General features: G+C 38.4%; 1 protein-coding gene across 2 annotated transcripts; it reads right to left on the bottom strand.

Moving 5' to 3' along the window:
* Positions 1-30644: 30644 nt before the first annotated feature.
* Positions 30645-69545, bottom strand: LOC307047842 (flavin-containing monooxygenase 5-like; the record flags this gene model as incomplete). 2 transcript variants are annotated; one of them, XM_079696543.1, is made up of 8 exons in its annotated part: positions 30645-30705; positions 41458-41530; positions 47393-47745; positions 51460-51659; positions 54785-54927; positions 56495-56657; positions 58584-58772; positions 69402-69536. In XM_079696543.1, the coding sequence occupies 8 exons, from the start codon at positions 69534-69536 to the stop codon at positions 30645-30647; spliced, it is 1317 nt and encodes a 438-aa protein (XP_079552669.1). The 2 variants fall into 2 exon arrangements, with proteins under 2 accessions (XP_079552669.1, XP_079552670.1); XM_079696544.1 differs by lacking the exon at positions 30645-30705 and adding an exon at positions 39952-40297 and having other exon boundaries at positions 69402-69545.
* Between the last annotated feature and the right edge of the window lie 2544 nt (positions 69546-72089).

Raw genomic sequence — 72089 nt, 5'->3', positions numbered from 1 at the left:
AGGTGTGAAAGAATGGGAGAAACTAGCTGATTCTAAGTAAGGTCTTAAAATTGGCACAGTGAAGGTAGAATTCAGAGATGAGAAAGGCAAGGATTTAGTAGGCAGACAGTAGGGCTATGGGTAGAACAAAAAACTCAGGGTTCCTGTTGGAAGTTTGATAAAGTTATACGGATTCTCTGATGATTCCTTCCTTCAAAGTGTTAGAAGAAAGCTGGAGGAATTAGCACTAAGCTTTGCTAGCAGAGGAAACTGGGCTTTTTGTGTATTTCCCCTAAGATCCCCTAATCCTGTGGCCATGATGCAGAATCTTCCAAATACTCATTTTTCTTAATCCTCTCAGTGGTACACTTGGTCCTGGAAAAGGGTCTCAGTTGTTCTAAGTGTACTAAGATGCTGTGGCCTATTTTAATGAAACTTTTTCCTCTTATTTAATTGGCCCAATTAAAAGATCCAATTTATATGACTGGAATTAAGCCAACTTAATGGTTTACTTGCATTGGATTGCTGGTCCAGTGCTCAAGGAGTACATGATCTACTGGATAGAATTAAAAGGAATTAAGAAATGAAAGAACTTTGAGGAAATCTGGAAAAGTTTTTACCTATCAGCTCTAACACCATTGCTTATTTTTTCTCTGCTACCATGAGGATCTTTACTAGGGAAGGAGATGCTGTAATTTCAACAAGCACTTTGAATGGTTTTAATTAAACATTAGTAATGGTAGCAAATTTTATTATAAAAATCATAGAATCAAAGAACTTCTTTATTAGAAGGGACCTTAAAAATCATCTGATTTCTCCCTATTCTGAGGCTTGAAACTACTCCATATTGGCCTGGCAAAAGTTTATTTTTAATGTTAAGCTGATATTTTGCAAACACTCAAAGTTTCACTCCTTGTTTCTAGTTCAACCCTTTGAAGAGATACTAAGGAAATAAAACCTTCTGCCTTGGGGCATCTCTTCAGATATCTGCAGGGAACTTTCATATCTCCCCTAAATCTTATCCTCTCCAGCCACACCTCTCCAGCTCCTTTAGTTGTACTTCGAATGGCACATTTTCAAATCCCTTTACCATTCTTGTCTCTCTCCTTTTAATGTACTCCAGTTTCACTTTTGAAACATCTTTGGGTGTGGTCTGACCAGTTCAAGGAAGAACAGTTGTAAATTCCAGGACATTATGGTTTTTTAATAATGCCAGATATAGTTAAGTCTTTTGGAAGCCACATCATTCTTTTGATTCATATTGAGCCTACTATCTCAAACCTCAAAATCTTTTCTCACATTCTCCTAGCCAAAACTTTCTGAAAGAGGAAATATAAAGGGAGGAAAGTGAGAATTCGAATGGCTGAATTTTCTACATTCTGGACTAGTCTTTTTTTTTTTTTTGGTATGTGGGCCTCTCACTGTTGTGGCCTCTCCCGTTGCGGAGCACAGGCTCCGGACGCGCAGGCTCAGCGGCCATGGCTCACGGGCCTAGCCGCTCCGCGGCATGTGGGATCTTCCCGGACCGGGGCACAAACCCGTGTCCCCTGCATTGGCAGGTGGACTCTCAACCACTGCGCCACCAGGGAAGCCCTGGACTAGTCTTTAACCAGGTCTTAATTTTTGGCTTAAATCAAATCACAGCACTTCTATATTTGACTTTCTCTAATTATAATGAAAGAAGATTAAATTCTTTTGCTTCACAAATATATATTAGTTGTCTCAAAACTAGATGCGTGGATTTTAAACTGGAGTGCACATTGGAATCACCTGGGAAACATTTTCTCAAATGTGGGGCTCTTATGTCTGCCTCACCCAAGTCATATTAAATAAACAGCATCAAGCAAAGCATGCCCATTTTGGGAAAACATCCTAGTAGATTCTGCTATATGTCCGTGGTTATAACTTACTACTTTATATTCCCTCAAAAATTAATTTTTGAGCACTAATTTTGTGCTAGGCACTGTTATAATCATACATACTGTCTCAGCTATTTATAAGCAAGAACATAAACATAATTAAACAAACCACTAAGTAATTAGGTAGTCATCCTGCATGATCACTTACCTTTAAATACTTGAGTGACCCAGTGTCCGTGGAGCTCTGAAATGGGCATAATGGCACCCAAGGGCTGGATCAAGCCTATGATTGCAAGAGTTGGCTTTTCTAGGTTAGGAGGGAAGACCTTTTTATACAGGGATATCTTGTTTTTGACTACTCTGACAGAATCTTCAGGAAAAGGAAAGGCAGGTCTTCCCTGGTGCCGCAGCAGTTAAGAATCTGCCTGCCAGTGCAGGGGACACGGGTTCAATCCCTGGTCTAGGAAGATCCCACATGCCACAGAGTCACTAACCCCGTGCACCACAACTACTGAGCCTGTGCTCTAGAGCCCAAGAGCCACAGCTACTGAAGCCCACGCGCCTAGAGCCCGTGCTCCACAACAAGAGGAGCCACCGCAATGAGAAGCCCGCGTACAGCTACAAAGAGTAGCCCCCACTCGTCGCAACTAGAGAAAGCCCTTGCACAGCAACAGAAACCCAATACAGCCAAAACAAAAAACAAACAAACAAAAAAACAAACGGAAAGGCAAAGCTATAGCCTGTAGCAAAGATAACAGCATCAATGTCATCCTCCCTGGAGCCATCCTCAAATATGGCCACTGTCTCTGTGAATTCCTTCACATTTGTTTTCACCTTCACCAAGCCAGAAATTATACAGTTTGGCAGATCATCATTTATGGTTGGTTGCTGACTCAGAGATCTGTGAAAGATGATAAAGAAGGAAAAACTAGAGAGATTATGAGAGGGAAAGAGCATACCATGTAAGTAAAATTCTACTTTGATTGAGGTGTTTAATCAATATGCCAATAGTCTCCCTTTATTCATGAAATTTGGGAAAGGTCTAATGTGTACCAGCTTGAAAAAGGTAAGGATCTCAGAGTAAAAGTTGGACCCTGGGTGGCATTGAAAGAGAAGCTGTTGGAGAAGTGAGGGGAGGACTGTTTTATTTGAAGAGTACATGCATGGTTTCTCAAGGACTAATAATGCTCTCAGTGATATGATAAGTCCACAGTCTAGTAGCTTCTATCCATATATCAAGAAATCTGCAGAACTGGACTATCAGCATTCTGTTGAGTCTCCTTTCCACTTCAAAGGTGCAAGAGCTAGGCTTGGACCATCATTTTCCAAATGGTATAATAAATTACATGTGTATAGTGACTTACAGTTATAAATTGATTTTACATACATTAACATATTTGAGTGTCACGCAAACCCAATGAAGGAAACAGGACAGTTGTCATTATCCAGGTTTTATAGATGAGGAAACTGAGGCCTAAAGAAGTTAAGTGGCTTGCCCAAGGTCACACAGCCTAGGATTTTAGGATTTATTTCAAAATGGTTTTTTATGAACTCTCTTGAGCTCCTCTGGGCATGGTAAGTAGTATTTCCTAGAAATAGCATAGGATAAGGTGAAGAATCTTGGACCTTTCTAAAAGCAGTGTGAATCCTTGGATCCTGTGTTAACAGGCTCTGAGAATCCTCAGCCCATCATGTTCAGACAGAGCTGGCCTCTTCTTAGGAACAAGATATGTTTAAACAGTATTATTGGTTTGCTGCATTTAGTAATTCTTTGACGCAAACCTTTAGGTACAGATTCTGTTCTCATTCCAACCTCATCATTTCATCTTTCTCTCCAAACTTACTCCTTTTTACTAACAGTACCACCATCCACATTGTTGCCCAAGCCACAAAACTGTGAGTCTTACATCTGGTCACCAAGGCCACGCTTTCTCCTCTTAACACCCCCAGAATAGTTTTACTTGTGCTGTTTCACCTGGGCCATTACAGCTGTCTCTAGGGCCTCCTGCTCCATCCCCTTTCAATCTATCTTCTACATCATTTTTGGAGTGATTGTTCCAAAATGTATTTATTATTATGTCACTCACCTGCTTAAAATCTTTCAGTGGCTCTGGGATGTCTTCATTCTAAACGTTTTATTTAGCAGAGCATACAAACATTTTCATATATCTGCCCAGTGAACCAGGAGATGTACTCAGTCACTCTTCCATCTTTGCCTGTAGTCCAGCCAAACCAAACTATGTGCAGGTCTCAGAGCATAATGTATTTTTTGCTATTCCAAGACCTTGTATTTATAATTAGAATGCTACTTCCTTACCCTACTTGTTTGACTCTCTTCTATATTCCATATAACCTCAATATATTTTGTGATCACCAAAGTTATGGATGCTATAGTTTCCATAATTGGGTGAAATAAATGCCTGAAAGGTTGTTGGCAGACACAGTCTCAAAATATCACCCCACTAATTAATTTCAAAGGAAAAAATATCTTTACACTAAAGAAACCTAGTAGATACCACCTAATCCAAGTGATCAAATTTTACATCATTAATATGCAATAAACTGCTATCATATGGCTCCTGATGTGATCCACCAAGAACGCCCAACATAACGTGAGTATTCGCACCAAAACTGTTTAACCTAAATATAATAGAGGAAGAACAGCTATGAAAGTCCAAATATAGAGACTTTCTGTAAAATAAATGGCTTCAATTCTTAAATAAACAAAAGTCCATGTCAAAAAAATAGAGAATTATTTCAGATTGAGAGATTAAAGAGGTACGATAACTAAATGCAATGGTGTAATACCTGACAGAATCCTGGATTTAAAAATAAAAAAGCTACAGGGAATTCCATGGCAGTCCAGTGGTTAGGAATCCACACTTTAAGCCACACGGCATGGCCAAAAATAAAGAAAAGCTACAAATATTATTGAAACAATTTGGGAAATTTGAATATGCAGTATATTAGATAATGGTATTTTTATCAATGTTAAATTTACTAAGTGTGATAATTATGTTTATGTAAAGAATGCCCTTTTTCTTAGGCAATATATGCTAAAGAATGTAGGGTAAAGTGTCTTATTGGCTGCAACTTACTCTCGACTGGTTCAGAAAACAAAATGTATGAATACATGTATATATATATATATATGGATGCTATATATGTATGGATCTATCTATCTCCAGAGAGAGGGAGAGAGAGAAAGCAAATATAGTAAACTGTGAATAATAAGTGAATCGAAGTGAAGGGTATATGGGTGCTTATTGCACTCACTATTTTATAGGAAGTAAATCTAAACATTGGACATCCCTGGTGGCGCAGGGACACAGGGACCTGGGTTCGAGCCCGGGAAGATCCCACATGCCACAGAGCAACAAAGCCTGTGTGCCACAGCTACTGAGCCTGCACTCTGGAGCCCTCCAGCCACAACTACTGAGCCCACGTGCTGCAACTACCAAAGCCTGCGCGCCTACACCTGTGCTCCGCAACGAGGAGCCACTGCAATGAGAAGCCTGCGCACCCAAACGAAAAGTAGCCCCCGCTCGCCGCAGCTAGAGAAAGCCTATGCGCAGCAACGAAGACCCAACACAGCCAAAAATAAATAATTAAATACATAATTTAATAAGAATAAAATAAAATAAAAGTTGAAAGGGAAAACAGCATTTAAAATCAGCCTCTGGAAATGCTATCACACTCTACCTTGTAGGCTGTGTGAGGACTCCTATCCTTCATACTCTCATAGCACTCCATGCATTTCTTTCTCATATTCTATTGTCTGTCTTCTTATTAGAGTATTAAAGGAAATATCCATTTCTCGAGTCTGTCATTTATTACTTGTGTGATCTTGGGCAAATTAGTTTCTCTAAGTGTCAGTTTTTATATCTGCAAAATGGAGATCAAAATAGTACCAACCTATAGGGCTGTTGTGAGGATTAAATGAGATAATGCGTGTAACTCATTTAAAACCGTGCTTGTCTTATATTAAGTCCTCAAAAAGGCACAGTGTTATTATTAGTATTACTATTACTATTAGGTCTTTAGTCTCAGTATTCTCATGCCCGTATAATGCTTGGCTCATACCAGGTGCTCAGTTGTTTGTTGGATGAATGAATGAATGAATGAATGATACATTGCCCTCTACTACCATTTTGTTGTTGCTATTGGGCATCATGTAAAAAGAACTGGTACCTCGGGGAATGATAAAATGGTTAATGCCAAGGAGAATTATAGCCTGAAAATTACAGACCAATAGATCTTGAACTTCTGTGGGGGAAAGGTAGAAATCTAATCTCAGATTCTTTGGATTTGCTTAAAGTACAGGTAGAGGTAGCTATACTATTAGCCTATGTGAACAGTCCTTATTCTTTGCCTTGGCTGTTACTGCCCACCTCCCCACCTGGGAACATACCTGTGTTTAGGCTTCAGGCCAAATATTTCATGATCAAACCTTTGGTTCATCTTTTTTTCCAAAAATATATTTGCTAATGATTGACCACAAATCTTCTTCATAAAATATTGAAATCGAGAAGTCAACAACACATCAAAAGGATATCCATAGTCTCCTATACGATTCAAGATCCAAGCTCCTCTTCTGGTGCTGAGGAAAACCTGAGGCATGGGGGGAAAATATTTGTTTTTGCCATTCTCTGACTCATTTCTGTGAAGGAATGGGAACCTAGTTTCTTCAAGATGAAATTCAAACTCATTAGTCTGGCTTTTTATTCCCTGGCAATATATATATTTTTAAATTTCCTGCCATTTTCTTCTCAAACACTAAGCTTACAATTAAATTGGTGTAGTCACTGAACAAGACTATGTCTTGCTCTGAACTACCAGTGCATTTCTGTTTAATGTCATTATGCCTCCCTATCCCCTTCATTCTCCAAAGCCTATTCATTCTTAAGATCCAGATCAAGTCTCCCTCCTCCACGAAGATACCACTGACTGTTATGACTGATAATTTTCTCTCCATCTTCTGAACTTCTCTAGCACTTGTCACCTGTCCAACTCATTTAAAATCGTGGAACAGTAAAGCTGAAAACAACTGGACATCATTTAATCCAAAACCTTCAGTCTTTATTTTGCCTTTGACATTGTTTACATTATTACAAAAAACTTACTTATATTGATATTTAACATTATATATTCTTATTTTTTATCTTTCCAAATGTGTTTTCTCCAAGGTGGGAGGTAGAGCATATACATCCTTTAGTCCCCAACCTATCATCAGCATCACTTCCTTTTATTGAGAATTGTAACCTGTAAGTCACTGTACTAGGTCCTTTATCTATATTTTTATTTAATCAATACAACAACCCCTTGAGGTAGGTATTGTTATGTCCTTTTTATGGATGAGAAGCATGGAGAGGATGAATAACTTGCCTGAGGTCATATAGCACTAAGTGGTAGAGCTGAATTTCCGACCTAAGTCTGACTGACTCCAAAGCCTGTGCTTAAGTAATGTTTCATCGATTATTTAAGGGAAAAACTGAAGATTGCAAGTAGAACAACAGGGAGCTGGTCTGTCTTTCTGTGTTATCTGCTGGCTAAAGTCCACATTCAGAGCTGATAAAAGTTTGGTATTCAACTACCTGGCAAAAGCATCACTTTCTCTATATTATAAAACTCTCTGGAGATAGTTTCCCGGGTTGTAAGCTATATAAGTACATTGTTTTATGGTGTTTTGTCTAACACTTCATGTTAAAAGGTGACCTGTCTATAGAGAGCTAATCATGTACTTCATACATATATTCTCACCGATGGTGACCTTAAATTCTACCATAATTAAGGGCTTTTATGTGTCACCATTGAAAGAGCCTGCATGGTCTTAGGAATCAATGGCTTTTTGTGCACTCTATATAACTTTTAAAATATAAGTTATGAGTAATGTAAATGCTCAGAGCTTTAATTAAAAAGTTCTCTGTGTATAAAACAGTGACAATAATATGTATATCACAAAGCTTTTTCAGACACAACCACTTTACCTCCACCTGCTCTTGCTGCCTTGTTCTTTGGCAATTTACAATTCCTCAGTGCTTTTAAGGCTCAGCTCCTCTACAACTGACCATTTAACAAGCCAATGGTATTAAAGAAAGCTCATGCCTTTGGTCCCCACCACACACCTTGTACATTCTTTTATCATAGCACCCTACCCTTTATTGTTTATATACCTATTTCCTAATAAATGCTTGTTGAATTAATTTGTGGAGTAATATGTGAAATCAGTTTTGTGGTGATCAATGGGGATAGACTGAGAGGAAGTGTTACTGAATGGAGTTTGTGGGTAAAGTTCATTTAACAAAGTTGTGGCATTAAACTTCTATTTTAAAAAATAATTTCAAAACAATTTGTGGAAAAGCACAGCTTAATTAAAGTTACTGAAGAACAACCAGGCATTTATGTATTGCCAATAAAGTTGTGATTCAATAAATACATGAATAACAAAATATATCAATAATGTCTTTTTCTAAGAATTTTTAATGAAGATACTTTCTTCCCAGTTCAAAATCTATCATACAAAAAATAAAACAAACAAACCAAAAACCGCAAGGACATAGAAACTGCTTTAGAGTGAATGTTATTCTGTGTTACCTCATTGTATGCAAAGGCTGGAGAGAGCTGCTTGTATGTGCTACAATGTGGTGGCTGCTTTTCGTACTGATATCCATGTTGTCTTTTTTTTTTCTTTTTTTTAGGATTAAAGACCTGATGAGAGTTCACTTTAATGCAACTGACTAGGAAATTTGATTGTTTCAGTGACATAACATTTTAAGATAATAACTGGAATTATGACTAGTTACATTATAACAAGACATATCATGGACACCAAAGACATTGACAAATTTCTAGGAACTTCATACAATTTTGGAAACATTAATAACATATATCCATAAAAATATAAACTAAAGAAGATTAAACATTGCTTCTTTTTTTCTCAAGAAACTGTAAATAAAATTTAATAGGGTCTCATGTAGCCAGAAGGAGGCAGTGCCCCATTTAGAGGGGTGATTGTTATGTCAAAGTGATCTCCTACAGGGAACTCGTTAGACTGCAGGGTTACAGAATCATCAGCCTTCTTTCTCCTAGACATGGTACTGCCAGTCTTCTTATTTGATAACTGAATGTTTTAAGTGCCATAAAAGAATCACAGAATTGATCTATGTACCCTTTCTAGCTCCTGGGTAGATTTCTTTTACTAAACTAGTCAGTTCTTTCAAGGTTGCATTCGGAGCACAGGCTCCGGACACACAGGCTCAGTGACCATGGCTCACAGGCCCAGCTGCTCCGCAGCATGTGGGATATTCCCGGACCGGGGCACGAACCCGTGTCCCCTGCATCGGCAGGCTGACCCTCAACCACTGCGCCACCAGGGAAGCCCTATTTTATTTATTTTAAATCAATAAAACTTGAAAATAGGAAAAACAAATTGATTTATTAAGGAGGTAGGATTTTTTCTTTATTTTTGTAGAAATGTTGTTTATATAACACCTTCATGATAAAAAAACTTCAGCAAACTAGGAATAGAGGGATATATCTTCAATTTGATTAAAAACATCTACAAAATACCTGCAGCTAACAGCGTACTTAATAGTGAGAAAATGGACAATTTCCCCATAAAATTGAAAACAAGTTAAGGACAGCCTCTCTTACCACTTCTATTCAACACTGTACTAGAAATCCTAACTAATGTAATAAGATAAGAAATGGAAATAAAAGTATACAGCCTGAGAAGGAATAAATAAAATGATTTTTATTCACAGATGATATGACTGTCTAGGTAGAAAATCCCAACGAATTAAAAAAAAATTCCTGAAACTAATAAGCAATTATAGCAGTGTTGTAGGATACAAGGTTAATATACAAAAGTCACTTACTTTCCTATATACCAGAAATGAAAAACTGGACTTTGAAATACAGTACCATTTATAATAACACCCCCCAAATTAAGTGCTTAGGAAAAATCTAACAAAATATGTACGAGACTTATATGCAGATACCATAAAACAGAGAAGAAGAAAAACAAAGATATAAATAAATGGAAAGATATGCTGTGCTCATAGATTGGAAGACTCAGTATTGTTAAGATGTCAGTTTTCCCAGCTTGATCTGTAGACTCAATGCAATCCCAACCAACATCCCAGCTAGCTATTTTGTAGATATTGACAAACTGATTCTAAAATTTATGTGGAAAGAAAAAAGGCCTAGAATAGCCAACTTTGTCCTTAAGTGTGGACTATGCATAGTAGCTTTCTTCCAAAGAGTATAACATGGGCTTCCCTGGTGGCACAGTGGTTGAGAGTCCACCTGCCGATGCAGGGGAAACGGGTTCATGCCCCGGTCGGGGAGGATCCCTCATGCCACAGAGCGGCTAGGCCCCTGAGCCATGGCCACTGAGCCTGCACATCCGGAGCCTGTGCTCCGCAACGGGAGAGGCCACAACAGTGAGAGGGCCGTGTACTGCAAAACAAAACCAAAACCAAAAAAAAAAAAACAAAATACCAAAGAGTATAGCATGACAAGGGAGAAAAAAAGAGCAACTTTACAGTGGTAAACCCTGTTTGCCAGGTCGTCAAGGTTAACATCAATCAATGTGATCAGTTTGATAGCATGTACCATTGATATGATGTGATGAGAATAGCACTTTGCCTCCAGGGTCTTCCTCCCCAAAATTCATAACCCCAGTCTAACCATGATGAAAACGTCAGAGAAATCCCAGTTGAGGGGCATTCTATAAAATACCTAATCAGTAATCCTCAAAACTGTCAAGGTCATCAAAAACAAGGAAAGTCTGAGAAATTGTCACATCCAAGAGGAGCCTAAGGAGACATGACAATTACATGTAATGTGTTGTCCTGGATGGGAACACCTGGAACAGGAAAAGGCCATTAGGAAAAAATCTAAGTAAGTCTGAATAAAGCATGGACTTCAATTAACAATAATATATCAATATTGGTTCATTAATTAGGACAAATGTATCATATTAATATAAGCTGTTAATAATATCTGGGATATTGGTTCAAAATGGTGGAGTAGAAGGACGTGCGCTCATTCCCTCTGGCGAGAGCACTGGAATCACAACTAACTGCTGAACAATCATCGACAGGAAGACACTGGAACTCACCAAGAAATATACCCCATATCCAAAGACAAAGGAGAAGCCACAGTGAGACGGTAGGAGGGGCGCACTCACAATAAAATCAAATCCCATAACTGCTGGGTAGGTGACTCACAAACTGGAGAACACTTATACCACAGAAGACCACCCACTGGAGTGAAGGTTCTGAGCCCCATGTCAGGCTTCCCAACCTGGGATCCGGCAACGGGAGGAGGAATTCCTAGAGAATCAAACTTTGAAGGCTAGCAGGATTTGATTGTAGGACTTTGACAGGACTGGGGGAAACAGGGACTCCACTCTTGGAGGGAACACACAAAGTAGTGTGTGCAATGGGATCCAGGGGAAGAAGCAGTGACCCCATAGGAGACTGAACCAGACCTAACTGCTAGTGTGGAGAGTCTCCTGCAGAGGTGGGGGGTGGCTGTGGCTCACCGTGTGGACAAGGACACTGGCAGCAGAAGTTCTGGGAAGTACTCCTTGGCGTGAGCCCTCCCAGAGTCCGCCAATAGCCCCACCAAGGAGCCGGGTAGGCTCCAGTGTTGGGTCGCCACAGGCCAAACAACAAACAGGTAGGGAACACAGCCCCACCCATCAGCAGACAAGCAGATTAAAGTTTTACTGAGCTCTGCCCACCAGAGCAACACCCGGCTCTATCCACCACAAGTCCCTCCCATCTGGAAACTTGCACAAGCCTCTTAGATAGCCTCATCCACCAGAGGGCAGACAGCAGAAGCAAGAAGAACTATAGTCCTGCAGCCTGTGGAACAAAAACCACATTCACAAAAAGACAAGATGAAAAGGCAGAGGGCTATGTACCAGATGAAGGAACAAGATAAAACCCCAGAAAAACAACTAAATGAAGTGGAGATAGGCAAACTTCCAGAAAAAGAATTGGGAATAATGATAGTGAAGATGATCCAGGACCTCGGAAAACGAATGGAGGCAAAGATGAAGAAGATGCAAGAAATATTTAACAAAGACCTAGAAGAATTAAAGAACAAACAAACAGAGATTAACAATACAATAACTGAAATGAAAAATACACTAGAAGGAATCAATAGCAGAATAACTGAGGCAGAGGAACGGATAAGTGACCAGGAAGATAGAATGGTGGAATTCACTGCCACAGAACAGAATAAAGAAAAAAGAATGAAAAGAAATGAAGACAGCCTAAGAGACCTCTGGGAAAACATTAAACACAACAACATTCACATTATAGGGGTTCCAGAAGGAGAAGAGAGAGAGAAAGGACCCGAGAAAATATTTGAAGGGATTATAGTTGAAAACTTCCCTAACATGGGAAAGGAAATAGCCACCCAAGTCCAGGAAGGACAGAGAGTCCCAGGCAGGAGAAACCCAAGGAGAAACACGCCAAGACACATAGTAATCAAATGGACAAAAATTAAAGACAAAGAAAAATTATTGAAAGCAACAAGGGAAAAACAACAAATAACATACAAGGGAACTCCCATAAGGTTAACAGCTGATTTCTCAGCAGAAACTCTACAAGCCAGAAGGGAGTGGCATGATATATTTAAAGTGATAAAAGGGAAGGACCTACAACCAAGATTACCCGGCAAGGATCACATTCAGATTTGATGGAGACAGCAAAAGCTTTACAAACAAGCAAAAGCTAAGAGAATTCAGCACCACCAAAGCAGGTCTACAACAAATGCTAAAGGAACTTTTCTAAGTGGGAAACACAAGACAAAAAAAGGACCTATAAAAATAAGCCCATAACAATTAAGAACATGGGAATAGGAACATACATATCAATAATTACCTAAAACGTGAATGGATTAAATGCTCCACCCAAAAGACACAGGCTCACTGAATGGACACAAAAACAAGACCCATATATATGCTGTCTACAAAAGACCCACTTCAGACCTAAGGACACATACATACTGAAAGTGAAGGGATGGAAAGATATATTCCATGTAAATGGACATCAAAAGAAAGCTAGAGTAGCAATACTCATATCAGATAAAATAGACTTTAAAATAAAGAATGTTACAAGAGACAAGGAAAGACACTACACAGTGATCAAGGGATCAATCCAAGAAGAAATTATAACAATTATAAATATATATTCACCCAACATAGGAGCACCTCAATACATAAGGCAACTGCTAACAGTTATAAGAGAGGAAATCGACAGTAACACAATAACAGTGGGGGACTTTGACACCTCACTTACACCAATGGACAGATCATCCAAACAGAAAATTAATGAGGAAATACAAGGTTTTTAGACCAGATAGATTTAATTGATATTTATAGGACATTCCATCCAAAAGCAGCAGATTACACTTTCTTTTTGAGTGTACATGGAACATTCTCCAGGGTAGATCACATCTTGGGTCACAAATCAAGCCTCAGTAAATTTAAGAAAATTGAAATCATATCAAGTATCTTTTCTGACCACAACATTATGAGATTAGAAATCAATTACTGGGAAAAAAATGTAAAAAAACACAAACACATGGAGAGTAAACAAAACATTACTAAATAACCAAGAGATCACTGAAGAAATCAAAGAGGAAATCAAAAAATACCTAGAGACAAATTACAATGAAAACATGACAATCCAAAACCTACGGGATGCAGCAAAAGCAGTTCTAAGAGGGAAGTTAGAGCTATACAAGCCTACCTCAAGAAACAAGAAATATCTCAAATACACAATCTAACCTTACACCTAAAGGAATTAGAGAAAGAAGAACAAACAAAACCCAAAGTTCGTAGAAGGAATGAAATCATAAAGATTAGAGCAGAAATAACTGAAACAGAAACAAAGAAAACAATACCAAAGATCAATAAAACTAAAACCTGGTTCTTTGAGAAGATAAACAAAACTGATAAACCTTTAGCCGGACTCATCAAGAAAAAGAGGGAGAGGACTCAAATCAATAAAATTAGAATTGAAAAAGGAGAAGTTACAACAGACACCACAGAAATACAAAGCATCCTAAGAGACTACTACAGGCAACTCTATGATAATAAAATGGACAACCTGGAAGAAATGGACGAATGCTTAGAAAGGTAAAACCTTCCAAGATTGAACCAGGAAGAAATAGAAAATATGAACAGACCAATCACAAGTAAGGAAATTGAAACTGTGATTAAAAATCTTCCAACAAACAAAAGTCCAGGACCAATGGCTTCACAGGTGAATTCTATCAAACATTTACAGAAGAGCTAACACCCATCCTTCTCAAACTCTTGCAAAAAATTGCACAGGAAGGCACACTCCCAAACTCATTCTATTAGGCCACCATCACCCTGACATGAAAACCAGAAAAAGATACTACAAAAAAAGAAAATTACAGACCAATTTCACTGATGAATATAGATGCAAAAATGCTCAACAAAATACTAGCAAACAGAATCCAACAACACATTAAAAGGATCATACACCATGATCAAGTGGGATTTATCCCAGGGATCCAAGGATTCTTCAATATATGCAAATCAGTGTGATACACCATATTAAGAAATTGAAGAATAAAAACCATATGATCGGGCCTCCCGGGTGGCGCAGTGGTTGAGAGTCCGCCTGCCGATGCAGGGGACACGGGTTCGTGCCCCAGTCTGGGAGGATCCCAAATGCCGCGGAGCAGCTGGGCCCGTGAGCCATGGCCACTGAGTCTGCGCGTCCGGAGCCTGTGCTCCGCAACATGAGAGGCCCGCGTAACGCAAAAAAAAAAACAGAACACCATATGATCATCTCAATAGATGCAGAAAAAACTTTTGACAAAATTCAAAACGCATTTATGATAAAAATTCTCCAGAAAGTGGGCATAGAGGGAACCTACCTCAACATAATAAAGGCCATATGCAACAAACCCACAGCAAACATTATTCTCAATGGTGAAAAACTGAAAGCATTTCCTCTAAGATCAGGAACAAGACAAGGATGTCCACTCTTGCCACTATTATTCAACATACTTTTGGAAGTCCTAGCCACGATAATCAGAGAAGAAAAAGAAATAAAAAGAATACAAATTGGAAAAGAAGAAGTAAAACTAACACTGTTTGCAGATGACATGATACTACACATAGAGAATCCTAAAGATGCCACCAGAAATCTACTAGAGCTAATCAATGAATTTGGTAAAGTAGCAGGATACAAAATTAATGCACAGAAATCTCTTGCATTCCTATATACTAATGATGAAAAATCTGAAAGAGAAATTAAGGAAACACTCCCATTTACCACTGCAACAAAAAGAATAAAATACCTAGGAATAAACCTACCTAGGGAGACAAAAGACCTTTATGCAGAAAACTATAAGACACTGATGAAAGAAATTAAAGATGGTACCAACAGATGGAGAGATATACCGTGTTCTTGGATTGGAAGAATCAATATTGTGAAAATGAGTATACTACCCAAAGCAATCTACAGATTCAGTACAATCCCTATCAAATTGCCAATGGCATTTTTTACAGAACTAGAACAAAAAAATCTTAAAATTTGTATGGAGACACAAAGACCCCGAATAGCCAAAGCAGTCTTGAGGGAAAAAAAACGGAGCTGGAGGAATCAGACTCCCTGACTTCAGACTATACTATAAAGCTACAGTAATCTAATCAATATGGTACTGGCACAAAAACAGATATATAGATCAATGGAACAAGATAGAAAGCCCAGAGATAAACCCATGCAGCTATGGTCAACTAATCTATGACAAAGGAGGCAAGGATATACAATGGAGAAAAGACAGTCTCTTCAATAAATAGTGCTGGGGCTTCCCTGGTGGCACAGCGGTTGAGAGTCCGCCTGCCGATGCAGGGGACCTGGGTTCGTGCCCCGGTCCGGGAAGATCCCACATGCCGCGCAGCGGCTGGGCCCGTGAGCCATGGCCACTGAGCCTGCGCGTCCGGAGCCTGTGCTCCGCAACGGGAGAGGCCACAACAGTGAGAGGCCCGCGTACCGTAAAAAAAAAATTAAAAAAAAAAAAAAAAAAAAAAAATAGTGCTGGGAAAACTCAACTGCTACATGTAGAAGAATGAAATTAAAACACTCCCTAACACCATACACAAAAATAACCTCAAAATGTACTGGAGACCTAAATGTAAGACTGGACACTATAGAACTCTTAGAGGAAAACATAGGAAGAACACTCTTTGACATAAATCACAGCAAGATCTTTTTTGATCCACCTCCTAGAGTAATGGAAATAAAAACAAAAATGAACAAATGGGACCTAATGAAACTTAAAAGCTTTTGCAAAGCAAAGGAAACTACAGACAAGACGAAAAGACAACCCTCAGAATGGGAGAAAATATTTGCAAACAAATCAGTGAACAAAGGATTAATCTCCAAAATATATAAACAGCTCATGCAGCTCAATATTAAAATAACAAACAACCCAATCCAAAAATGGGTGGAAGACCTAAATAGACATTTCTCCAAAGAAGACATACAGATGGCCAAGAGGCCCATGAAAAGATGCTCAACATCATGAATTATTAGAGAAATGCAAATCAAAACTACAATGAGGTATCACCTCACACCAGTTAGAATGGGCAGCATCAGAAAATCTACAAACAATAAATGCTGGAGAGGGTGTGGAGAAAAGGGAACCCTCTTGCACTGCTGGTGGGAATGTAAATTGATACGGCCACTCTGGAGAACAGTATGGAGGTTCCTTAAAAACTAAAACTAGAATTACCATATGACCCAGCAATCCCACTACTGGGCATATACCCAGAGAAAACCATAATTCAAAAAGACACATGCACCCCAATGTTTATTGCAGCACTATTTACAATAGCCAGGTCATGGAAGCAACCTAAATGCCCATTGACAGATGAATGGATAAAAAAGATGTGGTACATATATACAGTGGAATATTAGCCATAAAAAGGAAAGAATTCGGTCATTTGTAGAGACGTGGATGGATCTAGAGACTGTCATACAGAGTGAAGTAAGTCAGAAAGAGAAAAACAAATATCATATATTAACGCATATATGTTGAAGCTAGAAAAATGGTACAGATGAACCGGTTTGCAGGGCAGAAATAGAGACACAGGTGTAGAGAACAAATGTATGGACACCAAGGGGGGAAAGTGGCGGGGGTGGTGGTGGGGTGGTGGCATGATGAACTGAGAGATTGGGACTCACATATATACACTAATATGTATAAAATGGATAACTAATAAGAAACTGCTGTATTAAAAATTAAATAAAATAAAACTCTTGTTATTTACCCAAAGGAGTTGAAAACTTATGTGCATACATAAACCTTCACTCAGATTTCCATACCCCCACCACAGCTTAACTGAGGTATAATTGACAAATAAAATTATATATATTTAAAGTGTACACCATGATGATTTGCTACATTTATACATTGTGAAATGATTATCACAATCAAGTTAATTAACAGATCCATTACCTAACACAGTTACCTTTTGTGTGTGTGTGGTGAGAATGCTTAACATTTACTTCTTTAGCAAATTTCAAGTATCCAATACAGCATTATTAACTATAGTCACCATGCTGTACATTAGATCCTCAGAACTTATTCATCTTATAACTGAAAGTTTATACCCTTTGACCAACATCTTTTCATTTCCCCTACCTTCTAGCCCCTGGTAACCACCATTCTACTCTGTTTACATGAGCTCAACATTTTTTTTCCAGATTCCACATAAAATAATTCCACATCATACTATATGTGATAGCATACAGTATTTGTCTTTCCCTTCTGATTTATTTCACCTTGCATAATGGCTTCTAGGTTCATCTATGTTGTCACAAATGACAGGATTTCCTTTTATGGTTGAGTAATATTCTATTGTATGTATGTATAACGCAGTTTCTTTATCCATGCATCTTTTGGCAGACATTTAGGCTATTTTCATATCTTGACTATCGTGAATAATGCTGTAATGAATATGGAAGTGCACATATCTCTTCCAGATACTGATTTTGCTTCCTTCAGAGACATACTCAGAAGTGGGATTTCTGGATCTTATCACAGTTCTATTTTTAATTTCTTGAGGAACCTTTGTACTGTTTTCCACAATAGCAGTACAAATTTACATTCCCACCAACAATGTACAAGAGTTCCCCTTTTCAACATCGTTGCCAACATTTGTTATTTCTTACATGTATTTCTTTTGATAACAGCCATTCTAACAGGTGTGAGGTGATATCTCATTGTGGTTTTGATTTGCATTTCCCTGATTATTATTGATGTTGAGCACCTTTTTAATGTACCTGTTGGCCATTTGTATATTTTCTTTGGAAAGATGTCTATTCGGGTCCTTTGCCCATTTTTAAAATCAGATTATTTCTTTTCTTGCTATTGAGCTGCCTAAGTTTCTCATATATTTTAGATATTAACCCCTTATCAGATATATGGTTTGCAAATATTTTCTCCCATTCTGTAGGTTGTCTTTTCATTTTCTTGATTGTTTCCTTTTCTATACAGAAGCTTTTTGGTTGGATGTAGTCCCTCTTGTTTATTTTTGCTTTTGTTGCTTGTGCTTTTGGATCATCTAAAAAATATCATTGCCAATACCAATGTCAAGGAGTTTTCCCTATGTTTTCTCTTCTAAGAGTTTTATGGTTTCAGGTCTTATATTTCAGTCTTGAATCCATTCCAAGTTAGTTTTGTGAGTGGTATAAATAGGGGTCCAATTTCATTCTTTTGCAATGTGGATATCTAGTTTTCCCAACACCATTTATTGAAGATACTATCCTTTTCCCATTTTATGTTCTTGGCACCATGTCAAAGATTAGTTAACTGTATATGTGTGGGTTTATTTCTGGCTCTCGACCCTCTTCCTTTGGTCTATGTGTCTGTTTTTATGCTAATATCATACTGCTTTGGTTACTATAGGTTTTTGTTTTTTTTATGTGTGTGTGGTACACGGGCCTCTCACTGTTGTGGCCTCTCCAGTGCGGAGAACAGGCTCCGGACGCGCAGGCTCAGCAGCCATGGCTCACGGACCTAGCCTCTCCGCGGCATGTAGGATCTTCCCGGACTGGGACATGAACCTGTGTCCCCTGCATCGGCTGGCAGACTCTCAACCACTGCACCACCAGGGAAGCCCCTATAGGGGCTATAGGTTTTTAATGTAGTTTGAAATCAGGATGTGTAATGCCTCCAGCTCTGTTCTTTTTTCTCAAAATTGTTTTGGGTCTTTGGAGTCTTTTGTGGACACAGACATTTATAGTAGTTTTATTTGTAATTGCCAGAACTTGGAAGCTACTTGGATGTCATCCAGTAGGCGAATGGTACACCTGGACAGCAAAGTATTATTCAGTGTTAAGAAGAAATCAGCTACCAAGCCATGAAAAGATATGGAGGAAACTCAAATGCATCTTTCTAAGTGATAGAAACTAAAATGAAAAAGCTACTGTGATGGTTAATTTTATGTGTCAATTTGACTGGAGTAAGGTATGCCCAGGTAGCTGAGTGTGTCTGTGAGGGTGTTGCTAGATGATATTTAGCATGTGGATTGGCAGACTGAGTAAATAAGATCACCTTCACCAATGTGGGTGGGCATTATCCAATCCATTGAGGTACTGAATAGAACAAAAAGGTGAAGGAAGGGCAAATTTGGTCTCTACTTGAGCTGGGACATCCATCTTCTCTTGCTCTAAACATGGTCGCTCCTGGTTCTTGGGCTTTTGGACTGGACTATGACTTAAACCATTGGCTTCCCTGGTTCTCAGTCTTTCAAATTTTGCATTGGAACTATGCTGCTGGCCTTCCTGTGCTCCAGCTTGCAGATGGCAGATCATGGGATTTCTCAGGTTCCATAATCAGTGAACCAATCCCTCATAATAAGTCTCTTAATATATCTATATATCCTATTAGTTCTATTTCTCTGGAGAACCCTGACTAATACAACTACATACTATATGATTCCAGCTATATAACATTCTGGGAAATGCAAAACTATGAAGATAGTAAAACGATCACTGGTTGCCAGGGGTTTGAGGGGAGGGACGGATGAATCAGTGAAGCACAGAGGATTTTTAGGGCAGTGAAAATACTCTGTATGATACTATAATGGTGGATTCATGTCACTATATATTTGTTCAAGCCCATAGAATATACAACACCAAGAGTGAGCCCTAATGAGTCCTAATGGACTTTGGGTGATAATGATGTTGCAATGTAGGTTCTTTGATTATAACAAATGTACCACTCTGGTGGGGGATGTTGATGATTTGGTAGGCTATGCATGTGTAGGGGCTGGGAGTACATGGGAAATCTCTGTACATCTCAATTTAGCTGTGAAGCTAAAACTGCTCTAAAATAATAAAGTCTAAAAAAATGAAATCTTAAAAAACATTTTTTTCAATAATTCTCTTCATTATAAAAAACAAGATGAGGCTTCCCTGGTGGCGCAGTGGTTGAGAGTCCGCCTGCCGATGCAGGGGACACGGGTTCATGCCCCGGTCCGGGAAGATCCCACATGCCGTGGAGCAGCTGGGCCTGTGAGCCATGGCCACTGAGCCTGCGCGTCCGGAGCCTGTGCTCCACAACGGGAGAGGCCACAACAGTGAGAGGCCCGTGTACCACAAAAATAAAAAAAAAAAATAAAAAAAAAAAAACAAGATGGAAGACTAGCTGTACTAAGCTACAATTGTGTTGTGTTGGTATAAGAATAATCAAATGGGGACTTTCCTGGTGGTCCAGCAGTTAAGACTCTGTGCTCCCAATGCAGGGGGCCTGGGTTCGATCCCTTGCCAGGGAACTAGATCCCACATGCCTCAACAAAGATTCTGTGTGCTTCAACTAAGACCCTGTGCAGCCAAGTAAATAAATAAAAAAATTTTAAGTAATAATAAAAAAAAAGAATAGTCAAATGGATTAATAGGACACCATAGAGAATCCAGAAACCGGAATCTACACAAAAGCTACTAGAACTTACAAGTGATTAGCAAGGTCACAGTATAAAAAAGGTCAACAGACAAAAATCAACTTCCATTTCTGTATACTTGTAATAAACAATTGGAATCCAAATGTTAAAAGCAGTACCAATAGCTCGTCATAGATGAAACACTAGGTATAATTATAATAGGATATGCAAGGATCTTTATTTTGAAAATCAAAATATGTTGATGAAAGAAATCAGAGAAGACCTAAATGAATGGTGAGACATACCCTTTTCATTGATGGAAAAATTCAGTATAGTTAAGATGTCAATTCTCCCTAAGTTGATATAAAGATTTAATGCAATCCCAATTAAAATCCCAGCAGAATTCTTTGCAAATATAGAAAAGATGATTCTAAAATTCATATGGAAATGTGAAGAAGCTAAAGTAGACAAAACAATTTTGAAGGGCAAGAACCAGTTCAAAGACTCACATTACACATTAAGATATATCATAAAGCTACAGTAAAGAAGATGGTGGTATTGGTGAAAGGATAGACACATAGATCAGTGGAACAGAATAGACTCCAGAAATAGACCTTCATAAATTCAGTCTATTGATTTTTAATGAAGGTACAGAGGCAATTCAATGGAGAAAGGACAGTCTTTTGCACAAATAATCCTGGAAAAATTAGACATCCTTATGCAAAAAAAAAAAAAAAAAAAGTGAACCTTGACCTACATCTCACACTGTATAGAACATGAATTCAAAATGGATAATAAACCTAAGTGTGAGATGTAAAACTATAAAACTCTTAAAAGGAAATATAGGAGAAAATCTTCATGACCTTGGATAGGGCAAAGATTTCTTGGATACAAAACCGAAAGCATAATCCATATAACAAATTGATAAATTAGACTTTGTTAAAACTTCAAACTTTTCTCCTCAAAAGACATTAAGAGAATGAAAAGACAAGCCACAGACTGGGAGAAAAGTTTACTAATCACACATCTGACAAAGTTTACTAATCATACATGACATACATCATGTTTACCTAGAATATATAAAGAACTCTTAAAACTTGAAAAAAAAATACAATTTAATAAAAGGGAGCAAAAGATTTGAACAGACACTTCACCAAAGGAGATATATGGATGGCAAAAACACATGAAGAACCCATTAGTCATTATGGAAATGAAAATGAAAACCAAATGGGAAACTCTTGGACACCTATTATAATGGTTAAAAGTAAAAATAATGACAATACCCACTGCTGGTAAGGATCTAAAGCAACTGGAACTCTCCTACATAGCTTGTGAGAATGCAAATTGAATGATCATTCAGGAAAATATTTTGATAGTTTCTAATAAAGTTAAACACATACCTACAATGTGACCCAACAATTCTACTTTCTATGTATTTAGCCTAGAGAACTGAAAACACATGTCCACGCAAAAACTTGTACACAAATGTTCATAGCAGTACTATTCATAACTGTCAAAAACTGAAGACAACCCAAAATGGTCCTTCAACAGATGGATAAACAACTGTGGTGTATTCATACAATGGAGTGCTACTCCTCAGTAAAAAGGAATAAACTATTAATACACAAACAACATGGATGAATCTGAAATGCATTATGCTAAGTGAAAGGAGCCAGTCTCAAAAAGCTACATACCATATATTTCCATTTATGTGACATTCTGGAAAATATAAAACTAAAGTGATGGTGAAGAGATCAATGGTTTCTAGGAGTTAGGGGTGGGTTGAGAGACTGATTAAGGAGTATTAATATTGTTCTTTACCCTGCTTTTGGTGGTAGTTATAGGAATCTATGCATTCTTAAAACTCATAAAACAGTAAACCAAAAAAAGAGTGAATTTGCTGTATGTAAACTTTAAAATAATTAATAGATAAATAAGTTGAGATATATTAGAAGTTGGACTCATCGTCTTGGGGCAAACTGAAAGTCTGCATAGCCTACAATTTTATGGCTGGTAGTGCCAAAAATAAGATGGTTGATATTTATCCTCTCTGACCCCATATATGCCAGTATCTTTTAATGGTTTTCAATGGTTCTGTTATGCATAACTGACTCATTCTCACTCTGAAAACACATTTATTTTACCTTTTAAACCATATACTAAAGGTCACAGTAACATGCAGTAACATTTTTACAGTTGGAAATTTAAAAAATCTAGAAGAATCAACAGAATAACTATTTGTACTAAAAACAGAGTTCAAAAAAGGGGCAGAATATAAGATCAACATATGCAATTTGATGTTTTTTTCCCATATACCAATTTGAAAAAGTAATAGAATAAAAGATCCCATTAACAATAGCAGGAAAAGCTAAACAGTTCCTAAGAATAAATAAAAAAGTAATATTCAAGACCTATTTGAAGAAAACAATAAAACCTGACTAAAAGACATAAAATATGACTTGGATAAATATCTTGTGCCCAGATAGGGAATCTTAGTATTGTACAAATTATTGTTTGCCAGTCTCCCAACATTAATTGGCAATCTAATCAAAATTTCAGTTGAATTTTTTATGGACCTTGATAAGTTGATTCTCAAATTTATATTGAATACTGGAAAAGAAAATGTGTCAAAAAATTGAAAGAAAGACAAAAATTGAAAAGAAAAATTTAAAAACAAACATTATATTGATTGAAACAGTGTGGTATTATTATGTAAAAAGATAGCCTCATTTATATAAAAGAATTCAGTTTGCAATAAAGATGCTATTTCAGATCATTGTAAGAAAGGATGAATTATCAATAAATGATGTCTATTATCTGTTTGGGGAAAAAGTTAAAGTTATGTCCTGCTTTTGTACTGCATCAAATTCCAGAGACAGATATAAAAACAAAACTAGAGAACTACTAGTAGAAAATATAAGAAAATATTTGTATAATCTGTGAGAAAAGGAAGGCATTTATAAGTAATTGATAAATACAAGAACAGTGAAGGAAAAGTTTTGCAAATTCAAAACTTCTGAATCTAAATAATACTAAATAAGGAATTCAACAAAAGATTAACATTCAAAATGTGTGAAGAGCTTCACACAACTATTTTTAAAATACAAGACAATAGAAAAATAAGCAAAGGATATGAACAGGCCATTCAAAAAGAAGGACCTAAAAATGGCCAATCAGTTTATAAAATGATCTTCAATCAGACATGTAACCAAAGAAATTTTAGGTAATGTGATATCTGTTTTCCTCATCAGATTGGAAACAAAACAAAACAAAAAGATTGGTCATATTCAGAATCGGAGAAGTGATGGAAGTGGGCATGCTCATCTACTGTTGATGGAAGATAAATTAATTAAGCTTTCATGTGGAACAATTTCATCAGAATTGTGAGTTCCTTTTACTACCAATTCCCTTTCAGGATTTCCTACAGAAATAGTTACACATATGTATAAACAAAGATGTTTGTTGTAACATTGTTTGGGGTATAGCTTAGGTGCTGGAGCCGGACTATGTGGACTCTACCACTAACTACTTTTCTGACCTCAGGCAACTTAATATTTTTGTGGCTCAATTTTCTCATCTGTAAAATGAGGAATAGAATATTACCTACCCTGTGTCATTGTTGTGAGGAATAGAGAAAATAATATACATGTAAAGTGTTCAGCACATGGCCTGGCACAACGAGTTCAAGTTATCAGGTGGCATTAATAGTGAAAAATTTGAAATAACTTCATAAATGTTCATCAAGATGGGGAAGGACTCTATTATGGGACACCATACTATAGACCAATATATATATATATATATATATATATATATATATGTATATTTTAAAAAATTTATTTTGAATGAGGTGAATTTATTGTACTGATATGGAAAGATTAGCAAAGATTTTAACCAGCACAGCCCCTGTTTGGTTTCTGTAGCTCTCATGGCAAAGGGTAGGAACAATCTAAGCAAGCACATTTAAAGCTTTAGCTCACATGAGGCATGGACATATATACAGTACCAAACGTAAGGTAGATAGATAGAGGGAAGCAGCCGCATAGCACAGGGAGATCAGCTCGGTGCTTGGTGACCGCCTGGAGGGGTGGGATAGGGAGGGTGGGAGGGAGGGAGACGCAAGAGGGAAGGGATGTGGGAACAGATGTATATGTATGACTGATTCACTTTGTTATAAAGCAGAAACTAATAAAAAAAATAATAAAACTTTAGCTCACATAGAGTACATCACATCCACTTGCATTCCACTGACCAAAGCAAATCATATGGACCTGGCCTATTGGGAGGCACTGAAGTCATATTAGTTAAGGGCATGGATGTACAATCATCTTACAGGGGAGAAAGTGAATAGTTGGGAACAGTAATACCATCTACCAAAACTGGCTATCCACGACCCCATGACCCCACCATTGAGTAGACATCCTACACTCTATGTGTGAGTGTGTGTTTTCTATTTACCTTCAGAGTCTGTACCTATGGGCCACACATATGAGAAAAACACTATGGAACATTTGCCTGTGGATTCCCCGAGCAAATGAGGTTACAATGGGACCTCAACAATGAGAGATAATTCCTGATTTCTTGTGTCTCCACTGGTAAGATGTAGATACTTAGGTGATCACCAGGCTCATTCCCAACTTAACTTTTTTGTTCCTTCACATTATCCTGGACATTCAAATTTGTGTTTAGTTCCTTGTAAAAAATTATTTCATTTAATGTTAACAACACCATTATAGGGTAGCTATTTTATCCTCATTATAAATTATTGTGTATCATAGGCTTTCCAGAAGTACTCTCTTATTGTTAAAACCCTTTGATTATGAGTATTAATTGTGCATGACAATTTTGAGTAGTTTGGGTGGATGGAGTTGGGAGAACTCCCTTGTATCAATGTTATAACAGTGTCTCAGGAATACATATCTGTAACAGGTGTGCTCATTTTTCAAACCTAAGACCCAGCTTTGTGGGGTTAGAGTATGAGATGGCTTTGGACTCTTGTCAACCACAGCAGAAGGGGGTTCTTGGGATTGTAGCCTCTGGTAACAAGTTCACATTGTCTAAATTTATCTCAATGTAGGCTGAGTCATGAGAAACATTTGGCTTCATGATTTTATTATTGAGATGTCCTGTTACTTCTGTGGAAATATGTCACAAAGGTTAAATTCCAGAGTTGGAAAACTCAAAAGGCTTTAGGGATTAGCTAGGTGGATTGCATAAACACTATACTGCTGGGTGGAGAACAGAAAGAGTGAAATTACATGTGACTAATTTGATGGTAAGGCATGACAGTCAAAAAGCATTTAATTAAGAAGGAAAACAAACACAGTCCTGTCAACAAAAGATCTATGGGCAAATTTTGGTGCATGGGTCAAGTTTACAATCTCTGAAATTATGCCCTTACCTTTGCCAGTAAGGGCTAGTAGCAAATAGTAAAACACATGAGGAAGTCCAATGCCATGATCTTTAGTCAGAAGACACTTCAAATGAAAGAATTTGCACCCAAAGAAATAGAGAAAAAGAATGCTCTAAAGAGAGTTTAAAATAAATTTATTTAAAATCCTCAGGACTTCCCTGGTGGTGCAGTGGTTAAGACTCCACGCTCCCAATGCAGGGGGCCCGGGTTCAATCCCTGGTCAGGCAGGTGGATCCCACATGCATGCCACAACTTAGAGTTAGCAGGCTGCAAATAAGGAGACTGCCTGCTGCAACTAAGACCCAGTGCAACCAAATAAAGAAATATTTTTTAAAAATAAAATTATCAAGGAAGGGAAGATACTAGTTTGAATACACCTCAGTTCCACACCAGTCTCATCCCAACTCAGTTTTCATAAGTCAACATCTATTGGTTCCAGCAGATAGTGGAGGCCTCAGGATCAGTTTGAGGGCTGACAGAAAGAGCAGGTACGGGTCTTCCTCACCTGCTGGCTAAATCAATGTTTCTCAAACTTTACCATGCATCAGAATTACTTGGAGGGCTTACTAAAACACAGATGACTGGTGACCGGAACTTCTGATTCAGTAAGTCTGGGGTGGGGTCTGAGAATTTCTATCAAGTTCCAGATGATGCTGATGTTTCTGGATCAAGAACCAAATTCTGAGAAACACTGGGGCAGGCAACAGTCTGGAGACCAGTATTGGAGGTCCCTAATAAAAGGCAGTGTAAGGAAAGAGTTAACTGACTCTTGGAACCATAATAGTGCTTCCCATATCTCCAAAAATAAAGAATTAAAACCAACCAGAATATGGGGAACAAATCTCCTATACAGAAAAATTCCAAATTTATGTATATATTGCCTTCTTAAGGAGGTGGAGTATAACTGCAGGCCTGAGATTGCTTATCCTTCAGAAGGCCGCCTTGCATCTTTGGCCGATGGCTGGTGTCTGGGAATTTGGATTTTGGGAGGGTTCTTACCACCCCAACTGATAAGAGTGGCTCGCTGTGCCTACACTGTGTTACCGTGTGGTTTATACTGAACACCTGCTCTCCTTCTGGGAGTCTGGAATTTTGATATGGGCTGGCAGAGGGTGCCTGTTTGACTAGCCCTCATTACAGACCTTGGGCACAGAGTGGAAAGGTGTGAAAGTCTTCTGATTACTTCTATTTTCTTAGAGAAAAAAGAAGCAAGGTTTAGTGTTCATGAATTTAAGACGTCAAGTGAGCATAGTGATATTTTTCTCTTGCCATATTTAAGTGTTTTAGTGTAGGCACATAACCAAAGGTAATGTTTAGCCAAGCAAGTATGGAGGAAAGGGCAAAGGAATTGAGACTGCATGGTAGGGTATGATTATAATGTTGCACCATGGCTTATAGACCCGGTGGGCTAGGAAGAGAAGATAGAGCAGGTTGATGGAGGGCATGAAGTGGAGTCAAAAAACTGTGGAGTTAGAGTAATGGAGTGAATGTGTTGAAAAGATAAGCGACGGTTTTGGAGAGCGGGTTGCTTGAAATCGAGATTTTGGTGGTAATGACATAGGTAGATTATAAAATCATTGGAGAGAAGGTTACTGAAGTGAGATGCCAGGTGATAAAGGTCTACCTCAACACTCATACTCATTCTCCCCTACTCCTTAATAACAGAGCCTTGATTTTACTTGGACACATTGCCTCTCTGTATAAAGACACATTTCCTAGGCTCCCTCGTAGCTAGATATATGTGACTAAATACTTCCAATGAGATCTAAGTGGAAATGTTATATGGAACTTTTAGTAATTTTCCTTAACAGAAAAGGGGCATGGGCTTCTATATTTCTCTTTCCTTCTGTGTAGAATGTCCATATAATGGCTGGAGCTCCAGCAGCCATCTTGGACCATAAAGTAGAAGCCATATGCTGATAGTGGAGCAGAAAGAGATGCTGTGGAGCTGTTACACCATTTCAGGACTATCTCCCTCTATCTTTTCATATGAGAGGGAAATAAACTTAAACCTTGTTTAATCCATTGTTACTTTGGGTTTTTCTATTATATGCAGTTGAATCTAATCCTAACTAATACATTGGATTGGTGAAAGTATTACCTACACAGATGTGAACTACAGAATAATGCTGCACATCCATGTTCATGGCAGCATTATTCACAACAGCCAAAACATGGAAACAACTTAAGTGTCTATCAGTGGAGAAATAGAGAAAGAAAATTGTGGTGTATATACACAATGGTATATTATTCAGCAAAGAAATGAAGGAAATCCTGCCTTTGCAACAACATGGATGGACCTTGAAGGCATTATGCTAAGTGAAATAAGTAAGAGAGAGAAAGAGAAGTATTGTATGATCTCACTTCTATGTGGAATCTAAAAAACAGAACAAAGCACCTGAACTCATAGATGCACAGAACAGATTTGTGGTTGGCAGAGGCGGGGGGTGGGCAAAATGGGTGAAGGGGGTCAAAAGGTAAATACTTCCAGTTATAAGATAAACAAGTCCTGGGGATATAATGTACAGCATGGTGACTACAGTTAACAATACTGTACTGTATATTTGAAAGTTGCTAAGAGAGTAGATCTTTAAAGTTCTCATCATAAGAAAAGAATTTGTTAACTATTTGTGGCCATAGATGTAAACTAGATTTACTGTGGTGATCATTTCATAATATATATAGAAATCATTATATTGTACACCTGAAACTAATATAATGTTATATGTCAATTATATATCAATAAAAAAATTGAGGTTAAAAAAACTGCTGCAAAAATTAACTACAGGAGTAGTTATATATAGAGAGAAGGGGAAAGCTTGGTGCTAAAATCTTCACTGAATGAAGAGGAGTAAACGGGAGGTCCGTAAATAATTTCAAACAGGAGAGGTAGTGGGTGCTTTAAAGAAGCTGGGGAATTTGAGAAAGCAGGGAGAAACAGCAGTGAGGACCAAGGCAGCAAGGAGGATCAAGGAAGACACGCACCCCACCTTTGTTCCCGCGCTAAAATATTGCCTTTTAAAATCCTGTGTTTGATTGAGGAAATAAGATATGGATAGGACATGTCACTTGTGTTTCAAACTAAACAATATTAGAGATGACATACTGACTCAGATCAATGATCTATCCCAGAATATTTTCTGGAAGAACATGCTTGCCCCACAGGCATTTCAAAATGTTAAGCACCCCATAATCTCCTTAATCACTTTTTAATAAAATAGTGAAGTATTATTCACTATTTTATTTACTCCATTAAAAACTCATCCATATTTTTATCTCCCATGTTTAACTTATTCATGTAATTAATCATTAATTTACTGAGGTCTTACTGTGTTTCAGGTACTATATTAGGCACTAGGAACGTGCAGATTTATTACAAAGTATCTTCCTCAAAGGAATTTACTAGTTCAAGGAGGAACTAGGTGAGAGAAACAATTGATATTCTATAATGTGACAATGATAGTCACCAAATATAATTGAGCAATATACCAGGTGCAGTGTGAAGCATAAAGATAGGTCACCTATTTCATCCTGGAGATTTCTGGAATAGGTAACAGATTACGTGAATCTTCAAGGTGAAATAGGTTGGGCAAGTAGAAAATATAACAAGAGGAGGATACAGCATGAGAATGTGTGTAGAAGCATGGAAAAACACAGCACTTTGGGAAATTCCAAGTAGGCAGCCTGGAGGATGTTTGTATAGTATTATACATTATATTACTACTGACAAAAGTAACCATGCCCAGATCCAGTATTGAGTAAAATTATCTCATTTATGAATGTACCTGTTATTAATATACCGTACATTTTGCTAATGGAGACTATTGGCCTAATGTGCTCAGCTATAAGAAAGAACTTACCTAAGTATTTTAAGAAAATGTGTCTTTTGACCTCATATTACCATTTTCTCCTCTCTGCAACTGTAGTCTATACTTATTCAAAAAAGGAACAAAATTGCTATAGTAAGTAATAGTATGCTTTATTAGAAGAACTTAATTTGTAGAGTAATCAAGGGAAAAGATAGTAATTTAAATGAATGGTACTATCCAATATTCTTCCTCCTCTGAGAAAATTCCACTAGACTATGCCTCTGGGTCATATCCTGAACCAAAAGAATATTTTTTTTAATAATTTTAAAATTTTAGAATAGCTTTAGATTTATGAAAAATTGGGAAGATGGTACAGAGTTCCTGTATATCCCACACCCAATTTATTTTATTGTTCACATCTTACATTACAGTGCTATATTTGTCACAACCAATAAACCAATCAGTACATTGTTATTAACCAGAATCCATACTTTATTAATATTTCTTTTTACTTAATGTCTTTCTATGTTCCAAGATACATTACATTTAGACATCAGGTCTCCTTAGGCTCCTCTATACTATGACAATTTCTCAGACATTCCTTTTTTTTGATGAGCTTCACAGTTTTGAGATGGTCAGGTATTTTGTAAGATATTCCTGAACCTGGGTTTGTCTGATGTTTTCCTCATGGTTAGACTGGGTTATGGTTTTATGGAGGAAGACCACAGAGGCAAAGTACCCTTCTCATCACATCATATCAAGAGTACATACTATCCACATGACTTTACTATTGATGTTAATCTTGATCACCCAGCTGAGGTAGTGTTTGTCAGATTTCTCCACTGTAAAGTTATTTTTCTCCCTTTACTGCTCTTTGGAAGGAAGTCACTCTATGCAGCCTACACTTAAGGAATGGGGAGTTATCCTCCAACTCCTGGAGGGCAGAGTATTTAGGTAAATTTTTTGAAATTCTTCCATATGGGAGTTTTCTGTATTCTACCCCACTTATTATTCAATCACTTATTTATACCATTATGGACTGATGGGTATTTTTTATACTTTATATTATAATCCAATGCTAGGCTATTTATATTGTTGTTCAAATTGTTCCAGCTTTGGCCATTGGGACCACTTTCAGTTGGTTCCTATGTCCCTGTGACATACCCCCCATCAGTTTCATTTTTGAGCACTTCCTTACTTTCTGGCACTGCAAGAAAGCATTTTTCTGTATAATATAATTGGGAAAATGATACAACCTTTTAATTTAATTACAAAAGCAAGATGTGGTAAATTGATGAATATGAATACACATTCACAAGTAGCTAGGGCTTTGTATCTTGAGTTGTTTTGAGTTCACTTTCCTATTCACATCCTACTTTTAGCTTGGATTAGAATTTAACCAATGATTTTTTTTTTTGGTAAACTTTCATATTATAAGTAAAATGAGAGAATCAATGAACTTAGAATTACATGCTTTTTATTTAAAGAGGAAACTGGGGTACTTATTGCTGATAACTAGGAATTACATTATAGGACTTTAATTCAACAGACTTACATGCTGAAAGAGGGAAATTTATTTGTTAAAAGAAGGAAATGAAAAAGAAGCAGCTTTCAATTTACCTTTGAATTAGAAGAGTCTGCAGATTAAAAGATACTAGGTCCATTTCAATAGAGGATAAATCCCCAGTATCACAAGGATTATGGAAGAAAAAAAGACCTTCTAATTCTCAAAAAGCATTTCCACAGGTGAAATTAGGTGAAATAGCAGGGAATTGTACAAATAGTTACATGATTAGGAGGAAGTTGTAGTTCTCACATTTCTGGTTCTCTTATTTATTGTACATTGGGAAAGATAATGATTTCTAATGTTGTTCTTCCAGTTGTTCAAATTTATTTTTTGGTTAAGCAATAGGTAGCGATCCCAAATGTATTACACCACAGCTTATTTATGAACACATTTGGCTGGTACATCCAGTTCCTTTCTTCATGAAATTAGGTGTGCCAGACATCTAACATTTAGTTAACTACTCTGACAGACAAGAAGAGAGCAAAACTTCTAGGGATGAGAAAACAGAATCAACAGCGGCACTTGGACATAAACTGGAGTCCTTGGTTTCATTTCATTTGCTTTGGTTTTCATAACTACAGTGTGTGACATAAGAAGAACTATTATAAGCAGAATACCCCTACATTTAGTTGTTATCAATCCTAATTTATTACATAACTGACCTCTTTGAATACTTATTACTTAGGCTCTCTGTGTGGGAGGGTGAGGAGGGGAGAAAGTAGGAGGTGGGAGGAGAAAATCCAATCACATTTGTAGGCCACACCACAGCAGTTGATGACTACTTATCATAGTTCTAAGATAAAGTCTTGTATCCTAATACAGGAACTAAGAGATCAAAAAAGACTGGACGGCTCATTTTAAATCCCAAGTTTTCCAGCTAAGTTGAACATGTTGGCAGCTGCTAGATTGTTAGAATGATCCATGAGCCTATAAAGTTGAAGGTAGTTTCTTCATTGAGAAAATAGAGAAGTTTTGCTTAGAGGAAAAGAGTGAAAATGACAAGGTATCAGACACCCTAGTGAACAGCTAGTGAAACAAAGTGTTTAAGTATCTATATATCTTATCTTAGATATATACAACTGTTATAAGACCATTATTTTTCTTATCTCTGAGGAAAAATACATTTACTTACAATATTAAAAACAAATAAAAGATTAAAAGTCTAGTAGAAAACCAAATCCTGTCGGAAGCACCGTTACATGGAATCTCCCATTTCTTATGTAGATATTGGCTTATGCTCCCCACCATAATATTTGATAAATGACAGCAAACATTTATTAAGCACCTACCACAAGGGTGGAGTCAAGATGGCAGACTAGGAGGACGCGGAATTCGCGTCTCCGCATAACTAGGGCATACACTGGTGGGGGACCACAGGCAACTAAGGGAAATGGGAGGAACCCCCAGTGATGGGGTAGGATGTGGGGCCTGGGGTGGGGAGTGAGGGAGGAGGAGAAGTGGAGGTGGGACAGGACTGGTGCCCCTGAGGGGCGGCTGTGGGAAAGGAAGGGATACCATGCCCGAAGGGGGAAATTGGGGGACCATTGGGAGGGCAGAGGATCAAAAGGCAGCATGCCCAGGTTTCCCCTGCCCTCTTGGGCCCCTGGGAGCCTGCTGAGATCCTGGGCCTGATCCTCTGCCCACCGAGGCCCCCTCCAGCCACGTGGGTACTGAGGGGGTGGGAGGGAGGTAAGGGGGAGCAAAAATAAAGGCCGGACATACAGGACTGGCAACCCTGAGGGGTGGCTGGGGGATGGGAGGAGTTCCTACACCCAGTGGGACTGACCCACATTTAGGGGGATGGCAGTTGGGGGGTTACCCTAGAGGGTGGCACAGAGGAATGGAAGGGAATGTGGCCAGTGCTTTCCCTGTCCACTTAGGCACCAGGGAGCCTGTTGGGCTCCCAGGCCTAATCCTCTTACTTCACAGCCTCCTTTTCCTGCAGTGCAGAGCCCAAGCCCGGCCCCTACACCCCACCGACAGCTCTACCTCTATACTCGGAGACCCCCTCTGAGAGCCCCTCCAACCGCACTGGGCCTAAACCCCACCCACACACCCTCACCCAGGACCTTACCTCCAAACTCCAGAACTCCACACTCCAGAGGCCCCCCTTTGGATGTGCTGCCTCTCCCCTTCTACGCAGACCCTAAGCAGAGTCCGTGCCCCACGTTTGAATGGAGCCCACCTAGGCCCCGCCCCCAAGGTCTTTTCCGGCTGCATGGGTCCTGAGCCTAGGCCATGCCCCACTCCCAAAAGTCACCCATCTCTCGCCTAGGTTCCCCCCCCTCACCGCCATGCTAAAGCCCACCACTGCCTAATTTCCACCCACGCCTAAACTCTGTGCCCCATAGCCAAGGCTTTTTTTTTTTCTTTTCTCTTTTTCCTCTTTTAGGTTGAGGTTCTGTTTTACCTTGATTCATTCTTGTTGATTCATGTATTTTTTATTTTTTCTAACCTTTTATTTAGTTTAATTTTATTCTTTATACTTTGTTATTGTTCTGCTCCTTTCAGATTCTTCTCCCCCCCTTTTTTCCCTTTCTTTTTTCTGTTGTGGTTTTGTTTTATCTTGTTGCAGTTGTCTCAATTATATTTTTATTTTTCCTAATATATTTTTTATCTTTCTAATTTTATTATTTTTTTATTCTTTGTTCTTGTACTGCTGTTTTTTTTTCTTTTTTTTTTTTGCTACGCCACATGGCTTGCAGGATCTTGGTTCCCAGGCCGGAAGTCAGGCCTGACCTCCTGTGGTGGGAGTTTTGAGTCCAAACCACTGGCCTAAGAGAGAACCTCAAACCCTAGAGAATATTAATTGGAGTGAGGCCTCCCGGAAGTCCTCATCTCGGCACCATGACCCGGCTCTATCCACCTGCCTGCAAACTCCAGTGCTGGATGCCTCAGGCCAAACAACCAGTAACACAGGAATATAGCCCACCCATCAAATTTTAAAAAACGACAAAAAAAAATGTGTTACAGATGAAGGAGCAAGGTGAAAACTTACAAGACCAAATAAATGATGAAATAGGCAACCTACCTGAAAAAGAATTCAGAGTAATGATAGTAAAGATGATCCAGAATCTCGGAAACAGAATGGAGAAAATACAAGAAACATTTAACAAGTATCTAGAAGAACTAAACAGCAAACAAACAGTGATGAACAACAGAGTAACAAATTTAAAATCCTCTAGAAGGAATCGGTAGCTGAATAACTGAGGCAGAAGAATGGATAAGTGAGCTGGAAGATAAAATAGTGGAAATAACTGCCAGGGAGCAGAATACAGAAAAAAGAATGAAAAGAATTGAGGACAGTCTCAGAGACCTCTGGGACAACATTAAATGCACCAACATTCAAATTATATTCAAACATTCAAATTATAGAAGAAGAGAAAAAGAAAGGGTCTGAGAAAATATTTGAAGAGATCATAGTCAAAAACGTACCTAACATGGGAAAGGAAATAGTCAATCAAGTCCAGGAAGCACAGAGAGTCCCATACAGGATAAACCCAAAGAGAAACATGGTGAAACACACATTAATCAAGCTATGAAAAATTAAATAAAAATAAAAATTTTAAAAGCAACAAGGGAAAAGCAACAAATAATATACAAGGAAATCCCCATAAGGTTAACAGTTGATCTTTCAGAATAAACTCTGCAAGCCACAAGGGAGTGGCAGGACATATTTAGAGTGATGAAAGGGGAACACCAACAACCAAGATTACTTGGCAAGGATCTCATTCAGATTTGACGGAGAAATCAAAAACTTTACAGACAAGCAAAAGCTAAGGGAATTCAGCACCACCAAACCAGCTTTACTACAAAATGCTAAAGGAACTTCTTTAAGTGGGAAACACTAGAGAGGAAAAAGACGCACAAAAACAAACCCAAATCAATTAAGAAAATGGTAATAGGAACATACATGTTGATAATAACCTTGAATGTAAATGGATTAAATGCTCCAACCAAAAGACACAGACTGGCTGAATAGATACAAAAACAAGACCCTTATATATGCTGTCTACAAGAAACCCACTTCAGATCTAGGGACACATATAGACTGAAAGTGAGGGGATGGAAGAAGATATTCCATGCCAATGGAAATCACAAGAAAGCTGGATTAGCAATACTCATATCAGATAAAATAGTCTTTAAAATAAAGACTGTTACAAGAGATAAGAAAGGACACTACATAATGATCAAGGGATCAATCCAAGAAGAAAATGTAATAACTATAAATATTTATGCACCCAACATAGGAACACTACAGTACATAAGGCAAATGCTAACAGCCATAAAAGGAGAAATCAACAGTAACACAATAGTAGTGGGGGACTTTAACACCCCACTTACACCAATAGACAGATCATCCAGAGAGTAAATAAATAAGGAAACACAAGTTTTAAAAGACACAATAGACCAAAGAGACCTAATTGATATTTTTAGGACATGCCTCCTGAAACTGGAAAAATACACTTTCTTCTGAGGTGCACATGGAATGCTCTCCAGAACAGATCACAAATCAAGCCTTGGAAAATTTAAGAAAATTGAAATCATATCAAGCATGTTTTCCAATCACAATGGTATGAGATTAGAAAGCAATTACAGGAAAAAGAACAGTAAAACACAAATACATGGAGGCTAAACAGTGCGCTGCTAAATAACCAAGAGATCAATGAAGAAATCAAAGAAGAAATCAAAAAATACCTAGAAACAAATGGCAACGAAAACACAATGATCCAAAACCTATGGGACACAGCTTAAGCAGTTATAAGAGGGAAGTTCATAGCAATTTAAGCTCACCTCAAGAAACAAGAAAAATCTCAAATAAACAATCTAACCATACAACTAAAGCAACTAGAAAAAGAACAAAGAAAACCCAAAATTAGTAGAAGGAAAGAAATCATAAGATCAGAGCAAAAATAAATGAAATAGAAACAAAGAAAACAACAGCAAAGATCAATAAAACTAAAAACTGGTTCTTTGAGAAGATAAACAAAATTGATAAACCTTTACCCAAACTTATCAATAAAAAAAGGGAGAGGACTCAAATCAATAAAATTAGAAATGAAAAAGGAGAGATTACAACTGACACCACAGAAATACAAAAGATTATAAGAGACTAAGACAAGCAACTCTATGCCAATAAAATGGACAACCTGGAAGAAATGGACAAATTCCTGGAAAAGTACAACTTTCCAAGATTGAACCAGGAAGAATTAGAAAACATAAACAGACCAATCACAGGTTATGAAATTGAAACTGTAATTTAAAATCTTCCAACAAACAAAAGTCTAGAACCAGATGGCTTCACAGGAGAATTCTATCAAACACTTAGAGAAGAGTTAACACCTATCCTTCTCAAACTCTTCCGAAAAATTGTGGAGGGAGGAACACTCCCAAATCATTCTACGAGGGCCGCCATCACCCTGATACCAAAACCAAACAAACATATCACAAAAAATGAAAATTAGAGACCAATATCACTGATGAACATAGACGCAAAAATCCTCAACAAAATACTAGCAAACAGAATCCAACAACACATTAAAAGAATTATACACCATGATCAAGTGGGATTTATCACAGGGATACAAGGATTCTTCAATATATGCAAAACAACCAATGTGATACACCATATTAACAAATTAAGGAATAAAAACCATATGATTATCTCAATAAATGCAGAAAAAGCTTTTGGCAAAATTCAACACCCATCTATGATAAAAACTCCAGAAAGTGGGCATAGAGGGAACCTACCTCAACGTAATAAAAGCCATATATGACAAACCCACAGCAAACATCATTCTCAATGGTGAAAAACTGAAAGCATTTCCTCTAAGATCAGAAACAAGACAAGGATGTCCACTCTTGCCACTATTATTCAACATAGTATTGGAAGTCCTAGCCATGGCAATCAGAGAAGAAAAAGAAATAAAAGGCATACAAATTGGAAAAGAATTAAAACTGTGACTGTTTGCCGATGACATGATACTATAAGTAGAAAATCCTAAAGATGTCACCAGAAAACTACTGGAGCTAATCAGTGAATTTGGTAAGGTTGCAGGATACAAAATTAATGCACAGAAATCTCTTACACTCCTATACACTAACAACAAAAGATCAGAAAGAGAAATTGAGGAAACAATCTGATTTACCATCGCAACAACAAAAAAATAAAATACCTAGGAATAAACCTACCTCAGGAGGCAAAAGACCTGTACCCAGAAAACTATAAAACACTGATGAAAGAAATCAAAGATAACATAAACAGATGGAGAGGTATACCATGCTTCTGGATTGGAAGAATCAATATTGTGAAAATGACTATACTATCCAAAGGAATCCACAGATTCAATGCAATCCTTATCAAATTACCAGTGGCATTTTTCACACAACTAGAACAAAAAATTCCACAATTTTATATGGAAACACAAAAGACCCCAAATAGCCAAAGCAATCTTGAGAAAGAAAAACAGAACTGGAGGAATCGGGCTCCCTGGCTTCAGACTATACTACAAAGCTACAGTAATCAAGATAGTATGGTACTGGCACAAGAACAGAAATATAGATCAATAGAACAGAATAGAAAGCCCAGAAATAAACCCACACACATAGGGTCACCTTGTCTTTGATAAAGGAGACAAGAATATACAATGGAGAAAACACAGCCTCTTCAATAAGTGGTGCTGGGAGAACTGGACAGCTACATGTAAAAGAATGAAATTAGAACACACCCTAACTCCAGATACAAAAATAAACTCAAAATGTATTAAAGACCTAAATGTAATGCCAGACACTATAAAACGCTTAGAGGAAAACATAGGGAGAACACTCTATGATATAAATCACAGCAAGATCCTTTTTGACCCACCTCCTAGAATAAGGGAAATAAAAACAAAAATAAACAAATGGGACCTAATGAAACTTAAAAGCTTTTGCACAGCAAAGGAAAGCATAAACAAGATGAAAAGACAACCCTCAGAATGTGAGAAAATATTTGCAAATGAAGCAACTGACAAAGGATTAATCTCCAAAATATACCATCAGCTCATGCAGCTCAATATCATAAAAACAAAAAACCCAATCCAAAAATGGGCAGAAGACCTAAATAGATATTTCTCCAAAGAAGACATACAGATAGCTAACAAATACATGAAAATATGCTCAATGTTACTAATCATTAGAGAAATGCAAATCAAAACCAAAATGAGGTATCACCTCACACTGGTCAGAATGGCCATCAGCAAAAAATCTATTAACAATAAATGCTGGAGAGGGTGTGGAGAAAAGGGAACCCTCTTGCACTGTTGGTGGGAATGTAAATTGATAGAGCCACTATTGAGAACAGTATGTAGGTTCCTTAAAAAACTACAAATAGAACTACCATATGACCCAGCAAGCCACTACTGGGCATATACCCTGAGAAAACCATAATTCAAAAATAGTCATGTACCACAATGTTCATTGCAGCTCTATTTACAATAGCCAGGACATGGAACCAACCTAAGTGTCCATTAACAGATGAATTGATAAAGAAGATGTGGCACATATATATATATTGGAATATTACTCAGGCATAAAAAGGAACGAAATTGAGTTATTTGTGCTGAGGTGCATGGACCTAGAATCTGTCATACTGAGTGAAGTAAGTCAGAAAGAGAAAAACAAATACCATATGCTAACGCATATATATGCAATTTTAAAAAGCGGTACAGATGAACCTAGGGGCAGGGCAGGAATAAAGACGCAGACTTAGAGAACGGACTTGAGGACACGGGGGGGAAGGGGAAGCTGAGATGAAGTGAGAGAGCAGCATTGACGTATATACACTACCAGATGTAAAATGGATGGCTAGTGGGAAGCTGCTGCATAGCACAGGGAGATCAGCTCGATGCTTTGTGATAACCTAGAGGGGTGGGATAGGGAGGGTAGGAGGGAAGCTGAAGAGGGAGGGGATATGGGGATATATGTATACATATAGCTGGCTCACTTTGTTGTACAGCAGAAACGAACACAATATTGTAAAGCATTTATACTCCAATAAAGATGTAAAAAAATAAAAAGAAAAGAAAGTGCCTACCACATGTCAGGAACTCTGCTAAGGACAAACAAAGATGACTAACAGAGTACCTGAGCTCACAGTCCAGGAATTACTGGAAGGAAAAAGTGATGGGTCATAAGAGTAAGGGAGGCAAGTCAGTACAAATGAAAAGCTGAGATTTCACTGTAGGGAAAAGAGGAAAAAGGATTAATGCTTTGGAAAGAGAAATAAAAGTAGATTTCTGGGCAATGTGAAGCTGAGAGTTGTTCAATCTTGTCAGGTTCTAAAGGCATCTCCAGATCCAGCTTTCAAAAAAACTGGGACAATGACAATGGAACAGCTAAAAATAGGTCATAATTATAGCAAAGAAAGCCACAGCCAGCATAAACCTGGCCACTGTTATTGTTGAAGTTGTGGGATTGTTGCTTTCAGTTACTCTTGTCATTAGCGGCTTCCTGATACGATCTTCTGTGGTGAGGATAGCTTTTCGAGCTCCATCCCACTTTCCAGGGCCCTGTAGCCGATACTGGATTGAAGTACAGGGTCCCCAAAATAACTGTAATGACAGTTTGGGGTCAGTGAAGGCCAGGGACAGCAGATTGGGCCTGACGCCCACCAGATCAGCAAGCTCATCCATGGTATCTATATAGTCTCCCTGAATGGTATGGCGTTGGCTGTCCACATACCTGAAGCAGAGGAGACAGAAGCCATGCCTATTAACAATTCAGTCAATCCATCAATTAATCAATGCTTTCTATCTGTCTGCTCTCGCCTCAATATTGGGCTAGGAGCTGTAGAAAATAGAGAAGAAAGACACTGTCTCTATCCTTAAGGGCCTTATAGTCCACTGGACTAGATAAGATAGATACACATGAAACAGAGAAGAATGTAAGACTTTTGGTAAATCATGTGGTATTAGACTCCTAAATAGAAATGTAGAAGAGGGTAGTTAAAATCGAGCTATGATAAGTCCTTGAAGGATGTGGAAGAAATAGATAAGCTGAGAACAAAGAGGAAAGTATTACAAGTCAATATATGTAATGTAGATTATATATTGTAGGAGTTTAGCAGTGAAAGGAAGGAGGAAAATAGGAAAGCACCTAGAAAGGGTATCAGGGTTAAATAAAAAATGTCTTTCTCCTCCTTGCAGAAGGGAGAGTTATGCTGGTATAATCAATTGAAGAAAACCACGTCTTTGGGCATGGGATGATTGTGCCTCTGACTTTTCCACAAAAAATTTAGGAACTTCATCAACATTGACTTTGTTCAAGTAAAGATCACCAAGTGAATAAACACAAGTTCTGAAATTCAGATTGCTAAATGTGAGCACCCAAGCACTAAAATATTGGCTGATGGTACCACCTTCCCAGATCCTATAGATTACTCATACCAAGAGCCACTGTGCCCTAAGTACACTGTCACATGACAGCCAGCAAAGTGGCCTCTGCAGATTTGTAAATCTACCTACAGATTTGTAATTTAACCATATCTACCTCTCATTAATTCATCACTGCCTTTCCTTTCTCTGGCAGCTCTAATATCCCTTCATGTAATCCTTGCCAAAATAATATACCTGGTTTTCTCTCCATGTGCTTTTTCCTACTTGACTTTTCTTTTAGGCCCTAAACATAGAATGTTCTTAAGCTTTTCTCTCCTTTCCCATCCATATTCAAACCACTTGGTGGTATTTCTCTATTCTATTGTCACAAACTATTATTTCCTTTTCCTCCAAAATATAATCTAAATCCTTAAACAGACATGAGGACAATAAATACAGTACAACACTGCTCTTATTAAGAAAGAAGTGGGAAAAAATAACCACCTATCTTCCTAGGAGAATTCTTACCTTTTGGCCATATCCTCTCGAACCTTAGCTATTTCTTTTATCATTTCATTTTGTGAGGGCAATGTCTTTATCCCTAAAGAGAAAAATCAAAATTTTAAGTGTAAAATTAAAATTACCTCAGTATGAACACTAATCCTATTAACAATTACCATGCTATGGAAAATCCAAAGGAATACAGGCTATTTGTCTGTACCAAGGAGGTTACACCTACACTTGATCACCTTAGCCTACCACCACCAGAATATAATCATATTAACCTCAGTATCTTACTCTTTTCTACTTTGTCTTTGGAAGATATTTCTCCTGATCTGCTTCCCAACCAATACCTGCCTCCTCCCTAACATAGTCTTTCAATTGGGAAATGAAATATGGACATGAGGAAATGATAAATGGCCTTAAAAGTATATGGAAAATGAGGTGCAAAGTAAAAGGGTGGGGGGAATATGGGAAACACACCTGTACTTGTACTCTTATTAACAAAGAGGCTTTATACCACAGGGAGAAGGAAGTAAAAGTAAACTCTCAGTCCTGTTGTATGCCTACAGTTCCATGGAAGATAAGCCTTACCTTCTAAATTTTTTTATTTACTGAGAGTGAGGGTAAGGTCAAGGGCAACTCATAATATCCAATCTTAACAGATAAATTTAAGCACCAATGAACAGTTCCAGTAGCAGGAATTTAACACCAAGAACATGGCTAGACAAAGGTAGAATAGTATTTAAGTTGACATAGCCAACTCTCAATTTAAATGATTAGCTTTATGCCCAGAATTACAGGCACTATGCCATGTAGAAAACTTTAGCCACACCCAACTCTAAAGTGTTACTCCACAATATTCTGGAACGTGTAATTTTAGAATGGGAATATATCTTACCTAATACAATCCTTCTCTCTACAAATACTCTCAAGTGGTTATCTCATTCCTCCTTAAATATCTCTGGTGATGGGGATCTCATCACCTGAGGAGATGATTTAATTGTTTGGCTGCTCTACTTGCTGGAACATTATTCTTTTCATTGACCCCAGAACCTGGCTCCATGCAACTGGCACCAGTGGACTTAGCTCTGCCTTCTGGGACCAAGGAGTCTAGTATTAACAAATGACAGTGTTTGAACCATTTGATAACAACTGTCATAACTTCTTTAAGTCTTTTCATTATCAGCCTTAAAGCCTTAACAGTTCCCCATATAACAGGTTTCACGTTCTCTGCCCCACTGGTTGCCTTTTTCTGGGCACACTCTAGTAACTATCCTGGTGTGTCCCTCTTAAAACATGAGACTCAAATTCAACACTCAAGAAATAACCTTTTGTGTTTTGCCATGTGTTCTTTTCATTTTAGCCTTGGGAATTATTACGTATGTTCATAACTCAATGAGGAATCACTGAAATGCTTCATTTGAAGTTAATCACAGGTCTTAAGATGCTCATGAAACACAGTTTGAGAGTTGATTTCCCAATTATTTCTCATAGAACCACCGTAATTTTTACTTCTCTTAAGTAGAAACATTATGGAAGAGGAGGTCATTTCTTGCCTGTGACGCAGCCAATTCATCCAAAAAACAAAACCAAACCAAAACCCAATCAAACAAAAAATCACTATAAATTAGATAGGTAAATAGATAGGAATTATAAAGATGTGTACTGTATCCGGTGGTGCAGTTCTTAATTCATTGATACTGTTGTTGCAGTGTTTCCTCGTTCAGGCACATGTCATTTTTACCATATGTATCTCCCTCCTTCCTATCTTGCTCCTCCTCTTATATTACCAGTTTACATCAATGGCCATAGCCCCTGAGCAGATTCTTTTTCTCGCTTTCATCTCCAACATATATTCCATCCAAATCTTTTCAAATTCACCAATGAAATTTCATTCAAATTTGTCTCCTTGTATTCCTTTACCTTAGTTTAAAGCCCTCATTACGCCTTTCTTGGACCTTTGTCACAGGCTCGCAACTGACCTATTTCCCATTTCATTTCCCCCTAACACATCTTTTGAATTACAAATCTGATTTGACTCTCCTTCTCCCAGTTAATCCTTCAATTGTTTTCTGTTGCCTACATTGAATGTGAACTTCTTGCATGGCACCTAAGGATTTTTCTTGGTTTTGTTTCTATAAATATCTCCAGCTTCATTTTCTTTAATTCCTATAATACTTTATTTTCCAGAATTCTGAACTCCTTATAGTTCTCAGGACTTGGTTTATTTTGTCATTTTCTCTAACTTTGTATAAATATTACTAATTTTTCTCTTCTCTGTTATGGTCAAGATGGCCTTGTCCTTTTAGTAAACTCTTATTTTTTACAGTGTATTTGCAGTTGTAGGGAGAATTGGGTACTTATTCCTTTCTGCTCCCATAGCCAGCTCCTCTACATTGTTATCTGACCCTTGTTTAGGATATAGTAAATATCTGCTGAATGAATGAACACATTGAATGTCTGTTTACTTGTCTGTCTTCCTTGCTTGACTCTGAGTTCCGTAGAGATAGGAATTTTCTGTTTGGTCATATTTGCATCTCCAGCACCTAGCAGAGGGTCTGGCATATACTAAGAGGCCAGTAAATGTTAGCTGAAGAATGTTGTTGAAAAACAGTGTGGAGGGCTTCCCTGGTGGTGTAGTGGTTGAGAGTCCGCCTGCCGATGCAGGGGACACGGGTTCGTGCCCCGGTCCGGGAAGATCCCACATGCCGTGGAGCGGCTGGGCCCGTGAGCCATGGCCTCTGAGCCTGCGCGTCCGGAGCCTGTGCTCCGCAACGGGAGAGGCAACGACAGTGAGAGTTCCGCGTACCGCAAAAACAAAAACAAAAACAAAAACAACAGTGTGGAACTGAAGTTCAGAGATTTCCTAAGCGTTCCAAGACAAGGTTCAAATGGGATGAGCCTGAATTATAACTCTGTGGAACTAAGTCTTTCAGTCGGCTCTCAGGCCTAAGGCAGATTGTATTTATGTAGTCCTGACTAGTCCCTGCACGTTTAGTGTAAAGATAATGTTACAAGAGAAGGAGGTGTGGCTGCCATTCTGCTCTTTCAGTCCAGTCCAGTCCAGCCTTTTACCATGACTGGAAATTGAGAAGGTAGTTCATAAGCTGAGATCCTCAGATAAGAACTTTCTACTATAGAGTTTAAAAAACCTCCAAAACTAAACTCGCAGTCATTGAATAGAGATGTATTAGCTACCTCCCATGTGCTAGGCACTGGTCTAGACTTGGAAAACAAAGGCAAATAAACATGATTCTTTTATTTAAAGAGCTTTCAATATACTACAAAGAAAGGGAGGAAATAAATAGGCTTTTTCCACACAAATAATGAGTAAAGGGGAGGCATACCAGGCAGAGAGAACAGCAGAAGCAAAGGCACAGGGTATAAGAGTACCTGCTGTGTTTGCTGCATAGTGGGTAAGTCATTCAGTGCATCTAGAAGATTGTAGGATGGATGGTAAAGACTAATGAAAGGTGGGCCTGAGAAAGCAGCCTGTATCCAATTTGTGGAGGAACTTGAATGCCATGCTATGACATAATGCTTCCTTGTGATCCAGAGAATTGGTATCATTTCATACGGTTTGCAAGGGAAGAAAGTTACTAAATGAAAGGGGAACACTTGCAAGGGCTCTTGAGAGGGCTACAAATGATACAAAAGAAAACTAGATTTCTGTCAAGGCAAGCAAGTGGGTTCAGTGTTCTAGAAAAGGGTGGAATATTTTCTTGACAAGAGAACAGTAATCCTAGAGGACAAAGGAAGAAGGGAAATGTGGCTTGGTGGGTAAAGGACAGACCAGGGAAGAGGACAGGCTGAGTTGGGCAGGTGTGAAAGAATGGGAGAAACTAGCTGATTCTAAAGTCTTAAAATTGGCACAGTGAAAGCAGAGTTCAGAGATGAGAAAGCAAGGATTTGGTAAGCAGAGAGTAGAACAAAAAACTCAGGGTTCCTTTTGGAAACTTGATAAAGTTATAAGGATTCTCTGATGATTCCTTCCTTCCAAGTGTTAGAAGAAAGCTAGAGGGATTAGCACTAAGATTTGCTAGCAGAGGAAACTGGGCTTTTTGTGCATTTCCCCTAAGATCCCCTAATCCCATAGCCATAATGCGGAATCTTCCAAATACTCATTTTCCCTAATCCTCTCAGTGGTTAACTTGGTCCTGGAAAAGAGTCTCAATTGTTCAAAGTGTACAAGATGCTGTGGCCTATTTTAATGCAACTTTTTCCTCTTACTTAATTGACCCAATTAAAAGATCCACTTTATATGACTGGAATTAAGCCAACTTAATGGGTTACTTGCATTGGATTGCTGGTCCAGCGCTCAAGGAGTACATAATCTACTGGATAGAATTAAAAGGAATTAAGAAATGAAAATAACTTTGGTACTTCCCTGGCAGTCCAGTGGTTAAGACTCCATGCCTCCACTGCAGGGGGCATGGGTTCGACCCCTGGTTGGGGAACTATGATTCCCACATGCAGCACTGCACAGCCAAAAAATTAAAAAAAAAAAAAAAAAAGAAATGAAAGAACTTTGGGGAAATTTGGAAAAGTTTTTTATCTATCAACTCTAACATCATTGCTTTTTTTTCCTCTGCTGTCATGAGGATCTTCAATAGGTAAAAAGAATCTGTAATTTCAATAAGAACTCTTTAAAAACATATTTATTTATTTACCTGGCTGTGCCAGGTCTCAGATGTGGCACGCAGGATCCTCTTTGCAGCATGCTGGATCTTTAGTTGAGGCATGTGAGATCTAGTTCACTGGCCAGGGATCAAACCCAGGCCCCCTGCATTGGGGATGTGGAGTCTTAGCCACTGGACCACCAGGGAAGTCCCTCAACAAGAACTTTGAATAGTTCTAATTAAACATTAGTAATGGTACAAAGAACTTCTTTGTTAGAAGGAACCTTAAAAGTCATTTGATTTCTCCCTATTCTGAGGCTTGAGTCTACTCCATACTGGCCTGGTCAAAGTTTATTTTTAATGTTAAGCTAATATTGTGCAAAGCCTCAAAATTTCACTCCTTGGTTCTGGTTCAACCCTTAGAAGTGATACTAAGCAAATATATAAAACCTTCTGCCATGGGGCATCTCTTCAGGTATCTGAAGGGAACTTCCATATCTCCCCTAAATCTTATCCTCTCCAGGCCAAACCTCTCCAGCTCCTTTAGTTGTACTTCAAATGGCACATTTTCAAACCCCTTAACCACTCTTGTCTCTCTCCTTTTAATGTACTCCAGATTCATTTTTAAAATGTCTGTGGGTATGGTCTCACCAGTTCAGGGAAGAACAGCTGTAAATTCCAGGACATTATAGTTTTTTAATGATGCCAGATATAGTTAAGTCTTTTGGAAGCCACATCATTCTGCTGATTCATATTGAGCCTACTATCCCCAGCCCCAAAGTTTTTTCTCATGTTTTCCTAGCCAAAACTTTCTGAAAGAGGGAACATAAAGGGGGGGAAGTAAGACTTTGAGTGGCTGAATCTTCTTCATTCTGGACTAGTCTTTAACCAGCTCTTAATTTTTGTCTGAAATGAAATCACAGTACTTCTATATGTGAATTTCTCTAACTATAATGAAAGAAGATTAAATTCTTTTCCTTCACAAATATGTATCAGTTGTGTAAAATCTAGATGAGTGGATTTTAATATGGAGTGCACATTGGAATCACCTGGGAAACATTTTCTCAGCACTCTTATGTCAGTCCCACACCAGACTTATTAAATAAACACCATCAGGAAAAGCATGTCTGTTTTGGGGAAACTTCCTAGGAGATTCTGCTATACGTCCGTGATTATAAGTTACTTCTTTATATTTCCTCAAAAATTAATTTTTGAGCACTAATTTTGTGCCAGGCACTGTTACAATCATACATACTGTCTCAGCTATTTATAAGCAAGAACATAAACATAATTAAACAAACCACTAAGTAATTAGGTAGTCATCTTGCATGGTCACTTACCTTTAAATACTTGAGTGACCCAGCGTCCTTGGAGCTCTGAAATGGGCATAATGGCACCCAAGGGCTGGATCAAGCCTATGATTGCAAGAGTTGGCTTTTCTAGGTTAGGAGGGAAGACCTTTTTATACAGAGATATCTTGTTTTTGACTACTTTGACAGAATCTTCAACAAAAGGAAAGGCAAAGCTATAGCCTGTAGCAAAGATAACAGCATCAATGTCATCCTCCCTGGAGCCATCGTCAAATATGGCCGCTGTCTCTGTGAATTCCTTCACATTTGTTTTCACCTTCACCAAGCCAGAAATTATACAGTTTGGCAGATCATCATTTATGGTTGGTTGCTGACTCAGAGCTCTGTGAAAGATGATAAAGAAGGAAAAACGAGAGAGATCATGAGAGAGAGAGAGATCATTGCCATGTAAATAAAATTATATTTTGATTGAGGTGGTTAATGAATATGTCAGTAGTCTCCCTTTATTCATGAAATTTGGGAAAGGTCTAATGTATATCAGCTTGATAAAGATAAGGATCTCAGAGTAAAAGTTGGACCCTGGGGCTTCCCTGGTGGCGCAGTGGTTGAGAGTCTGCCTGCCGATGCAGGGCACACGGGTTCGTGCCCTGGTCCAGGAAGATCCCACGTGCCCGGGCTAGGCCCGTGAACAATGGCTGCTGAGCCTGCACGTCCGGAGCCTGTGCTCCACAACGGTAGAGGCCACAACAGTGAGAGGCCCGCATACCGCAAAAAAAAAAAAAAAAAAAGTTGAACCCTGGATGGCATTGAAAGAGAAGCTATTGGAGAAGTGAGGGAAGGATTGTTTTATTTGCAGAGTACATGCATGTTTTCTCAAGGACTAATAATTTTCTCAGTGATATGATAAGGCTACAGTCTAGTAACTTCTACCCATATGTCAAGAAATCTGCAGAACTGGACTATCAGCATTCTGTTGAGTCTCTTTTCCGCTTCAAAGGCCCAAGAGCTAGGCTTGGACCATCATTTTCCAAAAGGTATAATAAATTGCATGTGTATAGTGACTTACAGTTATAAACTGTTTTTACATACATTAACGTATTTGAGTCTCATGCAAACCCAACGAAGGAAGCAGGACAGTTGTCATTATCCAGGTTTTATAGATGAGGAAACTGAGGCCTAAAGAAGTTAAGTGGCTTGCCCAAGGTCACACAGCCTAGGATTTTAGGATTTATATCAAAATGTTTAGTCATGAACTCCCTTGAGATACTCTAGGCATGGTAAGTAGTGTTTCCTCTAAATAACATAGGATAAGGTGCAGAATCTTAGACCTTTCTAAAACAGTGTGAATCCTTGGATCCTGTGTTAACAGGCTCTGAGAATCCTCAGCCCATCATGTTCAGACAGAGCTGGCCTCTTCTTAGGAACAAGATATGTTTAAACAGTATTATTGGTTTGCTGCATTTAGTAATTCTTTGACGCAAACCTTTAGGTACAGATTCTGTTCTCATTCCAACCTCATCATTTCATCTTTCTCTCCAAACTTACTCCTTTTCACTAACAGTAGCACCATCCACATTGTTGCCCAAGCCACAAAACTGTGAGTCTTACATCTGGTCACCAAGGCCACGCTTTCTCCGCTTAACACCCCCAGAATAGTTTTACTTGTGCTGTTTCACCTGGGCCATTACAGCTGTCTCTAGGGCCTCCTGCTCCATCCCCTTTCAATCTATCTTCTACATCATTTTTGGAGTGATTGTTCCAAAATGTATTTATTATTATGTCACTCACCTGCTTAAAATCTTTCAGTGGCTCTGGGATGTCTTCATTCTAAACGTTTTATTTAGCAGAGCATACAAACATTTTCATATATCTGCCCAGTGAACCAGGAGATGTACTCAGTCACTCTTCCATCTTTGCCTGTAGTCCAGCCAAACCAAACTATGTGCAGGTCTCAGAGCATAATGTATTTTTTGCTATTCCAAGACCTTGTATTTATAATTAGAATGCTACTTCCTTACCCTACTTGTTTGACTCTCTTCTATATTCCATATAACCTCAATATATTTTGTGATCACCAAAGTTATGGATGCTATAGTTTCCATAATTGGGTGAAATAAATGCCTGAAAGGTTGTTGGCAGACACAGTCTCAAAATATCACCCCACTAATTAATTTCAAAGGAAAAAATATCTTTACAGTAAAGAAACCTAGTAGATACCACCTAGTCCAAGTGATCAAATTTTACATCATTAATATGCAATAAACTGCTATCATACAGCCCCTGATGTGATCCACCAAGAAGGCACAACATGAGTATTCACACCAAAATTGTTTAACCTAAATAGAGGAAGAACAACTATGAAAGTCCAAATTTAGAGACTTTCTGCAAAATAAATGGCTTCAATTCTTTAAAAAAATCCATGTCAAAAAAAGAGAGAATTATTTCAGACTGAGAGATTAAAGAAATATGACAACTAAATGCAATGGTGTAATACCTGACAGGATCTTGGATTTAAAAATAAAAAAGCTACAGGTAATTCCCTGGCAGTCCAATGGTTAGGACTCTGCACATAAGCCACACGACATGGCTAATAATTTTAAAAAGCTACAATATTATTGAAACAATTTTGGAAATTTGAATATGCAATATATTAGGTAATGGTATTTTTATCAATGTTAAATTTACTAAGTGTGATAATTATGTTTATGTAGAAGAATGCCCTTTTTCTTAGGCAATATATGCTAAAGAATGTAGGGTAAAATGTCTTACTGACTGCAGCTTACTCTCGAATCGTTCAGAAAAAAAAATGTATGAATACATGTATGTATATATGGATGCCATATATGTACGGATCTATCTATCTCCAGAGAGGGGGAGAGAGAGAAAGCAAATATAGTAAACTGTGAATAATAAGTGAATCTAAGTGAAGGGTATATGGGTGCTTTTTGTACTTACTATTTTATAGCAAGTAAACCTAAACATTGGACTCCCTGTTGGCGCAGTGGTTAAGAATCCACCTGACAATACAGGGGACACAGGTTCGAGTTCAGGTCCGGGAAGATCCCATATGCTGTGGAGAAACTAAGCACGTGCACCACAACTACTGAGCCTGCGCTCTGAAGCACGTGAGCCACAACTGCTGAGCCTGCATGCCACAACTACTGGAGCCTGAGCGCCTAGAGCCCATGCTCCGCAACAAGAGAAGCCACCGTGATAAGCCCAAGTACCATAACAAAGAGTAACACCTGTTCACCACAGGTAGAGAAAACCCACGTGCAGCAACAAAGACCCAACGCAGCCAAAAATAAATAAATAAATTTATGAAAAATAAAATAAAATAAAAGTCGGAAGTGAAAACAGCATTTAAAATCAGCCTTTGGAAATGCTATCACAGTCTACCTTGTAGGCTGTGTGAGGACTCCTATCCTTCATACTCTCACAGGACTCCATGCATTTCTTTATCATATTCTATTGTCTCTTTTCTTGTTAGAGTATTAAAGGAAATATCCATTTCTCCAGTCTGTCATTTATTACTTGTGTGATCTTGGGCAAATTAGGTTCTCTAAGTGTCAATTTTTATATTTGCAAAATGGAGATCAAAATAGTACCAACCTATAGGGCTGCTGTGAGGATTAAATGAGATAATGCATGTAACTCATTTAGCACTGCGCTTGTCTTATATTAAGTCCTCAAAAAGGTAGGGTGCTATCATTACTATTAGTATTACTACTAGGTCTTTAGTCTCAGTATTCTCATGCCAGTATAACGCTTGGCTCATAACAGATGCTCAGTTTGTTGGATGAATGAATGAATGATGCCCTGCCCTCTATTACCATTTTGTTTTGCTATTGGGCATCATGTAAAAAGAACTGGTACCTCAGGAAATAATAAAAGTGGTTAATGCCAAGGAGAATTACAGCCTGAAAATTACAGGCCAGTAGATCTTGGACTTCTGTGGGGGAAAGGTAGAAATCTAATCTCAGATTCTGTGGACTTGCTTAATGTAAACATAGAGGTAACCCTACTATTAGCCTATGTGAACAGTCCTTATTCTTTGCCTTGGCTGTTACTGCCCACCTCCCCGCCTGGGAACATACCTGTGTTTAGGCTTCAGGCCAAACATTTCATGATCAAACCTTTGGTTCATCTTTTTTTCCAAAAATATATTTGCTAATGATTGACCACAAATCTTCTTCATAAAATATTGAAATCGAGAAGTCAACAACACATCAAAAGGATATCCATAGTCTCCGACACGATTGAAAATCCAAGCCCCTCTTCTGGTGCTAAGGAAAACCTGAGGCATGGGGAAAAAAAATGTTTGTTTTTGCCATTCTCTGACTCATTTCTCTGAAGGAATGGGAAACCAGTTTCTTCAAGATGAAGTTTAAACTCATTAGTCTGGCTTTTTATTCCCTGGCAATATATATATTTTTAAATTTCCTGCCATTTTCTTCTCAAACACTAAGCTTACAATTAAATTGGTGTAGTCACTGACCAAGACTATGTCTTGCTCTGAACTACCAGTGCATTTCTGTTTAATGTCATTATGCCTCCTTATCCCCTTCATTCTCCAAAGCCTATTCATTTTTAAGATCCAGATCAAGTCTCCCTCCTCCATGAAGACACTACGGACCGTTCTGGCTAATAATTTTCTCTCCATCTCCTGAACTTCTCTAGCACTTGTCACCTGTCCAACTCATTTAAAATGATGGAGCAGTAAAGCTGAAAGCAACTGGACATCATTAATCCAAAACCTTCAGTCTTTATTTTGCCTTTGACATTGTTTACATTATTACAAAAAACTTATTTATATTGATATTTAACATTATATATTCTTATTTTTTATCTTTCCAAATGTGTTTTCTCCAAGGTGGGAGGTAGAGCATATACATCCTTTAGTCCCCAACCTATCATCAGCATCACTTCCTTTTATTGAGAATTGTAACCTGTAAGTCACTGTACTAGGTCCTTTATCTATATTTTTATTTAATCAGTACAACAACCTCTTAAGGTAGGTATTGTTATGTCCTTCTTATGGATGAGAAGCATGGAGAGGATGAATAACTTGCCTGAGGTCATATAGCACTAAGTGGTAGAGCTGAATTTCCGACCTAAGTCTGACTGACTCCAAAGCCTGTGCTTAAGTAATGTTTCATCGATTATTTAAGGGAAAAACTGAAGATTGCAAGTAGAACAACAGGGAGCTGGTCTGTCTTTCTGTGTTATCTGCTGGCTAAAGTCCACATTCAGAGCTGATAAAAGTTTGGTATTCAACTACCTGGCAAAAGCATCACTTTCTCTATATTATAAAACTCTCTGGAGATAGTTTCCCGGGTTGTAAGCTATATAAGTACATTGTTTTATGGTGTTTTGTCTAACACTTCATGTTAAAAGGTGACCTGTCTACAGAGGGATAATCATGTACTTCATACATATATTCTCACTGATGGTGACCTTAACCGCTATCATAAATAAGCACTTTTATGTGTCACAATTGAAAGAGCCTGCGTGGTCCTAGAAATCAAATGGTTTTGTGTGCAGTCTATATAACTTTTTAAATATAGGTTATGAGTAATGTAAATGCTCAGAGTTTTAGTTAAAAAGTTCTCTATGTACAAAATAGTGACAAAAATACATATGTCACAAAGCTTTCTCAGACACAACCACCTTACCTCCACCAGCTCTTGCTGCCTTGTACTTTGGCAATTTACAATTCCTAAGTGCTTGTAAGGCTCAGCTCCTCTATAACTAACCATTTAACAAGCCAATGGTGTTAAAGAAAGCTCATGCCTTTGGTCCCCACCACACACCTTGTACATTCTTTTATCATAGCACCCATACCCTTTATTGTTTATATACCTATTTCCTAATAAATACTTGTTGAATTAATTCATGGAGTAATATATGAAATCAGTTTTGTGGGGATAGATGGAGATAGACCTGGGAAGTGCTATTGAATGGAGTTTGTGGGTAAAGTTCATTTAACAAAGTTGTGGCATCAAACTTCTATTTTTTTTTTTTTTTTCAGTACGCGGGCCTCTCACTGTTGTGGCCTCTCCCGTTGCGGAGCACAGGCTCCGGACGCGCAGGCTCGGCAGCCATGGCTCACGGGCCTAGCCGCTCCATGGCATGTGGGATCTTCCCGGACTGGGGCATGAACCCGTGTCCCCTGCATCGGCAGGCGGACTCTCAACCACTGCGCCACCAGGGAAGCCCTAAACTTCTATTTTTTAAAATAATTTAAAAACAATTTGTGGAGAAGCACAGCTTAATTAAATTTACTGAAGGACTACCAGGCATTTACCTATTGCCAACAAAATTATGATTCAATAAAGACATGAATAACAAAATATATTAATGATGTCTGTTTCTAGGAATTTATAATGAAGATACTTTTTTCCCAGTTCAAAAGCTATGATACAGGGTTTCCCTGGTGGCCCAGTGTTTAAGAATCCGCCTGCCAATGCAGGGGACACGGGTTCGAGCCCTGGTCCGGGAAGATCCCACATGCCACGGAGCAACTAAGCCCGTGGGCCACAACTACTGAGTCCACGTGCCACAGCTACTGAAGCCCAGGCGGCTAGAGCTCGTGCTCCACAACAAGAGAAGACACTGAAATGAGAAGCCTGCACACTGCAACAAAGAGTAGCCCCCGCTCACCGCAACTAGAGAGAAAGCCCGAGCACAGCAGCAAAGACCCAACGCAGCCAAAATAAATAAATAAATAAATACTAAAATAAATAAATTTATTTTTTTTAAAAATCTATGATACAAAAAACAAAACAAGGAAACCAAAAAACGTCAAGGACATAGAAATTCCTTTAGAGTAAATGTTATTCTGTGTTACCTAATTGTATGCAAAGGATGGGGAGAGCTGCTTGCATGTGCTACAATGTGGATGCTTTTCATACTGATATCCATGTTGTCTTTAGAAGGATTAGAATGCTTCTGTTTTCCATTTGGGGAGTGAAGAAGAGTGAAGAGGAAAATTCCCCAAACATCCTGTGAGTGAAAAGCTTTCAATGACTGAGTACACTTTCCTTCAGTTAAGAGCATAGCACTTCTGCTGGCCAACAGGTGATCCACACTCTGAATGCTGCATTCTAACAAGCTCTCCCAGCAATCACTTGGTCTTCTTAAGAGCCAGAGGCACACTCTGAAGAGACAGCTGAGTGAGATTATGAGCACAGTTTGTGGTCATGACTAAATTCCTTAGTGTGAGGCCAAATGAATGATGGGAATCTAACTTGTAACCTTGGCTCCATCACATCATCAATCAAAATGTTGCCAACTGAGGCAGTGAAACCAAGCCCTGCATTTGCCATTGGCACTTTTGGGCTGTGTGCAGGTAGCCATACTCTGTTGGGTCCACCTGCAGCTTCCTTGGTGAAGCAAAGTAAATAATATACTAATTCAAACCTGCTTGGCTGTGTGGCTAATTTCCACTGCCAGATCGCTTCCAGAATTCCCAATGCCAATTATAATGACTCTCTTTCCAGTTAAACTCTCTGGATTCTTATAATCTCGAGTATGGAAGTACTGTCCTTTGAACTTCTCAATTCCTGCAAGAGAAGGGAAAATTATTACTGGGTGATGGTTTATCTGATATCATTTGTTAAATCATTCTTTTTTTTTTTTTTGCAGTGTGTAGAGTTTATGAGAGAACATACATTCTCTGTATGTTCTCCTTTTACTCAGGTGCATTCTTGCCTTTCTGAATATTTTTGCCTGTTTTCTTTTCCCATAGCCTCAGAGTGGAACCTTGTGATTTCCTTATTATAAGTAGTCTGCTGAACTCAGGATCTGTTAGTATTTTAGACCTGTGGACTCACAAATCCAAACTGCTTCCAAAAACCTCCATTCTCTTTTGTCTTTTCATCCTCTTTATTTTTTTTTAATTGAAGTGTAGTTGACTTATAATATTATATCAGTTTCTGATGTACAACATAGTAACTTGATATTTATATAGATTATGCAACATACAAAGTTATTACGATATTACAGTCTTTTGATTATATTCCTCGTGCTGTATATTACAACCCTGTGGCTGATTTATTTTATACCTGGTAGCTTCCATTTCTTAATCCCCTTCACCTATTTTGCCCATCCCCCACCCCCTCTTTTCATCATCTGTAAATACCTACTTCTATTCCAATTGGAGTATATATGTTCTTATATACTCTAAACTATACATAGAGTGCTTTTTTCCTCTCAGAATGAAAATCCAGGCCAAAGACTGTAATTAAACTCTTTCTTTAAGATTTATTTTCTTCCTTAGAAACTCAATATTTCTGTTTATTTCCTCGATTGCTAAAAAAGCCCTCATTCAGGTTAAAGAAGATGTGGTAAATATATACAATGGAATATTACTCAGCCATAAAAAAGAATGAAATAATGTCATTTGCAGCAACATGGATGGACCTAGAGATTGTCATACTGAGTGAAGTAAGTCAGAAAAAGACAAATATCATATGATATCGCTTATATGTGGAATCTAAAACAAATGGTACAAATGAACTTATTTAAAAAACAGAAATACACTCACAGATGTAGAAAACAAACTTATGGTTACCAGGGGGGAAAGGTGTGGGGGAGGGATTAACTGGTAGACTGGGATTGACATATACACACTACTATATATAAAATAGGTAACAGATAAGTACCTACTGTATAGCACAGGGAACTCTTCTCAGTACTCTGTAATGACCTATATGAGAAGAGAATCTAAAAAAGAGTGGATATATTTATATGAATAACTGACTCACTTTGCTGTACAGCAGAAACTAACACAACATTATTAATCAACTATACTCCAATAAAAATTAAAAAAGAAAAAATCCCTCATTCAATCTAATGCAGATCAACCTTTATCCTTAAAAAAACTAAAATTATTGTGAAACTAAATATAGAGCCTTCTAATTTTCCTCTAGTCCCCCAAATTACTGTTATCTCTACCTCCTAAATAGCATTAATACAAGTTATCCCATCACCTTTCGGGAGAATATGCAGAATTAGGATAAGCCTTATTTCATCCCAAGATAGGAATCACTCAGACAACAATCCTCCCATTCTTTAGGGATCAGGTCACAGGCATATTTCAAGTGTCTTCCTTCCTTGTAGGCTACTTACCAGGGAAGCTTTCCAAGGGTAAGTGAGCATTGGTGTGATGGCCAGTGCAAACCATAACTCCATCAAAGACATTCACCTCCTTTTCCCCTTCAGATTCCGTGACCACCTCCCATTGGCCTGAAGTGGAGAAATCAGGCTGCTTCTTCACACTGCACACGGTGGTCTAAAAAGAAAAGGGATAGCCACAGGGGACTATAACCACAGTCAATATAGTGGACATTTTCCCTGACAGGACTCTCCTTGCAGAGGGTTACACAAATGGCTGATACCACATAACAGGCCTCATACAGGGATATTTGATTTTCATACTCCACAAATCAGAACTTTTTTGTTTGGGGCTGTGGTCAGAGTGAGAAAGCTTCCATGAGGCAAGCTAAATAAAACAGAGTTGGCAGACTAATGCTGCACTCTCCTCTTCTTCTAGGAAAGTGCAAATTACTAGTTCTCTTGGACCATAGCCTAAGGCAATGTGATACTTGAATAAAGTTTGGGCTTCTCTTGTGCTTCTGAGACACTCCATGCACTAAATGCCTATTCCTCCCCATACCCCCAGACATCCTGAGACCCTCTGATGCCTTCTTACCTCAAGTCCTGTTCTCACTGCCTGGCCTTAAACTTGTGACTGAGCTAGAGGGCTCCCTTTCCTAACAGAGTAGAAAAACATCTCAGTGGCTCATATTTTACATAAATGAACCTCTCTTTGACTCCCATAAATGCCCATTTTACAAGTAACTATAAAGAAAAGAGGTGTGAGGTGGGATAGTCAGTGGCACAATTTTTTGCTTTAAAAAATAATAATAAATATGGGTTACTCTACCCAGGTTAAGGAAATATTAAGAATGTGTTCTATGTGCTTCTAGGGTTTATGACCATAATGTCTTGGTTGACTAATAGAGATACCCCTCTTGTATACCCGAGCCATCCTATACTATTTGTTGTTCTTCTCTATCATGTTCTTACTTTTACACAGGCTGGTGCTTCTGCCTGGATCATCCTTTTATTCTTTCTCCATTTGGAGATACTCACCCTTCAACATTTAGCTTGGTATTATCTCCTCTAAGAAAACTTCCTTGGTGCCTGATGGGTTAAGCAACCCTCTTCTGAGCTGCAATGTATAGATTTCAGTGGCATTTATCACTAACTCTTCATTTTTAATAATTATGTTTACAATGAAATTTCTCATTTTTCTATCTCTATAACTAGACTGTGATATCACTAATTTTTTTTTTGCTTTTGTGTCTTCACTGCTTATTATGGTAACAAACCTGTTCAATAAGTGTTTAAAGAAGTGAAGAGAAGCACCACTAGGCTGTAAATGACTGACTTTGGAAGCCGTCACTGGATATTGCCATTTTAAATTTGTTTTTAAAGAGAAAGGGTCATGATTTAGTAGAATGATCAGAAGGTAGAAGATTTGGGCTTTTTGCCAGCTGTCAGAAGTATTGATTCTTTTATGGTCATGGTTTAGAATGATAGGAATATCACGGAAGACTCTACAGCAGGAAGGAACCAATGAAGTGATCTAGTACAATCATCTTGTTTTACAAATAAACTTAAGACACACCAACTTTGAGGAACTTACTTGTCTGAAGTCACAAGTTGATTAGTGGTAGAGCAAAGACTAGAACTCAAGTTTTTGTTTCCCACCTCAGTGTTCCTCCCTCTACACCAGAGTTAACTTTTTTGCTTCCTCATAACTTTTCAATACCTCCTTCACTGGGTTGTTGTGATCACATAAATAATGCACTGGAAAGCACTTCACAAAGTACAAAAGGGCTAAGCAGCAAGTTGTGAAAACAGAAGGTTTTAAAGATCCCATACCTGTCAGTTCCCCTCATTGTTTTATTGTAATCAAATGATATAGAATGAAGGCAATGAAATGAAGGTGGCTTCCTGGATCTGAAGTCAAAATACATAGAAGAGGGACCTTTCTATGAATATTTTGAGACACAGAGAAGACACAGAGTGGAGTCTGGATAGGATAGATACATGAGCATATCAAACCAATCTAAGCACTGGTAAATAAGACCAGTTATTCATTTACTTGACAAACAACTCAGAACACAGAGATACCCACGAAATTCCCTACCTTAAATCGAATGTACTTTAGAAGGTCAAATTCTTTGGCATACATCCTGAAATACTCCAGGACCTGGGAGTTGTGCATGAAGTTAGGATAGTGATCTGGGATGGGATAGTCACTGAAGCACATCATCTCCTTAGAAGTGTTGATGATCACTGACTTGTAAATACTGGCCCTTCCTTCTTCAGGTTCTTCCTGCAGTAAATAAAAAGCATTCATAGCAACTTGAGAATTAAGGTCATGGTTTATAAACAGCCAACAAACATTTGAAAATGTTTTCTGAAAGAAATGCCAATTAAAAAAAGTCCCCTCCCCACAACCCTTCACATCTCCCAGTATTTGTGCCCTCGTGCAGTCTCTTCCCCTTGAATCTAAGTTGTCTTTATGACTTGCTTTTGACCAACAGCATGCAGTTGGGATGATACTGAATGACTTCCAAGACTAAGTGATAAGTAGTCTTGCAGTTTCTGCCCGAGTCTCTTAGAAAGCTTGCTCTGGTGGAAGTCAGCAGCTACGTAAGAAGTACAGCTACCCTGAGACCACCATCCTGTGAGGAAGCCCGAGCTAGCCACATGAAGAGCATGTTTGGGATAGAGAGATGTGCAGCCAGCCCCAAGAAGTTCTAGTTATCCCAGCTGATGTTCTAAATATGTGAGCAGAGAGGTCATAGCACACGTCCTGTTCCAGCTGTCACCTGATTGACTCCAAGTGAGAACTGCCCATCTGAGTAATAGTCTTTTAAATAGTATATATATTTCAAAGCCTAGGGAAGTTTCAAGAGTTTCATACACTTGCCACATTGTTCTCCAGGAAACACTGTACTAACTTACATTCTGTCCACTATGTGTTCCCATTTTACCTCGTTTTTACTAAATTACAAAGACAATTACTCAGTGTTAGCAAAAATGAGGTGAAATGAGATCTTAGTACAATGTTTTCTGGACAGCAATGTGGCAAGAATATGAAACCCTTGCAACCTAGCCTTTTAAAGAAAGATTCAGCATTGTAGACAAAGATTTATGTTAAAGGATGTTAATGACAGCATTATTTTAACATAAAAATGAAATAAGCTAAATGCCTGCAATACTATGATTTATAGGAAATATATATTTGGTTATCCAGATGGTCAAAATATATTTCTCATATATGGTCTTTCTCCACAGTCCCTGTCTCAGAGCTCCCAATACTCTCCTAATTTCCTAACTGTTGAGAGTGATAGGAAGTGTCTTTTATTATGTTAATATGGTGACCTTTAGAAAGCAACTAAGGATGTGGGCTGGTTACCAATGGAGCAAACCCTGTGATTAGAGGGTTGTAACTTTCAGTTGCCTATCCCCTGACCTCTGGGGAGGCGACAGGGGCTGGAAGTTGAATCAATAGCAATGCCCAATGATTTAATCAATCATGCCTATGTCATAAAGCCTCCGTAAAAATCCAAAAGAGTGGGGTTCAGGGAGCTCCCAGGATGGTGAACCGAAGAGACTAGGGGAGAGTGGTGTGCCTGGAGAGGGCATGGAAGCTCAGTGTCCTTTTCCCTATGTACCTCTTTCATTTGCCTGTTCCTAAATTATATTCTTTTATAACAAACCAGTTACCTAGTGAATAAATGGGTTTCCTGTATTCTGGATCTGCTCTAGCAAATTAATCAAACACAATGGGGGGGGAGGGGTTCGTGGGAATTTCTGATTTATAGTCAGTTGGTCAGAAGTATAGGTAACAACCTGGACTTGAGAATGGCAACTGAAGTCCAAATTCAAGGAGGGGGTCGTTGGAACCTCCAATCTGTAGCTGGTTGTTCAGAAGCCCAGGTAATAACCAGGGCTTATGACTGGTGTCTCAAGTGGAGTCGAGGGTGCAGTCTTGTAGGACTGAGCCCTCAATCTGTGGAATCTGACACTGTCTCTGGGTAGATAGGGATCAGAATTGAGTTGAATTCTTGGACATCCTGTTAGTGTTTGAGAATTGTTTGCTGGTGTCTGGGGACCACCCGCCACCCACATACACACACTGGAATTGGTCTCAGAACCATTTAATGCCCAACAAAATTCACTGCAATTTTGAGGAGCACTGCTCCAGATCCTTGCTATCTAAAGTAGGATCTGTGGACTAGCAGCAGGGCATCACTTGGGAGATTGTTAGAAATGCAGAATCTCAGCCCCCACCCCAGACCTACTGAATTGGAACCTGTCTTTTAACAAAATCCTCAAGAGTTTCAGACGCATCTGAAAGCAGAGAAGCATTGCTTAGCTGACATTAAACCCCAGTTCATTGTTCTTTCCCCATCAAGGTTATCTTCTTTGCTTCCTCAAAAACTTCTAATAACTACCCCATGGGGGTGCTGTATTGATCACATAAAATAAAGCCATAGCCACTCAGATTGTTATGTTTAGCCTCTCACTGAGATATCATAAATGATGACTTTTCAACTCTACTAGAATTTTAAAAAATTGTTTTGATTATGGAAAATTACCTTAACCAATTTGGACCCCCTCTTCTCTTTTTATTCCAGAAAAAGATATATGGATATTACTGAACATTAAATGGCCACAAATGAGAGTGTTCATTGGTTTTGCCCATATTAGAGATGATTTTCCTCCCATTTTTAGAGAAGAATTTTTCAGTTTCAGAATCCTGAATAGATCATTCCCATTTCTCTGCCCCATACTTCAAGATCTCGTTCCCTTTGGCTGCTAATAATGTTTCCACAGGTCTCTTTCTAATCTATCCTACCTATTTCAACCAAAGTGTTCTTTCTAGGGTATGGTTGTATCTCTGCCCTAATTAAAGTTTTAGATGCTGCCCCATTTTCTCTAGTTTATATTTTTCAACTTAGGATTCAAAGACCTCCATAATGTCTTGGAGTCTATTCTTTATCTCTCCAACTAGATTGTAGGCCCCTTGACTTGTATTCATGATCTTTCCCACAGCATATAAAATTATAAATAGCACTTAGTAGATATTTAATAGATGTACATTGAATTATACTGAGAAAGGTACATATAGAAAAAGGAAATAAATTTCACAAAATGCATAACAAACTAATGAAATACATCAAAATTCATTGCAAAAACAGTTGAGTAAGATATTTTTATCTTATTCACAAAAATTTGCTGTAAGGAAAATTGCAAAATAACATAAAATCAAATGCATAGATATACTCATTTTATAGTATTTAAAATAGCTATTAATTATAAACCACTTAAAATTCCTCCCTACCCCAGTAGGAAAAGGGTTTAGTAAATTATGGTATCTCAATATGATACAGAATTTACGTTTCACACCACTCCTTAAGTATCCTGCTAAACTCAAAGCAGATCCTGTCAACCCACTGCTTAATGGCTTCAACTGATTGCATTTGGAAAACCAAATTTCCTATTTTGAAACTCAGCATATTTCGCAATCTATCCCAGTCTATTTTTTATCTTCATTTAGTGCTCTCCTCAGTTAACTTCAAGCTTCTGAGTCATTAAATTGTTGTTGAAACATTCCAGACTCTTTCACAACTTTAAACTTTTGTAACACTATACTACTGCATCTTCATTTGGAAAATTCCTATCTATCATTCAAGAGTCACATCAAATGTCATTTCTTTTTTTTTTTACAACTTTATTGGAGTGTAATTGCTTCACAATGGTGTATTAGTTTCTGCTTTATAACAAAGTGAATCAGTTATACATATACATCTGTTCCCATATCCCTTCCCTCTTGCATCACCAAATGTCATTTCTTTGGTGAAGTATTTCTTGTTCTCTCCACTGAGTCAAATGCCCCATTCAACCTCCAAGCTGCCAAAACTCTCTGCTCAGATTGCCATCAAAGCAAATTAGAACACACAATATTCTGCATTTGTTTCTATGACTGTAAGGTACCCGAAAATAGGATTTGTGTCTTATTTTTTGCATCTCTGTCATCAAAACAGTACCTCATATATAGTGGATGCTTAATAAATGCTTCGAAATGAATTAATGAGTGAATTATAGAGATTGAATTTGGAGATACTTAAAACTATGATTTTGAAATCTGTATAGGAACACTGAAAATGGCCTATGATATAACTTTAAGCGGAAAAAGTAATATTACAAAATTAAGATCACATTCTAATCACCAAATATATAATATTATGTATGCCTAGGGCAATTGTATACCTATGTCTATCAATGTCTATATAATTATACATTGTACAATCTCTCCCCTGTTATATGAGTATATTTTATTTATTTTAAATCAATAAAACTTGAAAGTAGGAAAAACAAATTGATTTATTAAGGAGGTAGGATTTTTTCTTTTATTTTTGTAGAAATGTTGTTTATACTACACCTTGATGATAAAAAAAACTTCAACAAACAAGGAATAGAGGGAAACATCTTCAATTTAATAAAGAACATCTACAAAATACCTGCAGCTAACAGCATACTTAATAGTGAGAAAATGGACAATTTCCCCCCCATAAAATTGAGAACAAGGCAAGGATATACTCTCTTACAACTTCTGTTCAACACTGCACTAGAAATCCTAACTAATATAATAAGATAAGAAATGGAAATAAAAGTATACAGCCTGGGAAGGAATAAATAAAATGATTTTTTTTTTTTTTTTTTTTTTTGCGCTACACGGGCCTCTCACTGTTGTGGCCTCTCCCGTGGCGGAGCACAGGCTCAGTGGCCATGGCTCACAGGCCCAGCCGCTTCGCCGCATGTGGGATCTTCCCGGACCGGGGCACGAACCCGTGTTCCCTGCATCGGCAGGCAGACTCTCAACCACTGCGCCACCAGGGAAGCCCAATATAATATGATTTTTATTCACAGATGATATGACTGTCTGTGTAGAAAATCTCAAAAATTAAAAAAAAAAATTCCTGGAACTAATAAGCAATTATAGCAGGGTTGCAAGATACAAGGTTAATATACAAAAGTCACTTACTTTCCTATATACCAGAAATGAAAAATTGGACTCTGAAATTAAAAAAACAGTACCATTTATAATAACACTCCCCCCAAATTAAGTGCTTAGGTAAAAAATCTAACAAAATATGTATGAGACTTATATGTAGATACCATAAAACACAGAAGAAGAAAATCAAAGATATAAATAAATGGAAAGATATGCTGTGCTCATAGATTGGAAGATTCAGTATTGTTAAGATGTCAGTTTTCCCAACTTGATCTGAAGATTCAACACAATCCCAATCAACATCCCAGCTAGCTATTTTGTAGATATTGACAAACTGATTCTAAAATATATGTGGGGGACTTCCCTGGTGGTGCAGTGGCTAAGACCACAAGCTCCCAATTCAGGGGGCCCGGGTTCAATCCCTGGTCAGGGAACTAGATCCCACATGCATGCCGCAACTAAGACCCGGTGCAACCAAATAAATAATAAATAAAAAATATATATAAAATATATGTGGAAAGTAAAAAGGCCTAGAATAGCCAACTTTGTCCTTAAGTGTGGACTGTGCCTAGTGACTTTCTTGCAAAGATTATTGTATGACAAGGGAGAAAAAAAAGAGCAACTTTACAGTGGCAAACCCTCATAAACACCATCTCAAGCCAGGTCGTCAAGGTTAACATCAATCGGTGTGATAAGTTTGATAGTGTTTACCATTGATATGATGTGATGAGAACAGACCCTACCTTTAAGGCCTTCCTCCCCAAAATTCATAACCCCAGTCTAACCATGATGAAAACATGAGACAAATCCCAGTTGAGGGACATTCTATACAATACCTAACCAGTAATCCTCAAAACTGTCAGGGTCATGAAAAACAAGGAAAGTCTGAGAAATTGTCACAGCCAAGAGGAGCCTAAGGAGACATGACAACTGCATGCAATGTGGTGTTCTGGACGGGAACTCCTGGAACAGGAAAAGGCCGTCAGGAAAAAAACCCTAAGTAAATCTGAATAAAGCATGGACTTCAACTAATAATAATGTATCAATACTGGTTCGTTAATTAGGACAAATGTATCATACTAATGTAAGATGTTAATGATAGCTGGGCATGCAGTATATGGGAACTCTGTAGTATCTTCTTAATAATTCTGTAAATCTAACACAGTTCTAAAATTCAAAGTTTATTTAAACATGTTGTTTGTACATAGCACGTTTTTTCAAAAAAATTAAATTAATGAGTGGTAGGGTCCTTTTGGAACCAAGATGTTTGAGGGGGCAGGGGTAGACACATTCCTAACTATTAAATTCGACTTCATTCATTCATTCAGTAGATATTTCTAAAGTCCTTCTGTAATAAAAACACTATATTAATGCGAAAAAATACAAGTCTGTCCCTGTTTCCCAAGGGTTGAAAGTTTAGTACAAAGAGTAGAGCCATGCTTTCCACAGCAGCTGTGTTGGGGTCACTGAGCTAAATGAATCACAGATCTTACCCCTGTGACAATAATCATATATTTGTATTCTTTTTCAAGTAATTAAGACAACAAAGTGTTATTGTGTGTCAACAGAAACCTTCAAGCCCTTCTAAACACCTGATTGGATCCTAGGTGGGGTTCATCACTGTCAACTCACTGCTTTATAAAAGAGAGTGAGGGCAGAGCAGTACTGGGTCAGTGAGTGTTAAAAGAAGCTTCTGCTCCTGCATTTTAGTATTTCCTACCATCGGCGAATAATCTGCCCTCTAGAGATGTATCTTGATTCTATTTCCTGCCTAAGCACATGACTCGCATTGAGTAGGAAGTCCATATGAGAAAAGAGAGAACCAGGGACGTAGGGTAGTGTAATTGGAACTGAATGGATTGGAGGCAATAGTAAGGGCAGAAGAAAGGAGAAAAATGACTCCCCTTCAGTGGGAGGAGTGAGAACAGTGTGGATCTTCTGTTCCTTTGACAGACTCTCAGAATCCCGTGGGACAGAAGCTGTCTTAGGACTGTTGTTCTCAGAGTTGTCTTCACACTGGACTCATCTGGGGAACTCTAAAATACTAATGCCTGGCCCTTACTCCCAGAGACCCTGTTTTAATTGCTCCTTCTCTAATGTGTAGACAAGGTTGAGATCTGCTGGTAAGAGGTCGTGTGGTGGCCCCGGAAAGCTCAGGGCACCAGAGTTTATCCCATCTACCTCAGAAGTCTTTTCTTCACATATCCTTAGCTAAACTGCAGAATGCCTGAGGGCAGTGGCAGGAAGTTATATAACTCTGTATCTCCACACCATCTAACAAAGTCTGAGCTTCAGAAATGTTTGTTCAATGAACTGTTATCGATTTTGTTTTCAACACGCAATGTGATCCTCATTTATCACCTGGGAAAGCTGGGGTAAAAGCTGAAGGGCAAAGGTTTCCATGTTGGCTGTGCATTAGAAATAACTAGTGGAGAGCTTTATTGACACCCCAGGCCAATAAAACCAGAATCTGGATGGACTGATATCAGTATTTGTTAAAGTTTGTTAAAGTTCCCCAGGTGATTGTTCAGTGTTGCAGCCAGATCTGACAGCCACTGCTCTACAGTTACCCTCTTTTAAGTATTTTTGTATCCATTCAGTTGTCTTTTTTTGGGGGGGGGTGGTTGATATTTAAGAATTAAAAACACCTGTTCAGGGCCTCCCTGGTGGCGCAGTGGTTGAGAGTCCGCCTGCCGACGCAGGGGATACGGGTTCGTGCCCCGGTCTGGGAGGATCCCATATGCCGCGGAGCGGCTGGGCCCGTGAGCCATGGCCGCTGAGCCTGCGCATCCGGAGCCTGTGCTCCGCAACGGGAGAGGCCACAACAGTGAGAGGCCCGCGTACCGCAAAAAAAAAAAAAAAAAAAACCTGTTCAACTAAGGGTGTTTATTACTTAATTTCATATTTTAAATTAAAATGTATTAAATATGCCTCATTTGACATTATATTGTATCCATATGGTACCTTTGTATCACATATACACTTTAAAACCTCATTACGTGAACTGTAGTTATCAGATCAGCAGCATCAACATCACCTGGGGCTTCACCTGAAATATAGAATATTGGCACCACCCCAGATTAATGAATCGGAATGTACACTTCAGCAAAAGCTCCAGTGATTCATGTGCACATTAAAGTTGGAGAAGCACTGCTTTGGTATACTTTAAGGATTTTTAAAATTCAGATTGACTAAAGAATATTAAAAATTATTTTCCAGCATTACATACTTCTGAAAACCTCAGCATTTCATAAGGCATTTATCATTTTAAGCTATTTTGTTCATAAAGTAATATTGCAGTATGAAAATTAAAGTGATACGTCTCACATTACTACCGACTTTTCACCATCAGTCTGGTCTAACATTAATGAGGAGATCAAGAAGAAAGAAATTTATACTGAGTCCCTGAGAACTGTGACAAGAAAGAGAAAATGGAAGCCCTGAGTTGCCAGTGGCTTACTGGACACCCGGTAGCAATGGTGGAATTCCAAATTGCTTGGGATGCTCCTATATATGAAACCCCCAATGAATTACAGAAAATTTAGGGGGGGTAGGATGGGGAAGAGGAAGACTCCAAATAACAAGCAAGTGGGTCCTAGAAAAGCAGATCTCAGAGGCAATTCTTGAGGAAACCAGCATCAGCATGTAAAACATGTTTAATCTGCAATTAATGGATGTTTATAATACCTCAGGCTCCACAACTGTGTAACTGTGGAATAAGTGAGAATGAAGGTCTCTATTTTCACAAGCATTCTAAGCAGCCACCCAAGATATTTTGCTTCTCTAGGATTCATTTATAAAATGTAAATATATATGCCAGGCATCCCCCGTGGCTCTAGAAATATAGCGGTGTTTGTGTGTGCATTTATAATATATGTAAAATATGTGTATGCTATATATAATATGATAGACACAGATGTGGTCTGTCTTAACAGCAGTCAGAGCATTATGATGAAATATAGCTTATTTATTTTCAAGAAAGCAGTTTATAAAGTGTTGAATTTTGCCAAGAGTATAATCAGAAAAAACTCCAAATTGGGTCTTTAACAGAGAGGAAGTTTAAACCACTTTGGAAATAAAACCTGATAATCAGGTAGAATGGTGGACCCTTCACTAATTTCATGCCTGGTCAGTAGTTGCCAGACCTGGCTAGGATGCTTACCAGACACCAAATGTGTGGGCCACACTCTAGGCCTACTGAATAATAATTGATGTTTAGCAATTATTGTGCCATTGTTATTAGTGATGACATAATTATTCATTCCTTAATCCCCACAATAACTCTATGAAGTGGGTGCCAGTATTATCTCCTTCTTAAAGATGACAACACAGAGGTACAGATGGGTTTAATTGTTTTCCCCAAGGTCATAGTAGGATTTGAACCCAGATGTGCTCTTAACGTCTACACCATGTTGTGGCTGGATTTCAAAAGTAAAATTTCCTATTGATTACAAAAGATTTATTAACAGTCTTTTCAGCCCATGCCCAAGACTGATTATGACCGAGGCATGGGTGGTGTGCTAAGGAGTATCCACCCTAGATCCGAATAAGGATGATTGTCAAATAGAGTTTTGTGAAATATGAAACAAATCTGGACACCTTAATACACTTAAAACACTGGCTTAAAAAGTGAGTTGAAAAGCAAACCCAATGGATGTTGCTTTGGAGATCAGTTAAGGAGGGTGATATTCTTTGACATATAATAAGCTTAACTATCATTTAAGTAAGAAGATACCTTAACTGTTAGTAAAGAGTTGCAGGGCTGGGTGTGCATATTAAAGCAACTCAACTTTAAAACTGAGTCTGTGCAAGAACAAGAAAAGCCAGTTGCAGGTGCCCTCTGCCCTTCTCTGAAGACAGGACTACTGCTTTGATTTCTCAAGTGAAGGAAAAGTGCAAAGCAAGGAAGGCAGCCAGATTTTATATCCTATTCAAGCACTAGAATCATTAGAGAATTGTCTAAAGTAAAGAAGGAAGGAAGCAACGAAGGAAGGAAGGTAAGAAAGAGAAGGAAAAAAACAAAAAAAAAGTAAGATTACAAGAGATTGAAAAGGGGGATTCCTGGAAGGAGTTGTAAGCAGTATTCTAGATCACTTACCGATGAACGCAGACCAAGAGCAACCACTTTACATGTCTGCCATTCTGCTACACCCCCCACCAAGATTGTTACCCTTTTCTGATAGCAGCAAAACTCATTACAGACAGTGCCCAACTTGTGATTTTTTGACTTTACAATGGTTCAAAAGCGATACACATTCAATAGAAACCACACTTCGAATTTTGAACTTTTCCCGGGTTAGCAATATTTTGTAACATACTCTGACGATGCTGGGCCGTGGCAGCTTCCAGTCAGCTGGAAGGATCAGGAGGGTAAACAACTGATAGACTTACAACCATTCTGCACCCAAACAACCATTATGTTTTTCATGTTCAATACAGCATTCAATAAATTACATGAGCTATTCGACACTTTATTATAAAATAGGCTTTGTGTGAGATGATTTTGCCTTACTGTAGGCTAACGTAAGTGATTTGAGCACACTTAAGGTAGGCTAGGCTCAGCTATGGTGTTAGGTAGGTTAGGTGTATTAAATACATTTGTAACAGGATATTTTCAATTTACGATGGGCTTATCAAGATGTAACCTCATTGTAAATCAAGGAAGATCTGTAAATGAAAATGATCTCTGTGCCATTTTCACAGACATCAGTAAAGGAAAAAACGAGTGATACCTGCGTCCCATTTTGCTGCCAGCGTAGGGAAAGAGGAACCTGCATAGAACCTGAGGTGATGGCTGCTCAGAGGAGGTCAGCAGGTTGAAGCCTGGCGGGTTTAATCACTGTGAAGCCCATAATACTTCCTGACACGAGGTAAAATATCTTATGCACCTAGTTACGGCGAGAGTTCCAAGTATTAAGGAACCAGGAGATTTACCTGAAACCGCCATAGCCCTCCGATGTCATCAGTCCCTTCAAAGCAGACGGGCTCCAAGCCTTCTTCCAGGCAGCACTTGATAGACGTGAGCCCACTCGCTCCTCCCCCAATCACAGCAATTCTTTTCTTGGTCATGGTCTCCAGAGATCTTCACCGGGCTGGGTCAGTGTAACCTGTCCTGAAGAACGGATGACAAAAGACAGAAAGCACACACCAGTTAACACCTTTCAAAGAAGAGCTTGAACGTGGCATTTAGATAAATTCTGCAACAGCAGGTGTCTTTAGGGAAGCCAGATTCCAGTGCCCTCGTGGACCACCGGGAACTACTACACCTTGGATGGGTGAGCCCTGTGCCTGGAAGACCCAGAGCTGAGAGCTCTGCTGCGGTACCAGACCTCACTGCCTTTGCCCCAACACTGGCAGATCCTTCAGCTGCGATCTGGAGGGCACTGCCCTTTCAGCTCTTTGCAAAGAAATGTAAAGCAACAAAGTACAAACAGCAGCAATAGCCAATGTGGAGGGGCTGTTCAGCTCCACCTCCTTTCAGGCAACACACCGCCCACTCAGCAGCACCCATTACCCCCACAGAGGGGATAAAATGTGGGCCAAACCTGCTCTGGGCAGAAAAGATTAACCCTCTGACCTCTCTGTTTTTCACCTGCAGTTGCCCACACTCTCAGCTACTCTCAGGGGAGACCCTAGGGGTCAGAATCTCCATCACGCGCCCTTTCCATTCACTTTTAACTTCCTGGTGTCTTATAGTGACAAACTCCTACTGGTGAAGGGAAACTGTCACCAACAACCCCGAAGCAAGTCTTGCTCCAAAAGCTTACGCGGAGAACATCTATCTTTCAGGAGAACTGTCAGAACACATCCCAGCCCCTCATCCACCTCTCCAAGCCAACCCCCAACCTCACAAATCAGATCTTTGGTTCTGTGCTAAGGGAAGAAATTTACTTTAAAATACCCATGCACTTAGCACAGGGAGATCAGCTCGGTGCTTTGTGACCGCCTGGAGGGGTGGGATAGGGAGGGTGGGAGGGAGACGCAAAAGGGAGAGGATATGGGAACATATGTATATGTATAACTGATTAAATTTGTTATAAAGCAAAAAAAAAAAAAAAAGGAAGAAAATATTTCACCAGAGCATATAGAATAGTCAATAAATGCAGCTTTTAAAAGTAAAAAAAAAAAAAAAAAAATACCCATGCACTGAGCTGGGTGCTGGGGTACAGTGGGGAGTGAGGGGACTAAGTTTCCTACTTAGAGGAGGTTATAGTTTATAGAGAAGACTGATACACAAACAGATAATTTCAAAAACATAAAAATACTGTAAAAAAGAACTTTCCTCACACAGCTACCTGTGTGATTACAAACACAAAATATCCACTTTTAAAATGTAACAAATTTTTCAAATTATTCGGAAAAGTCCAATGTAATGGATATAGGATTTCATACACTGGGTCAGAATCAGGGCTCATTTATCCCAGGAGTCTATTTTGACAGGTGTAAGGGGTTCTGGGAGAGCTGGGTTGTGACAGATGCCATGCATCTTTGTGCACCTTGTACTACTCCCTGAGTCAACCTTGATGAAGATGATTTGATGCCAATAATTCCAGCCCAGGGCTTTGACTTACTAACATCACCCCAAAAGTATCCTTCCCAGACCAATTGTTATTTCTCAAGGGTTTACCTTATATGGTACAAAAGATATAATAGGAATGGACACATGTAATCCTCTCAGCAACCCCAAGAAGAACATACTATCAACTACTTCTTCTGCAAGTAAGTGGAAAGGCAGGGAGGTACACCTGGCAGTTTGGCTTCAATCACTATATATACTGCTCCTTTATGAGGATATTTTTACATCTTTTTTAGCCACGGGTCCTTTGTCTATTTCTCAGCTCTCTATTGCATCCCCTTTCTTTGCCTAACTCCTGCCTTTACAGTTTACACTTTAGTTGAAATGCTTTTAGCTGTTACCTTATCTCAACTACTTTAAAATATGTTTAAAACTTGATCTTTGGTTTGGGAAATCATTTGGCTTCATCAGGAAGTCTCCTGTTCAAAATATGGTCTGAATTATATGAACACACACACACACACATGTAAACATACACACAGTGGGGAACACATGACATCAACATAGCCTAATGGGAGAATAAAGAGAAAGAAGCTTAAGGATGGAGTTATATATATTTCTCAGCAATTAAAGTATTTTTGTGTTTTGATGTGGTTCTGTCTTTTTGTTATGGTTCTTCTTATCAAAATGTCATTAATCTCTCAATAGTCATCTTAAGACAAGCTAATCAAAAAGTTCATATTTTTCTTTTTAAAAAAAAGCTACTATTTATTTTTGTTCTGGATTCTCTTCTCACTTTGCTCCAGAAATCCCTTTAACTAGTGTCCTTACCATGAAATACCATGAAATAGAATGTCTTTTGTCACCAAATATCTTTTCTTCTGTCTAATGCTACTTTCTCTTAGAAAGAAAAAGCAGGGTTTTTTTTTTCCAGTTGCCTAAATGCATCTCCCTTCAGATTTCAAAAATATTAACCTCTTGTGTTATCTCTCCCCAAGATTTATGGCAGCAGAAGGGCCACTGAACAGTAAAGAACAAGAAGTTCTCATATAATCATCCTGTTTCTATTAGACCATGGTTTATTGGGTGTTGGAGAAGTTAGTGAC

Source organism: Hyperoodon ampullatus (genome assembly GCF_949752795.1).
Source record: "Hyperoodon ampullatus genome assembly, chromosome: 2".
Lineage (NCBI taxonomy): Eukaryota > Metazoa > Chordata > Mammalia > Artiodactyla > Ziphiidae > Hyperoodon > Hyperoodon ampullatus.
The sequence above is the reverse complement of the archived record's forward strand: the minus strand, read 5'-3'. Positions and strand labels throughout refer to the sequence as shown.